General features: G+C 43.5%; 1 protein-coding gene across 1 annotated transcript; it reads left to right on the forward strand.

Annotated features, from left to right (window-relative positions):
• Positions 1-16,663: 16,663 nt before the first annotated feature.
• LOC126278805 (wiskott-Aldrich syndrome protein family member 2-like) lies at positions 16,664-38,319 on the forward strand. The gene is made up of 3 exons (XM_049979078.1): positions 16,664-16,684; positions 35,866-36,297; positions 37,750-38,319. The coding sequence occupies exons 1-3, from the start codon at positions 16,664-16,666 to the stop codon at positions 38,317-38,319; spliced, it is 1,023 nt and encodes a 340-aa protein (XP_049835035.1).
• The last annotated feature ends 24,980 nt before the right edge of the window (positions 38,320-63,299 follow it).

A 63,299-nucleotide genomic window follows, 5' to 3' on the forward strand; every position in this document is an offset into this window, starting at 1 on the left:
GAAATTACAGCCGTAATTTTTCCCGAGGACATGCAGCTTCACTGTATGATTAAATGGTGGCGTCCTCTTCGGTAAAATATTCCGGAGGTAAAAAAGTCCTCCATTCGGATCTGCGGGCGGGGACTGCTCAGGACGACGTCGTTATGAGGAGAAAGAAAACTGGCGTTTTACGAATCGGAACGTGGAATGTCTGATCCCTTAATCGGGCAGATAGATCAGAAAATTTTAAAAGGGAAATGGATAGGTTAAAGTTAGATATAGTGGGAATTAGTGAAGTTCGGTGGCAGGAGGAACAAGACTTTTGGTCAGGTGAATACAGGGTTATAAATACAAAATCAAATAGGGGTAATGCAGGAGTAGGTTTAATAATGAATAAAAAATAGGAGTGTGGGTAAGCTACTACAAACAGCATAGTGAACGCATTATTGTGACCAAGATAGACACAAAGCCCACGCCTACTACAGTAGTACAAGTTTATATGCCAACTAGCTCGGCAGATGATGAAGAAATTGATGAAATGTGTGATGAGATAAAAGAAATTATATAGGTAGTGAATGGAGATGAAAATTTAATAGTCATGGGTGACTGGAATTAGAGAGTAGGAAAATGGAGGGAAGGAAACATAGTAGGTGAATATGGATTGGGGTTAAGAAAGAGGAAGCCGCCTGGCAGAATTTTGCACAGAGCATAACTTAATCATAGCTAACACGTGGTTCAAGAGTCATGAAAGAATGTTGTATACATGGAAGAACCCTGGAGATAGTGAAAGGTTTCAGATAGATTATATAATGGTAAGACAGAGATTTAAGAACCAGGTTTTAAATTGTAAGACACTTCCAAGGGCAGATGTGGACTCTGACCACAATCTATTGGTTATGAACTGTAGATTAAAACTGAAGAAACTGCAAAAAAGTGGGAATGTGAGGAGATGGGACCTGGATAAACTGAAAGAACCAGAGGTTGTACAGAGTTTCAGGGAGAGCGTTAGGGAACAATTGACAGAAATGGGGGAAAATAAAGGCAGTAGAAGAAGGATGGGTAGCTTTGAGGAATGAAATAGTGAAGGCAGCAGAGGATAAGGTAGGTAAAAAGACGAGGGCTAGTAGAAATCCTTGCGTAACAGAAGAGATCCTGAATTTAATTGATGAAAGGAAAAAATAAAAAAATGCAGTAAGTGAAGCAGGAAAAAAGGAATACAAACGTCTCAAAAATGAGATCGATAGGAAGTGCAAAATGGCTAAGCAAGGATGGCTAGAGAACAAATATAAGGATGTAGAGGCTTATCTCACCAGGGGTAAGATAAATACTGCCTACAGGAAAATCGGAGAGACTTTTGGAGATAAGAGAACCACTTGTATGAATATCAAGAGCTCAGATGGAAACCTAGTTCTAAGCAAAGAAGGGAAAGCAGAAAGGTGGGAGGAGTATATAGAGGGTCTGTACAGGGGCGATGTTCTCGAGGACAATATCATGTAAATGGAAGAGGATGTAGTTGAAGATGAAATGGGAGATAAGATACTGCGTTAAGCGTTTGACAGGGCACTGAAAGATCGAAGTCGAAACAAGGCCCCGGGAGTAGACAAGATTCCATTAGACCTACTGACAGCCTTGGGAGAGCCAGTCCTGACAAAACTCGACCATCTAGTGAGCAAGATGTATGACACAGGAGAAATTCCCTCAGACTTCAAGAATAATACAATAATTCCAATCCCAAAGAAAGCAGGTGTTGAAAGATGTGAAAATTAGCGAACTATCAGTTTAATAAGTCACAGCTGCAAAATACTAACGCGAATTCTGTACAGACGAATGGAAAAACAGATAGAAGCCGACCTCGGGGAAGATCAGTTTACATTCCGTATGAATGTTGAAACGCGTGAGATAATACTTATCCTACGACTTATCTTAGAAGAAATATTAAGGAAAGGCAAACATACATTTCTAGCATTTGTAGACTTAGAGAAAGCTTTTGACAATGTTGCCTGGAATACTCTTTCAAATTCTGAAGGTGGCAGGGGTAAAACACAGGGAGCGAAAGGCTATTTAAAATTTGTGCAGAAACCAGATAGCAGTTACAAGAGTCGAGGGACATTAAAGGGAAGCAGTGGTTGGGAAGGGAGTGAGACAGGGTTGTAGCCTATCCCCGATGCTATTCAATCTGTATATTGAGCAAGCAATAAAGGAAAGAAAAGAAAAGTTCGGATTAGGTATTAAAATCCATGGAGAAGAAATAAAAACTTTGAGGTTCGCCGATGACATTGTAATTCTGTCAGAGACAGCAAGGGGCTAGGAAGAGCATTTGAACGGAATGGACAGTGTCTTTAAAAGAGGGTATAAGATGAACATCAACAAAAGCAAAACGAGGATAATGGAATGTAGTCGAATTAAGTCGGGTGATGCTGAGGGAATTAGGTTGGAAAATAAGACACTTAAAGTAGTAAATGAGATTTGCTATTTGGGGAGCAAAATAACTGATGATGGTCGAAGTAGAGGGGATATAAAATGTAGACTGGCAAAGGCAAGGAAAGCGTTCCTGAAGAAGAGAAATTTGTTAACATCGAGTATAGATTTAAGTGTAAGGAGGTCGTTTCTGAAAGTATTTGTATGGAGTGTAGCCATGTATGGAAGTGAAACATGGACGATAAATAGTTTGGACAAGAAGAGAATAGAAGCTTTCGAAATGTGGTGCTACAGAAGAATGCTGAAGATTAGATGGGTAGATCACTTAACTAATGATGAGGTATTAAATAGAATTGGGGAGAAGAGGAGTTTGTGGCACAACTTGACTATAAGGAATCGGTTGGTAGGGCATGTTCTGAGGCATCAAGGGATCATCAATTTAGTACTGGAGGGCAGCGTGGAGGGTAAAATTCGTAGAGGGAGACCAAGATATGAATACACTAAGCAGATTCAGAAGGATGTAGGCTGCAGTAGGTACTGCGAGATGAAGCAGCTTGCACAGGATAGAGTAGCGTGGAGAGCTGCATCAAACCAGTCTCAGGACTGAAGACCACAACAACATCATGCTGAGGTTGATTCGCGACAGTTGTCATGTGATACAGAATTTAAAGCGTATATACGAAAATAGTTCCCAAGAGCATCGAAACGAAGGATATCGGGCAGGCGGACTAAATTCTGTAGTCTATCTTCGTAAATAGTTCTACTCTGATTTCCTGCTTCGTGGAATTTTACTTCAATCGGTCAGCACACAAATGAGTGCATCTGGTGGGATAGTTGCACAGTTTTATCCAGATTATGTGAAAAAAAGGCTGTTTTCTCTCCCAGTAGAATATTCACTGTAGGTCGAATGTGCGAAGAATGGAAGATATTTGAATTGTATGTTATTCTCATATCCAGTAAGGGTCATCGAAGAGACGTATCTGCAGACGTATATCGATGATGTCAGTGTTGAGGAAATTTCCATGTTTAACGCAGGCTATGTAAGGCTTGTTGAGAATCGAAAGCCCATTCAGTAGTGACCAATATGGATTACAAAGGCAGGGATCTCTTATTGTTAGGTGACCGCTGATATCATATTTCTAGATTTTCATGGTATTTGTATGTTACTGTCACTTTTAAAAAAAATACTAATTTCATAGACTACACGAACTTCCTGCAAGTGGTATATTAGTGTTAGATATTCTGATACTACTGTCTTAAGCTAGTGTGACAAATCTCTCACCAGACCTATGATAGTTAGATCAAGAATTCGTGGTGACTCCCATCTAAGTGGCATCTAGAGTCAGCGTCTTCAATTATTCGATGAATATATTTGTCTTACTATACAGTTAAGATCATCTACTGCTATCTGTTCCTTCGAGAGCTGTTCCTTGAGGTCTTAGCACATGCCCTATCATCTTGCACATGTTTCTCTGATCACCGATTCTTTGGAGAACCTCTTCGTCATTCAATCTCATTTAGACATGTTTCTGTACGTTAAACGTCGTCCTTGCTTCTCACAATTCAGGATTCATCTGCTACACCCCGATAAATTTCTGACTCAAATTAAGGCTGAAGTTTGATTCTAGCAGATGACTTTTGGGCGGAAAGTACTATTAGCAGGTACTATTATGGGTTTCAAGTATCCCTTGATTGGCTCATCATACGTAATACTGCCCTACGTAATCTATTTTGCATCCCCGTCATGCACATTTTTATTTCGAGAACTTGGTTCTTTGTATTCTATTACTTTCAGCTCTTTGTTCTCGTACGTGCTTTATATTAACTTCTGGCGGTATAGCTTTATCAGTTTTTACGAGAACTTCAAATGTGAAGTAACATTTTACATAGTGTAACAGTTACCCAGCTCTAAAATTCCTAAGAATGTATATTATTCTTTCTTGTCTGCCTTCCATTATCAAGCATTAAGTCAGAACTGCTTCGCTGTTGGCTTTCTTTCCCATAGCTAAACTGATAGTACCCTGCAGATCCTAAATTTTGTGAATGTACGTGGATTTAAATTAGCTTTTGGTCATCGGATTGAGAGTTTGGTCTGTTATTCAAATAAGATACAGAAAAAATCCCGTTGAACTTATTGGCACTATATGAGCCCAGTCAAGACACTTGCTTTGTCACATAAGGCGTTTGAGTAATAGTCGTAAGTACAAAGGCAAGTATAAGGCTTTCATTGTCTCTGATATAAAATCGCATTTGTTGTGGGTTTTCATATGTGCTCTCCCGTCTGCCTTGCAGCTCGACGTAGCTAATCACCACTTCGTACCTATATTCGATCGGTTTTTGCTATTTCGGTAGCAGTGAAATAAGTCACCCTTAGCTCTGGTTCGCAACTTCATGGCCACCACACCCTGTGGTGCTGTCTTCCAATGAACACTTAATTGGGGAAACCTCTCAGTAATTCTTAAAGGTATAGTCACGAATCATTCCCCATGTTCCTAGATTTCCAGAAGGCTTTAGATACTTCTCTCCCAAGCGGCTTTTAATGAAACTGGTTGTGTATGGAGTGCCGTCTTAACTGTAAGATTTGATTACTGATTTCTTGTCAGGTAACAATCAGAAATGATTGACAATCCCCAAGACTGAAGCTGAAGTGGTATGTGATATTTCCTCTCAAAGAAATTTTGCAGAGCATCTTCTCCTAATACACATACAAGCACTAGGAGACAGAGCAGCCCTCTTTGTTTGTAGACGCTGTCATTTACCGTCTATTAAAATTATCATATCAAAACTAATTAAATTATTTAAACAATATCTGTATGGTGGCAATTAAATCAACTACAAAAGGTGAGTTGCTCCTCATGACTGCTAAAAGCCCGTTAAATTTTTGTTGCTCAGTAAAAACAACTTTAAAAATTGTTGGTTCAATTAAATGTGAAGCAATTATGTTAACAAATAACTTAAATTCAAATCGTCACACTGAAAATGTAGTGGATGAGGCAAACCGAAGACTGTATTTTCTTGGCTGGACGGTTAGAAGTTCCAACAACTCTTAGACACTTTCTATGGTAGGGTTTCTCCGCCCTCTTCTGGAGTTAACCAACACTAAAAACAATTATATTCTTTTGTTGTGGCGAGATCCTGTCATGATATTCCCATCACCAACTTTTTTGTCTCCGAATACGAAAATACTTTCTGACATCCACCTAATTAATGGGGAATGGTAACTGTTCTAAAATAAGAGAGATCTGTCATCGTACGGAAAGACATCGGTGTTCATTTTTCCCACGTGCCGTAGAGAGTCGCACGATCGTGAGTTAGTCGGAAGGTGATGCGATTAACCCTCCGTCAGGCACCAAAGTGTCAGCTGCGGAGTTGTAGATGAAGACGGAGGTGTCCTGAGACCTGTACGTCTCTTCCTATCGATGAACGTCGTCAGCTAGTGCCCTATCGTTTTCATCTGTCGTTTACTCGTATTCACATCCATACAACCCAATAATTCATCTACAGGCACGCACGGTTTGTTCCAAAGTGCACCACAATTTGCAGTTGTTTGCATCATGTTCCCTTAATGGCTGCGAGAATAGCCTCTTCAGCATTTTCAACGAAGCCTCCAGGCATACACACGGAGTGCAACTGGTCTTACTGGCTCACTTTCAGCTTCACTCAAAGACAGAACCTTGAAGTTGTTGGTTAGAGAGCCGAGTATTCTCTAGTCTTCGTTTCCCTTGTCAGCCGTTCGCTCTATAGAGTTCTCATCGTTAGTCCGATGCTACATCGTTGGCGGTCGCTATGTAACCCTACCTCCTGACTTGCAGCGAGAAGGCGTGCACGCGGCCAGCTACTTTATCTCCTGCTCAGTTCCACCTTCCCGGTAGTTCCTGAGCAGCGACAAGTGGTCGTTCCGTGGGGCTGTAAACTGATGAGCATTTCTCGGCATTGCACTGTCTGGTGAATGGGTCTTGCATTGCTAATCTCAGTTGCTTGAAAAACACACCAGAGTTACAACACGGCCTTGGTTCGCATTTGCTGCTCGGTCCGTGGGTATACGGACAGAGTGGAGCAGCAGTCACACACGGATATGTTTCTTGAACATCTTGCTTGGTTCTGTAGCGTGCTTGTGCTCAGCGGGTAAGCGCGTCCCCTTTCAAGGGAGGAGTCCCGGTAACGGCATTAGTGTTTCTTTTTTGTTCTTTTTCCCCCTACGTGCAACGGCAGCACTTGCCTTTTGGCACGTATGCCTTAATCAAGCGTCTGCCGCACGTGAATAGTGCATGCGCAAGCTCAAGTTCCCTAGTTTTTTCTCCTTTTTTGTGCCCACTTACCTGGAAGGTGTTAGCCATATTTACGTGTTGGATGGAGTGAAGTTACTTTATTAAGCATGGGCCTGTTGAGTTTTTCAGTCTGTAAATCATTGCTATCTTTCTTAATGTGTTTGTTTAAATATTATTGAAACTTGTCTTTGAAGCGTAAATTTTTTTCCCTAACAACTGTCACTACTAAAATTTGTTCTGGCCTAATTTGGGCATTTGCTTGTACTTAGATTGTTGAAAAGGTATGCTTGAATTTTTCTGTGGGCTTTGTTTAAAATTCAGTATTTCGAGCACACTTCTTCGTGCAGTAACTGGGCTCCAATTTTCTTAATTGTACTTAAAAGTTGTATTGTGCTCACTTGTTCGGATTAGGATTGGTTACGAGTACTCACTACTTCACCTGGGGGCGATTCTTAAATTTCCTTGAATCCTGATTCTGATCAATGTGTCTAATGTAATTTGTTCTGTAATAGTATTGTTTGTCTAATAATGATTGAACCAGGGGTAGCGGAAGCAACTATATAAATTTCACACCTATTTATATCTTGCAGTTACGTTATTGATGTCATTGTTTTTAAATTGTTGCTCATTTGCTTAAATAATAGTTTAATAGAGAAGTGTTGTTGGTAAATTATTACTATTTACTAACTAGAATTCGCAGTCTTCCATTGTTTTGAATTCTTTGAGCTGTAACTCACTTCTTGTGCTGCCATCAGAAAGCGTTGTGTAATGAAAAGCGAAGTATCTGAAATTTTTGGTAACTCTTTTTAACTGTTGATTTCAAATAGATGCTCTACTGGTACAAACATTGTTTACCTTCTCAGCACCCCCAAGGCTCCTAGCTACTCACTACTTGCCCCTTTTAACTTGCATCCCACTACTTAACTAGCCACACAGCCATGGGGAAGAGTTGCGATAGATCCAGGGAGATATGATCCGCAGGAGAGCGTAGTTCTTAATGTACCTTCGGTATCTGGAGTACTTTTTCCCTGGACCTATCCCAACACGCCCATCCACAGCAGCTTCCAACCGGTTTGCAGTAATCAGGACGATTTCCAACTGTTCGCGAAAGTAAACGATCTCAGCATTCACAGTGGGGCTGCGTTGTGGCTGGTACAATGTTCTACAGAAGAGTATTCAAGTAACTCATAAATAAGCCTGGTCGTTCTCTCTTAATTTCTGGATCTGTTAAGCTAAGAGTGTTATTTTCCCTGGTCCTTCATTCCTTCCTGGGCTGCATTCCCGTCCCTGTGCTCCTCAGTGTCCTTCTCTCCTCTCTGCCCATTCCTTTCCCATCTCTTCGTGCCCTGCTTACATCACTCTGGCTACCTTTCTGGTTTTTGCTCTTATAGTTTTATTCCTTTCATTCCTTTTGTTCGTTTTACCTCTATCTTCTCGGTGTGTTTAGGTCCCCATTTAGGGCTTACCTCCCTCCTCTAAATTTCGTCTTTGATGCCAACTGGGGAAAAACTTATTTTGTGTCTGAGAATTGTGGCCTTACCACCACTTCCATCTCTGCCTCGACGCCGGTGTACTTAATTGCCATATAGCCAGCAGAGTAGCCAGTCTGTGGGATGGGGCTACTAGGTATATATCTGGGATAACAGTTCTGCTACCTGAGCTGTTGCCTCCCTACGTATGCATAAGAATGGCTACTTGTCATTTTGGAGCATCTAAACTCCTGGCAATGTTGGTCATGTCACACAGCCCTTGATGTGGATGAGAGGTGTCCATGGGGAATGCTCACCACTGGAACGGGTGGAATCAGGCCAAGTGCTTTGCATATAAAACTCATTAAGCTTAAAATATCTTAATCTTCTACGGCTGTCTCCTTTGTTGGGGATGGATCTTTTAAAGCTGCTCCTAATGATCCTGTGGCATCATCTGCCTGACTGCCCCCTAGGAGGAAGACCAGGCTTGCCATCTTGGGGTGAAATCCTTTCCCCACTCCCTGGTCTGCATCAGGTGTGACAGGGACACTTTTAACGCCAGCACGCAGTTACTTTTTGTGGAAGCTATCGAAGACAAGTTTGGTGGACACTCTAAGATAGGGTCGGGTTCGCCGTTGATAGTAACTCTTCTGCTGCCAAATCTGAGGCTCTTTTTGCCGATGGCCATCTTAGACGCATCCTAGAATCCATATCGTTACTTTATTCGGCGTTTTTCACAAAGGCACAAAGACAAATCAATAGATACTGGCACATTTATTCTGACTTTCGGTCAGAGAACGTGAAGGGTATGGCTTATCGATGCGACGTGGAACTATATATTTCTCCATCCCTGAAGTTTTTTTTTTTGGTGTTGCATCTTGTATACATTTACCTGTTGTACAGAGTACCCTCTTTGCTATGATTGTGGACACCGCCTATATCTGGGGAGCCCCTGTGTTCTGCCACGTGCGTTAGTTGATTGCCACAACCATCACTCCGCCAACCTGTGTGGCCGAGCGGTTCTAGGCGCTACAGTCTGGAAATGTCCTTAGGTTAGTTAAGTTTAAGTAGTTCTAAGTTCTAGGGGAGTGATGACCTTAGAAGTTAAGTCCCATAGTGCTCAGAGCCATTTGAACCATCACTCCATGTTCGCTGGTTTATGAGAAGGAAAGGAAGATACAGGGGGCTCTCAACTCCTCTACGAGTATGTCCCTTTATTCTTTCTGCCTTTCCATAGAATGCTCTTCGTGGTGTAGACCCTGCATGGACCCAGTACATGGTTTAGGACCCTATATATCCATTTCATTTCCAGCGCTCTGTACATTTTCTAGTTAATAAATAAATGGTCTTCATTGTTGGGTTTGACCTGCCACCACTTCTAGAAAATTTTCAGAAGAGTGGATTGTGCACGGAATGTCACCCAGTGTGGTGTCTGCCTCATCTTTCTGCCTTTCCGCAATAGCATCTTTCGTTTCCAATAAGGTAGTATACTCAGAACTCAGGATGGGGTAACCATCCCATTGTGCGGTGGGGGGGGGGGGGGGGGGGGAGGAGGAGGGAGAGGAAAGTAGTAGTTCATCCAGTATGTCCGTGGTAGTAACCCACGACCACACAGGAACTGCACTGTTGGTGCCTGAGCTGACCGCTCCCAATGTACGCCAAGGAGTATGTGCCCATTATGATGGGGTACAGGGACTCCAAGCAACAGATTACTGGCCAGGGTGCTGTTGCTGAGGCTGGGTGGAACCCATGGGGAGATCAGAGTGGCATGGTGGATGGCTTCAGTTGTATGTGGATAAGACTTCGTCTTCCTGGTGGTCATGAAACTCTAGTAGTCTCTACAGAAGGAAAGAACGCGTTCAATGCAGAGAGCGAAGACCTCTGTTTCCTTAACTGGCTTCACTGTGGGAGGAACGTTGGGCGAAGCTACAAACGGAGACACAGTCAGCCCAATATCTGGTTTGTACAAGAACGAATGGGGATTCCTTTTTGGCCATAAGTATTTATTCTTTGTCGAGACTATAAAGGATAAGTTTGTAGAAGTTGCAGGCATCTTCAAAATGAAGAGTGGGTCAATTTTCATAAAAAAAAGCGTCTCCTGCCCAGTAATAGGGGTTGCTTGCTTGTGAAAAGCTGGGAAACATTCCGGTGACTGAAACTTCCTGGCAGATTAAAACTGTGTGCCCGACCGAGACTCGAACTCGGGACCTTTGCCTTTTGCGGGCAAGTGCTCTACCAACTGAGCAACCGAAGCACGACTCACACCCGGCACTCACAGCTGCCAGGAAGTTTCATATCAGCGCACACTCCGCTGCAGAGTGAAAATATCATTCTGGAAACATCCCCCAGGCTATGGCTAAGCCATGTCTCCGCAATATCCTTTCTTTCAGGAGTGCTAGTTCTGCAAGGTTCCCAGGAGAGCTTCTGTAAAGCTTGGAAGGTAGGAAACGAGGTACTGGCAGAAGTAAAGCTGTGAGTACCGGACGTGAGTCGTGCTTCGGGAGCTCAGTTGGTAGAGCACTTGCCCACGAAAGGCAAAGGTCCCGAGTTCGAGTCTCGGTCCGGCATACAGTTTTAATCTAACAGTTTTAATCTGCCAGGAAGTTTCATATAAGCGCACACTCCGCTGCAGAGTGAAAATCTCATTCTGATTCCGGTGACTATCATTTCCTACAATAGTCTAAATATGGTCCAGAGCATTATTTTTCATCGTGACCTCGTCCTGCAGTCAGAGGAGGAGCTGCGCGCCGTCATGGACAGATGGGGCATAGGGGGAAAAGGACAATAAGGCTGCGAGTGGGGCGTTAATCGTAGCCTTTGAGGGCGATCCGTAGCCTGAAAAGATAAAGGTAATGGTATATCTGTCATGTTAAACTGTGTTTTCCTCCTCCCCCTCCCCCAGCAGAGTGGTATGAAGTTCAGGGACATGATCTTACGCTGCAATACCAGTACAGTCTGTAGGGATTGTCGATGACCACTGTTATGTTGTTCCTTATGCTCAATCCCTATTTGCATCAACTGTGGAGAGCACCATTCTACCTGCTCACCAGATTGTATAGTCTTTCAGAGAGAAAGTACAAGAATGTAAGACCCTGGACAGATTGACATACCAAGAGGCAAAGAAAAAGTACGAAAGCCTACATCCTGCATGCATGACACCTTCATATGCTACAGCTATGACAATGTCATCATCTCTGTAAATGCTACTCACCTCCACCACGCAACCTACAGGGAGACCTCAAGGGTGCTCGACCATGCCTGCCCTTCTGATGGTTGGAGGGTTTCCTCCTGCTGCTTCTCCCACACCCACTTCGGCAGCAATAGCTCCCTACCCAGCGGAGATACCGATTCCTGTCCCCCATCTGGAAATACATCAATCTCATTCGGCTTCTCACGACAGGAAGGGGTCTCTTGAGCATTGGGCATTTCCCTCAAATGTTTCAGCCAGTCTGCAATCAGATATCAGCCAGTGGATGAAGGAGCCGCAGGATGATGGTCATAGTGAAAAGTCTTCAAAGGTGAAGAAAATTACAGCGGTTTTTTTTTTCGACCCTCTGGCTGAACTGCACCATCTCTTAAGCTCCTCCCTTGCTTTCTGCATTGCCTTTCAGGAAACTTGGTTTCCAGCAATGTGGAACCTGCCCTTCATGGCTACTGCGTATAATTTAAGAATCGTGCTGTTTGACAGGGTGTCACATGGAGTTCTGATCTCTGTATATAACGAACTTGGGCTTCTTGATGAAACTTTAGAGGCTGTAGCTGTTCAGGTAAGGGCATTTCAGGATGTTGCCAACTGAAATGTTTATCTCCCTCCCAATGGAAGAGTGCTTAAGAATACATTACCTGCATTGGTTTCTCAGGTCCCCCATGTTTCCTCATCTTGCTAGGTTTCGGAGCCCATAACCCTTCGTGGGGTGAAACCACTATCACTGTCTGTGGTAAGGACTCTGAAAACACCCTGACAGATCGCGACCTCTCACTTGAATACTGCTGCCTATACTCGCTTGAGTGTGACACATGGAACTCACTCGCCCATTGATCACTCTATTAACACCCCTGGTCTTATCCCATCCATCAACTGGAGGTTCCACAATGATTTATGTGGTACCATTTCCCAAGCTTCCTGTACCTCCCTCAGCACCACTCCCCTGGTTGTCTGACTCGATGGGCTCTCCACAATGCCAAATGGGATCTTTTCAACTCCACTTTTGTTCTGAGATCACCTCTAATGGAGGCACTGACGAGGCTGTCCAGAAAGCAACAGCAGCCGACTTAGCGATCCCATATTCATTGGAATGCCCGTTTGGAAGGTAATATCTTGGTGGACGTCGAAATTGCTGAGGCCATTAGAGATCGTAGGCAGGTTCTCCAATGCCATAAGTAACATCCATCAGTCGAGCACTTCATTACCTTTAAATGGCTCTGTGCCCGTGTCTGTCACTTCACAAAAAGACAGAAGCAAGAATGCTGGGAATGATACATTTCAACCATTGCACCATGTATGCCGCCTCTACAGGTATAGGGGAAGATCAGGTACCTCTAATGATACGTCCTCTGCAGGTGTGTTTGGTAGTTCCTAGAATGGTGCTGTTTTTTTATTCCACTGACCTAGTCGCTGTAGCCAAATTTTTTGCTTTGCCTTATGCCCTAATTCTCTGCATGTCACAACTATCAACCTGTCTTTCGTCTCCTTAAACAGTGGATTGGACGATTACACTTACCTTTCATACGCACCACTTGGAGCCCTATAATGCTCCATTCAGCGAGTGGGAATTATTCTGTGCCCTAGTCCTTTGCCCTTATCAAGCTGTCCAGTCGTGTCATTCTTTACACCACTTAGTGTTGCTTAGCCTTGACTAAAAAAAGTGTGACTTATGAGGAGCTGCTGGACTTTGTGCATACGGAGTTAAAAAGAATAGTGTATCAATCACTGTGCTGTCTGTACTGCTGGTAGCACTTCTCACGAGTGAGTCCTTCCGCTGATTTCATGTGATTTTTTTTTACAATCTCCCTCTACAATGCTTGACTGTCCCTTTGCGTCAGTACATCATCAGATCTGTCTGGTCTTGTAGCTCTAGGTGTTTCTTCGCGTTTCCGCTTCAGTCACGGTATCAAGAGCCGATTTAAGCATCTGCATAAAGATTGGTATATCCCTTGTAGATTCGTTACTCACTTGAACCGCACTTGGAGTCACTGACTGAGATTTCCTGACTGACCCATTACGCAGCTGCTGCTTTCCTACTGAAATTATAAATACCCTACGCCTACTTTTACTCTGGTGGGTACGCTTCTCGTGACATCTAGTGGTCAGTTTCGCACCGTACACGCGTGTCCAAGTACTTTTGATACATTAGGGGGTACATAAATAAACGTGCGAATTGCAAAGGTTTTTACATAGTGAATTTGTGGTACGTTCAGTACTGACGTGCCGAACATGGATCCTGCAGTGTCACTTTCACAGCGAAATTTGCGCAAATTATGGCGCTTACTGAAGTCCTGGAGAAGGTCCGAGAGCACTATAATGCCAAGCATACCCCGGAAGGCTAGCTGTCAACTACTACTCCTATGCGGAAATTTACGCTGTCGAAAACGTTACTGAAGTGTTGCTTTCGGTCGCATCGTCTCCTTCATCACTTGTCGGATGTCACATACGGTTTATTGATATTTAGTCTTCGTTATTTCTGGAAGATTTTCCATCGTTATGTATGTAATATTTGCATGTTCCAGAATATTCATTGTCCCTATAAATAGCGGCACACTCTGTACAGGAGTTTCTACGTTGATGTTCGTTATTGTTGGGTCTTGCCCACTCGTCTCGTATAGGGTGCCAAAGGAATGCTGCATTCTTGGAATGTATACAAATTCAAGCAAATAACATTAGTAATTTTATTTCTATAAATCGGATTGACAATACTTAACTTTAATCTACAAAGGTGTCGCACCTGATGGGCGACGTGCAACACGAATCAGATTCGTGGTTATACACAATGTTCAAAGAATCAATGGATATGGATCACCACAATCTGATATCATAGCACACTCCGCTAGACCGTCCTAACAGTCCACTAATGTCCGGCCGAGACTGGCAGGAGCGACGCTTATATTCACTTCTTGCAGGTGTCGCTCCTGCTGTGGTGTAGCCCTACCTCTCGGGTTGTTGCTACCTCTCGGGTTGTTGCTACCTCTCGGGTTGTTGCTACCTCTCGGGTTGTTGCTACCTCTCGGGTTGTTGCTACCTCTCGGGTTGTTGCTACCTCTCGGGTTGTTGCTACCTCTCGGGTTGTTGCTACCTCTCGGGTTGTTGCTACCTCTCGGGTTGTTGCTACCTCTCGGGTTGTTGCTACCTCTCGGGTTGTTGCTACCTCTCGGGTTGTTGCTACCTCTCGGGTTGTTGCTACCTCTCGGGTTGTTGCTACCTCTCGGGTTGTTGCTACCTCTCGGGTTGTTGCTACCTCTCGGGTTGTTGCTACCTCTCGGGTTGTTGCTACCTCTCGGGTTGTTGCTACCTCTCGGGTTGTTGCTACCTCTCGGGTTGTTGCTACCTCTCGGGTTGTTGCTACCTCTCGGGTTGTTGCTACCTCTCGGGTTGTTGCTACCTCTCGGGTTGTTGCTACCTCTCGGGTTGTTGCTACCTCTCGGGTTGTTGCTACCTCTCGGGTTGTTGCTACCTCTCGGGTTGTTGCTACCTCTCGGGTTGTTGCTACCTCTCGGGTTGTTGCTACCTCTCGGGTTGTTGCTACCTCTCGGGTTGTTGCTACCTCTCGGGTTGTTGCTACCTCTCGGGTTGTTGCTACCTCTCGGGTTGTTGCTACCTCTCGGGTTGTTGCTACCTCTCGGGTTGTTGCTACCTCTCGGGTTGTTGCTACCTCTCGGGTTGTTGCTACCTCTCGGGTTGTTGCTACCTCTCGGGTTGTTGCTACCAATTTTTTTACCATGACCTTTCTGTGTTAAGTAAGTAATCCTTCAGTGTACAGAGTTAATAGCTTAGGAAAACAGGTTGTTGCAAGATGGCTATTTTTTTGTGAAACTCAACTAACTCATTTGAGAGAATGGTACGTAAATTTCCCTGATAAAGTAGTTGACCAGTTACACTGCTCTGAAATTGCAGAATTAGCTTGGCATCAGCTGTGGCTGTTTCCACTTCTCTTTTTGTTTGTTTCCTATGTAGTACAGCGGAGGTTCCAAAGAATTGAAAACTTACAAGCTGGTTGCACGAGATAAGAATTCTTTTAAGCGGAGTTGGCCATCATAAAAACGTTGAGATCTTGACTGAGTCACAGCTTCAGGCAGTCCGACTAGCATTTCTGTATACCAGCTCACTCTGCAGGCGGTATATGGGATGCCTTTTTCTTCTATTGGAAGAAACATCGAATTCTTCATAGATGCCTTTTAGCAAGATAAAAATCCCTCACCAGATGTGACTTCTCAGAGGCCGTGTGAATTTTCGTTACATCGTCTCAGAATAACATTGGGTTTGAACTTCCAGAATCAAGCTTTCCAATTGGGCCGTACTATTATTTTCTGGAGAGCCCGCACTTCTTCACTGTGTGTTAGTGCAGAGCGTTGGATAGCCTCTATTCAGAACTGTACCACGGAGTGGGAAAGATTTTCCTTCGTTTCTCCGCACCTCAGAGCACTATTTACTTCAACATAGCAAAAATCCCCAAGAGTAGGGGATTGTTTAATATCTTAACTTGTACTTCACTGGTTATGGCTCGTAAACTTAGCCACCATTGGCCATACAGTTTCTGCTCTGTCAAAAAAACCAGAGCTACGTATGAGCGAGAAGGATATGCCTTCGCTTTAGGCCTTCGCAGAATTTAGGACAGAAGCGAGACTTCATTAGAGATGCCTGACGAAACCATCCTTGATGCAACTAGGGCGTCTGTACAAGAGACAGCTGAGTCTGAAGCTATAGTCCCTACTGCCACAGTCTGATTTATTCACGCGCTACCCGCTGGGTAACACGAGTCTCCACTGCACGCACGGACGCCCTTCGGACGCGAAGTTAACTCGCTCCATTCAGTAGCAGAGTGTGCAGACTCAAAGGCATACATCCAGTTTGTTACTCTCAATGCGCGTTGTTGCAGTGTTAGGGTATGCAATCCCACCTTTTAGTGTGCGCTCTACATTTAACCAGCAACTTACACAGTCGCTGGCCATGTTCGCAAATTATTAAAGTAACATTGTTTGAGCCTCCTCACCTACCTGTGCGAAGGTTACACTTCAGTTGTAATCCCCTGTGCGTTTGTGAATTATCATTCTCAATCTATCAGTGGGTAATTGTCATGTTCAAAGACAATAAATAAATTGTTACAGTGATCATTTTTTCCATATGTAGTCAAAATATCCCTTCTCCCATTTTACATCTATGAGAATGATGTGGTACCCACTTCTTCCGTGCTCAGTTAAGCCACTCTTATTAACATTCATTAAATAATAAATATTCACTGCGTGGTATTATCCTTGTTATAAACTAATCTGGATGATTTTTTTGGGGTTTTTCCTGACTCCGTTGGTCACTAAAGTATGGTCCTGCGCTTCATGTGGGTATGCAACTTAACACGATGTTGGGTGTTGGTTGTTGGTTGTTTTGTCTTTCCAAATACGTACGTTTTAGCAATCTCTTTAAGGGGGGACTCAAATAAAATTCAATGAGTGTCAATTTTCAATTAGAACTCATTGTCAGTGAGTTAACAAAGTTTCAATGATGAAATCGTATCCATTAATTTTGTGATGCGACCGTCCTGCTACGTCCACTTCTTGAAGCAGGAATTCAAAACTATTTCTGTGAACAAAGATTCCATGGATTAGTTTCAAGTAAACTTGGACGGGATACATCTAGAAGGCTATGGTGCATACTCACTACTTTTTTAGGTAATGCGTGGCTGTTACAAAATATACCAAACCAGCTGCTTTGTTTAGGAAGAAACAATTCTGGTTTTGCATTGTGCAACTGATGATGTACGGAAGTGCGCCATTGTTTCCTCATTCAATAGGGAGAGAGATACACTGCGTTTGCAGGATTTAGTGAATACAAGACATCCCATTCATCATCTGTGCCACATCAACTAACGTAAATATCTACGGGCTCTGAAAGATTACAACCCCCACATTAACGAGCAGAGGCTTCCAAATTGTATCCCGAACATTGTCAAGCCCACTTAAAGGTTTCAGCCCGATGATCTTCTAAAAAAAAAGTGCGTTATTGCAAAATGAGTATCTAAATTTACTTACATGGAAACGATACACACACCGTCCGGTGGCTTGCGGAGTATGGATGTAGATACCCTAAAACCATATTTTTCATCTGCCACAGTTACCAGGAATGCGACTTATGATGCAGTTGTTGTATTTAATGACTGGAACGTAAGGAGGGTGAAGATATTAGAGAGAGAGAGAGAGAGAGAGAGAGAGAGAGAGAGAGAGAGAGAGAGAGCGCCTGGATTTTAAGATAGGAAATGTCACTCAAGACATATTGAGAAAAATGGGTTACAGAGCCTCTGTGCAGCTTAAAAGTGAGTTCAAAACCTGGTAAAGGAAAGAAGGAAGATAATAAGAAACCAGAGAAGAGGCCCTAAGTGGGTAAAGGACCCTGAGTACAAATCTAGGGCCTTCTCAAGAGGTGACATCAGAAAAACGTTAGGTTGAACTTCAGAAAATGCATTTCCTGAAAATCACATTTTTAAATGATCATTTACCTTTTTATCAGTATCTGAAGGTCAGAAATACGAAATTTTGTACACTTATTTCAATAGACCCAATAAGTATTGTCTCAAGAGTAAATTGAAAATTCTGAGTGTGAGCTGAGATATGTGGTAAAGTCCTTGGAATTTTGCATGGATTTCATATTACACTTACAGAATTACACTTAAATTACTAAAATTCTCCTGTTGGATATATTAAAAGAACCTCATTACAGAATCTTATTATGTGCAAAGAGATCAAACAGAAAATTTTGTCGATATCTTCTGAATAGATCAGAGAAAAAGGTTCGTATATTCTTTCGAGATACGTGTTAAATCTCTCTCGTGGTTTCAATTTTTTTAGCATCTTTCCGTTCGGTCGTTGACGTGTCTCCACTATTGGCAATTGCCATATTATACATTTCCTCTAGAGTAATAATCATGTGGTAAGAATAACCCACCGTCACAAGTAAATGTGTTGAATAGTCAGAGCAGCCGAGAAGTCGCATAGATCTTTCACACAAATGAAAACTACAAAGAAAGGGGCATGAACTATGTTACAACAAAGGGAATAGTCAAAACTTCCAAACCAGAATGCAAGAGTCATAACATGTACTTGCGTAAAACGAATAGGATGTAAGTACGTTCTGAAGACCCTAACACTTCGCTGTTGCGAACGGACGTTACACCAAAACACAGACACGAATCTGAATACATAGACTTTATTTCTGGGAATGAAAATGCGACATGTCACTGGGCGACAACTACTCGCTATTGATTCGATTTGAAGAACATTATGGACAACTTGAGGGAATGATTTGGCCACCCATATATTCTGCACTGGCAACACTTTCGTAATGACGGACGGCTATAGAGGCAGCAAAAAATGGTTCAAATGGCTCTGAGCACTATGCGACTTGACTTCTGAGGTCATCAGTCGTCTAGAACTTAGAACTACGTAAACCTAACTAGCCTAAGGACATCACACACATCCATGCCCGAGGCAGGATTTGAACCTGCGACTGGAGCGGTCGCTCGGCTCCAGACTGTAGCGCCCAGAACCGCACGGCCACTCCGGCCGGCCTATAGAGGCAGCATGGCTTAGTATTTCTGTAGGGGTCTTCCAACGACTTTGTGCGCTCATGCCTCGTGGAGGTGCTGCACTATGCCTGGCAAAGGTCTGAAACTACTTTAAGAGGTACCCCATGACTTTTGTCTCCTCAGTGCACAACCTCAGTTTTCGTTTGACCTCTCTCTCTCAACCTTTGATCCCCCGAAAACATTAAACAACTATTTACATGAATTCCTCTTAACGGACCCTCAAGGCATATTGTACGGTAAGCAACAGCTTCCGTTTCAACACTATGCAAATCTCTTGTCCTTCGAATCACAATTACTTCCTACAATACAATAACTCTTATCACTACATCTAGCTTTTGCGCTTATCGTATCTTCTCATGTAAGAACGACTAACTGGCCCAGCGGTATCTGGGGTACTGGAGGATTTCAACGACGAGCAGGCCTCCACATACATAGACGGTGGCTACCCAAGTCAACATTAATATGGTGGCTGTAGTTGTGACGCTTGTGGTCTTAATCGTGTGCTGTTGCTGCTGCTGCTCACGACAGTACTGAACATCTGAAAAGATTTGCTGTACTCAAAATCGCCTCTCTTGATAGTCTATCAGTCGATTTAAGGACAGGATTGGGTCAGGATTATACGTTCCACTCATGCAGATAAGATTTTCCACTGGAGGGATCGCTAGTGGCTTCGCCAGTACAGCTGTGTCTCTTTAACGTTAAACTTCGATTCTACAGTAACACAGGCTGACAGGTGAAATGTCTGACTTTTTCTATCACAGTCCGTCCTATTAAAGTGTTCCACTCTGGCGAAGATCAGAAAGTTCAGCTCCTGCAATTTTGTCTTGCTCGTGGCAGTTCGCTGCTACTGTCTTGGTAGTGTTCACAGAAACCATCCAGCGCAAACCTACTTGCTGAGAATGTCTTGGCTCCAGTAAGTCACATGACTATCCTCACCCATTTGACCTAAGTACATAATCATCTCGCACGTGCTGGTATACATTTACTTCACCTGGGTCGGGAAAATAGTAACCCTTTCCCTCTCACAATGTTCGGTTAGTGACGCCACCGCGTGACTACCACCAACTGCTATCAACAGTACCTGTGTCCTTACTTGGACGAGTTTTACCAAATTTGTCAGCTTTAGTGACCAACGATTATTTAAGAGTACAACATCTTGTGACATTTAAAAAAGTACTCTAGTTTCCAATGATAGTACCCGCAGTGTCCCCACTCCACTCCTCGTGAAGAGGTGCAACACTGCTGACGTGAGGATCCCCATCTTCTACTTCGACCAGTGGCGATCTGGAAACAGGGAACTCTCACCAATCCCTTCTCCCCTTCAAGAACCCTCCCGTTACACAAAAATACCAAAGAAAACTCAACCCTAAAATACCTAATCTCCTGACAAATGAACGTAGAAGTATTTTCCTACATCCACCATGAACAAAGTTTCTTCCTCCTACGGTCATTCGCTGCTGTTCTAATGTTCACCTTATGCCTCTACATAACACGTATAGTGTAACCCAAACATAAACTATTCCCTCCTACTTCCTTCATCTTAATACGTTCAGAATCTCCTGTTCATGTCATGCAAGGTTTCTACGCTTCTTCCTACTACCCATATTCCTACCCTCAACGGACGACGACACATGCATCAGCTCATCTGAAGCATCTCAAAACATCAGGCGTCCCGCAAACACCATAGTTGTAAAAGTCAGTAAGTGGAGCTTACGTTTATCGGCGAATTTTGCTCAACTACCTGATGAGCAATTGCTAACGAGTTATAGATTTCTTGGTCTTACCCTTTGCAAAGTACTGGTTTGATAACATTACCTACTGACCGATTTTATACTGTTTAAATTTGCCCACACGATTCCCCAACTGCCCTTCACGTTCCAGAGCTCTGGTGTTTGCTGTTTGAACTCATTTTTAGATTTTCGTCACGTTCTTAACGAGCTCATTAATGGACTCCTCATCCCTATCAGCTTTTGGCCTTATTTTATCAACTAATAACGGCATGCATCTTCTGTAAAATACCTCATATAGTGTTAAACCCTGTCATTGAATGGAGTTCCGAATTTAATACGCTCATGATGGAAGATAAATGAACGTCCCAATAATTACGGTATACGGCCACATGACAGGTCAACATCCTTTCCCGACTGTGCGATGTACACTCTGTCCTAACATTAGCCTGAGGTTGCAATAGACCCGTCCTTAGCTTCTTAATTTTTAGCAATCTACGTAGCTGCTTCAACAAATCGGAAAAAGTTTGTCCCTTGGTCAGTGATCATAGTTTCTGGCTCTAAAATTTGAACACTCGCCTGTTTACCAAAGCTTGTGCTACCATTGCTGCCTTTTGTTTTGGGATTCCTATCATTTCCACATATCTAGAAAAATGATCAATAATCGTTAAAACAGCGTAGCTGGAATCTTATTGAACGGCCTGAAGTAAAAAGCTCGGTTGCCTTTGCTAACCGCTTACATACCGATCCATATCTCTTTTTCCTACACTTTCACCAGCAGTGCTCCGGTACTCGCCTATTCGATGTTCTGCAACTCTTGTCAGAACACAACAGTTTATAATGCACTTCTTTCAGCACTTCCTCTTTCAGCTTCCTTATCACTACTAACTGCACTTCCAACCTCGTAATATTACACAATAACCCGTCCCACATAGTGCGAATCCTACTGTTTGCATTCTAAGACTGCCTGTTGCACTCCTTGCATTATGCAGGGTCGTGGTCCAGTGTGCGGCACTGTCACTTTTTGGCTTAAACTGTCAGGGTTTGTGTGTCTACCCAGGAATGTGTGTAGCGTCATACTCGAATTCACGTAACCTCAATGCCTATCTACCTGCGTACTAGAGGGGGTCCTTAAGCTCAAATCACCCTTTAGGAGCTGCATTGTCTGTTACCACTTCAAACTCTTTCCATGCAAATAACACCAGAAACACGTGATACCGTATATCACATCATATATCTCCCTTCCTGTTGTCGAGTAGCTTGTCTCTGTTCTGTTAAACTGCCTAGAAGCATACGCTACCGAATGCTGCTCCACCTGCCTGAGAACGCACCCTATAGCCTGATTGGAAGTGTCGTTTGATAAGATACTCGTAGTCCGGAAAAATTAATGCTGTGCTTAATGTCAATTTTCTCTTTAACTGTGGGAATGTCAGCAATGCTTTGTCCATTCGAACTTCAACCCTTTTTAAACAGTCGTGTAAATGGTTCCACTACATCTGCAAATCTATGAATTTTCTATAATTTCCAATGCCTTAATATTACTAGGAATCGGAAATTCCTGCGCTGCGTGTATCAGCCTCGGATCTGTCCTAGCCGGCCAGAGTGGCCGAGCGGTTCTAGGCGCTACAGTCTAGAAACGCGCAACCGCTACGGTCGCAGGTTCGAATCCTGCCTCGGGAATGGATGTGTGCAATGTCCTTCTGTCAGTTAGGATTACGTAGTTCTAAGTTCTAGGAGACTGATGATCACAGCAGTTAATTCCCATAGTGCTCAGAGCCATTTGAACCATTTGATCTGTGTTAACCCACTCACCATAAAGACGTAACTTCTTCTAATTCAAAGCGACATTTTTTCCGTGTTTAATGGTAACTTCGCTGCTCAGTCTTCCGAAAATGTCTCGCAAACGTTGTATGTGCTCTCCCATATCCTTTCCAAAAATTGCATCACCCAGTTTCATCATGCACTGGAGAGGTTTCAATCCCCTCAGCACTTCACCCAGCAAATGGTGAAACGTTGCTACAACGTTTTCAACCCAGACTGCGTTTTACAATACTGTAAATGGCCCCAAAGGATCTAAAACTGTTTTCTGACTTGTTATTCGGATGTTCCTGTATCTGATAGTGTCCACCCCAGGTGAAGTGCACAGAAGTACTTACGCTACGCCAAAACGTCAGTTTCAGGGATTTTGGCTTTACGTATGCATCGATTCTAGTTTTGCTACTTGAATGGTCTAAGTCACAACAGAATCTACATCTTTTGGGCCCATCTCATGTCCTTCTCAGTAAAATAGCAACGGTTGCACCCAGACTGTGCTTCCCACTATTACTCCATCCGCGAGCTGTTGCTCTAATATGGGCTACGTACATTGTGGTATACGGAAAGGTCTAAGATATGCCGGCGAATCAGTTCCTGTAACGACGCTGCGTTAAAATTATTGGTAAAAGCAATAAATGGAAGAAATAAATCCTCAAATTCAATCGATAACTGCTCTGCCTAATCTATGCAAACCTCTCCGATATTCTAACTCCCTAAGCAATGCTGTAGTATCGGCAAAATGCACATTACTCTTGAGCACACTGACTGTCCCTACCCACATCATCAATGACGTCCAAATTAGCTACCAACATTCTATTGGTGCGCTTTATTCCATCTACATACCCATTAAATTCCTCCTGTATACGTAGTAAGCTTCTCTTTAGGAAGCTACGTGATAATTTTAACACACAATTTTCTGTCAGTGGTTTACCAAGCGCAATGCATTAACAAGCTGCTCCGGACCCACATTTACTCAGACCAACTTCCAAGTACCTTGTTGCTCAATTAATTACGAATGATTCCGTACTTGTGTTGGCTGCAGTTTCAGTGGTTTACACCTTAAGATTGTTGCACTTTACGCTCGTATTTCCCTGGCAGCTGTCTCCTCTAGCTGGAACGTCCCCCTAAGTTCAACTAAGGTCAATTTTGGCTTGCTGTGCTTTCAGAAAGTCCAGTCCTAAGATCATGCAGTAACCATAACATACTCGGAGCACGACTTCTACCTATTGGTAAAAACGCAATATCCCCGCCTGAAAACCTGTCACTGCTAAACCCAAATACTCCATATTACTATCCCAAACGCCACGTAAATAGTACCATGGAGGATTGAATCGATTCTGACCCACGAGATCCATACTTTCCACAGACACATGCCCACTGTGTGTGTTAAAAACTTGTGCTTTCTCCCCTTCACTATTCCAAGTAGGCTTCAAAACTCATTATTCATATTCGTTGTATCGAAACTTATCGAACTCGCGCAGCAGTCGTGGGGATTCCCTTTGGCGTTTAACACCTACTTATTTGACCCTGTTCCCCGTTACCATTCCTATTCGGTATTCAACCACACATCTACTATGGCAAAGACATGACTGAAACCAGTTAATCTAGTCATTTTAATTCAATGGCGCATCAGGTGCTTGAATCCTCCAAACAGATGCTCTGTCACAAACATCAGTTCGACAAGCATTAGAAATACAGTTTCTCGTCTTGCCTCGTCGCATATTCCAAAATTATTGGGACCTTTTCGTCCTCCCCCTGAGTCTCTTAAGTTCTCGATTTTCTTACGAGCAGTGGTGTATAGTCACATTACACTAGTGGGGAAAAGAAGTGGTTGAAACCAGATGTAAATCGCAATAAAATTGTAAACTTCGACTGGAATGTTTCAGCTTAAATTTCTGTCGTTACAGTTTTAGGTGGAGATATTAAATTTTCAGGTATAAACTGCGAGACTAAAGTGCTTATGACGGATCGTAGTTACGAAGTATCATGCGAAGTTGTTCGCCTGAACAGTTAGAGACGGGTGAAGATAAGGTCTTAGACAAGTTCGTGACACAGACTCGAACTTCCTTAATCAGCGTAGGATGGGTGTCAGTGACCATAAGGCAATTACAGGATTACTGAATACGGCTCTGAATACAAATGCAAAGGAAGGCAGGAAGACCTTTCTGTCTAGAGACTCCTCAAGCCAATCACACTGTTGGTATGATATTCCATACGCTCGTATTTTCTTAATTAGACGGTGTTAGGCACTGTATCGAATGCCTCCCGCAAGTCGAGCAACACAGTGGCCACCAGGAAACCTGTATCTACTGCTTTCCAGGTACCGTCGAAGACAAAGCAATTGTGTTACAAACGATCGTTGTTTTTGTAACCCATTTTGGTTCCTACAGAAAAAATTGTGTGTCACAAAGAACATCATAATACGCAAGCGTAAATAATATTCTGCAATTCCACAACAGATCTAAGTCAGCGATAGGGGCCTATAGTTTTGTTCTCTGTTTGGAAATCTTCCTTGAAAAGTGAAGTAACTACGTTTATCCAATAGTCAGGAAATCTTCACCCCTCTACTGCTGTTTGGGAAGGAAAAGTTCTTTCGCAAACTGTGTAAAATCGTAATGGAATCCCGTCAGGTCCAGTGACCTTCCCTCTCTTGAGCGATTTCAGATTTCTTTTCTACCTGTTGGTCACTTATTTCAGTACCTGTCACTTTGTCGTTCGTACGACAGTTCAAAGGAGCTATGGTGTTATCTTCCTCAGAGAAACAGTTATGGAAAAAAAGGACGCTTCGCATTTAGGCGTTTTTTGTGTCAGTCTAGACTGAAGTTCCAAAGTTATGGTAAGTTCCAAAGCTGTAAGTCCCTCTATGTCTGGGCGGATGGCTTCGGTCGGTTTACTAATTTAACGGAAGATTGGAGCAACTTAAAATTTTCTGTCAATGTTGAGAGGCCTTGCCTGCGCTTAAATTTACATTGAATCTCACTTTGATTTCGTAGCAGCTTTCTAACAAGGTAGTCAAATTACGATGAGTCACTTCCATAGCTCACAATATCCTGCTCAGTACATGTCTGAGGCGTGTTTTATGATGCTCTGTAATATCGTACATTGAAACTCAATATTTTCAGTGCCGGAATTGGAATTTTTGTGACGAGCTGTGGGGTCATCTGAAATGTCTGTCTGCCGCTCTTGCTAAACAGATCACAACATGTCATTCTGGACGGGGAGAGACTTCAGACTTAAAATTACTTAGTGGCACAGGGGACCTTCATTAATTTTCATAATATACAGGGTGGTTATAATCAGCCTTTCGCTACTTGAGAGGATCCCCATGAGAAATGAGTGATCAGAGGACTATCAAAATTGGTGTTCTCATTCCAGTTTACAAACGTTGCTAAATGTGAAGAGCATATGTATTCACGACAACCTGAAACCGCACTAGACACTGCTCTGCTATTTCCCGCTGCACTCATCTCCGAAGATAATGCAGTAGAATGTTGCCCATAACTGCCAAATAGTGGCAATTTTCGTAGCTTGTAACAAGCTTTCTATATATTTTCGAGGCTGTTTAATACGAATTTTCGAAGTAGTACCAAAATTTCGGTTTGGGAACTGATAAAATGGACAAACCACGAAACTGGACTTCGGGTTTAATCGCTCGTAACTCTGAATCGAGGCACTTTCCGGCGAAATTGACTGTTTATGAATATAAGGAGGGTAAAATTTCCCACAAATTAGATCCGAGCTAAATTTTCGTCGGGGTCGGGGTCGGGGTCGGTGTCGGGGTCTGAGTTCCCCCAAACGTCGTCGAACCAGCACTGACGCCTAACGGCAACTTATGACGCACTCCAAAAAACGCGAATCCCGCAGCGCACAATCTGAACATGATTTCTGTAGAGTTGGGTACCTGTAAGTTACGTACGAAAAAGCATGCTAAATTTAGAAGAACGCAAAATCCCCAAGATTGTCAAAGTTTTACAGAAGTTCGAAACATAGCGCGTACTTCAATGCGAGATGCTTTTAATAATTTCCGCAACGAAATTGTCTCGAAATCTGGCAGAAAACCCAAAGAGATTCTGGTCGTACATACAACACACCAGTGGCAAGACGCAGTCAATACCTTCACTGCGCGATAACAACGGGAAGTCACTGATGACAGTTCACTAAAGCAGAATTGTTAAACACGGTTTTCCGAAACTCATTCACCAAATACGACAAAATAAATATTCCTGAATTCCAATCAAGATGAGAAACATAGTAGATATCCTCGGTGTAACAAATCAGCTTCAATCACTTAATAAAGGCAAGGCCTGCGGTCCAGATTGTAAACCAGTCAGATTACTCTGAGTATGCTGATAAAATAGCTCCATATTTAACAATTATATACAACCACTCGCTCACAAAGATCGGTACCTAAAGACTGGATAATTGCTCAAGTCACACCAATACCCAAAAAGGGAAGTAGGAGTAATCCGCCTAATTGCACGCCTATTTCACTAACGTCGATTTGCAGTAGGGTTTTGGAACATAACACTGTATTCGAACATTATGAAGTACCTCGACGAAAACAAGTGACACATAGTCAGCACGGATTCAGAAAATATCGTTCTTGTGAAACGCAACTAGCTCTTTATACTCATGAACTAATGAGTGCTATCGACAGGGGATGTCAAATTGATTCCACATTTTTAAATTTCCAGAAGGCTTTAGACACCATTCATCACAAGCGTCTTCTAATCAAACTGCGTGCCTACGGAGTATCGCCTCAGTTGTGCGACTGGATTCGTGATTTCCTCTCAGAAGGGTCACAGTTCGTAGTAATAGACGGAAAGGCATCGAGTAAAACAGAGATAATATCCTGCGTTACCCAAGGAAGTGTTACAGGCCCTCTATTGTTCCTGATCAATATTAACACTATAGGAGACAATCTGAGTAGCCGTCTTATATTGTTTGCAGATGATGCTGTCATCTACCGTCTTGTAAAGTCATCAGATGACCAAAACTACTTGCAAAATGATTTAGATATCTGTATGGTGCGAAAAGTGGCAATTGACCCTGAATAAAGAAGTGTGAAGTTATTCACATGAGTACTAAAAGAAATAAGCTAATTTAGATTGCGCGGTAAGTCACACAAATCTGAAGGCTGTAAATTCAGCTAAATACTTAGGGATTACAATTACAAATAACCTAAATTGAAACGATCACATAGATAATGTTGTGGGTAGAGCATACCAAAGACTGAGATTCATTGGCAGAACACTTAGAAGGTGCAACAGGTCTACTAAAGAGACTGCTTACACCACGCTTGTCCGCCCTATTCTGGAGTATTGCTGTGCGGTGTGGGACCCCGCATCAGGTGGGACTGACGGATGACATCGAAAAAGTACAACGAAGGGCAGCTCGTTTTGTATTATCGCGAAATAGGGGGGAGAGTGTCACAGACATGATACGTGAATTGGAGGGGCAATCATTAATATAAAGGCGTTTTTCGTTGCGACAGGATCTCCTCATGAAATTTCAATCACCAGTTTTCTCCTCCGATTGCGAAAATATTCTGTTGCAACCCACTTACTTAGGGAGAAATGATATCAGATAAAAATAAGGGAAATCAGGGCTCGCACAGAAAAATTTAAGTGCTCGATTTTCCCGCTTGCCGTTCGAGAGTGGAACGGTAGAGAGAAAATTTGAAGGTGATGCATTGAACCCTCTGCCAGGCACTTTATTGTGAGTAGCAGAGTAATCACGTAGAACTATCTGTAGTAGACGAGGGGCGTTCAATAATTGATGCAACACATTTTTTTTCTCGACCAGTTTCGGCTGGAAAATGCAGAATTTTCTATCTCCAGCCCCCGTAGTTCAATGAAGTTCCTATAGTTAGTGGCGCTATATGCAACCTTCAAAATGGCGTCTTTAGAGGAGGAGCGTTCCAAGCAGAGACCAGTCATTGTGTTTCTGTTGGCGGAAAATCAGAGCATCACAGATATTCAGACCGTTGCAGAATATCTAAGAGATCTGGCACCGAAGAAAAGCTCGGCAGGTCGTTGGGGAGGCATAAATCGTCTGATCTTCCGTGTGCCGGCATCCACACAAAGCTGTGACTCGTGCAGTATTGGTGCGTGGCGACATTTTCATTCGAGGTGATGCACGGATCACGATAAAACACATCGCTGCCCAACTGGAAGTCTGTCTGTAGTGGTAACACACTCGTCCACCAGTTGAGGTACTGACCGCAGGGTTCGTCGCCGCTGAAAAACAATCTAAGAATGAAACTTAGATTTGTCACTTTGAACCGTAAAATAAACGGCAGTCCATGAAGGGAGCCACATCACGTCTGCTCAGAGGATGACAAACCCTCAGCCGGTAAGGTAACGACAATGCGTATCTGGGACTCCAAAGGAGGAGCTGTTAGATGTCCCGACTCATGATGCAACGATCAGCTATGACGTGTACTGACCTACCCTCAGAAAATGAAGGAAAGACTTCATCTTGTTGGTCGCCACAAAAATGCCATTGAACATCCTCTCCATGACAACGTTATGCCTCACGCAAGTCTACGAACGTGAGATTAACTCATGAAACTTTATTGGACTTTCTCCCTCGTCCACTCTACAGCTCGGATCTCAAACTTCCCGAGTTCCATCTGTTTAGCACAATGAAGTATGGACTTCGCGAGTAGCAGTAGGTGGGTGATGGAGACGTTGGTTGGCTGATTTGGTGGAGGGGACCAGACAGTGGGGTCATGAGATTAACTCATGAAACTTTATTGGACTTTCTCCCTCATCCACTCTACAGCTCGGATCTCAAACTTCCCGAGTTCCATCTGTTTAGCCCAATGAAGTATGGACTTCGCGAGTAGCAGTAGGTGGGTGATGGAGACGTTGGTTGGCTGATTTGGTGGAGGGGACCAGACAGTGGGGTCATGAGTTAACTCATGAAACTTTATTGGACTTTCTCCCTCATCCACTCTACAGCTCGGATCTCAAACTTCCCGAGTTCCATCTGTTTAGCCCAATGAAGTATGGACTTCGCGAGTAGCAGTAGGTGGGTGATGGAGACGTTGGTTGGCTGATTTGGTGGAGGGGACCAGACAGTGGGGTCATGAGATTAACTCATGAAACTTTATTGGACTTTCTCCCTCATCCACTCTACAGCTCGGATCTCAAACTTCCCGAGTTCCATCTGTTTAGCCCAATGAAGTATGGACTTCGCGAGTAGCAGTAGGTGGGTGATGGAGACGTTGGTTGGCTGATTTGGTGGAGGGGACCAGACAGTGGGGTCATGAGATTAACTCATGAAACTTTATTGGACTTTCTCCCTCATCCACTCTACAGCTCGGATCTCAAACTTCCCGAGTTCCATCTGTTTAGCCCAATGAAGTATGGACTTCGCGAGTAGCAGTAGGTGGGTGATGGAGACGTTGGTTGGCTGATTTGGTGGAGGGGACCAAACAGTGGGGTCATAGGTCCCATCGGAATAGGGAAGGTTGGGGAGGGAAGTCGGCCGTGCCCTTGCTAAGGAACCATCCCAGCACTTGCCGGAAACGATTTAGGGAAATCACGGAAAACCTAAATCAGGATGTCTGGCCGCGGGTTTGAACAGTCGTCTTCCAGAATGCGAGTCCATTGTGCTAACCACTGCGCCAACTCGCTCGGTGATGAAGTTAATAATACAGTAAGACGTTGGGGTCAGACGTCGACTGGTAGGATGGTACCACACAGGCCCTCCAAGTAAAGTGGTTGCGTAAGGCCGCCTCATGGAATGGAGATTATGTTGAAAATTAGGATTTTATAGCCAAAAGAGTGGGGAATAGTCTGTTGTATTGGAATCCTGAATAAAAGTAACCAGCTTTCAGGTAAGAATTGGTTGCATTAGCTGTCGAACGCACCTAATAGTTGTCCATCTGCACTGTCTCAAGTACCAAAAGTTTAATTGTAACCATGTTGTATATAAATTACCTGGTAATTAAAATCGGAAGTTCCATGATGGTTTCCGTGAATGATGCTGTAGTCTACAGAGAGCTCCCGACGCTAGAAAATTGCAGCAAAATGCAGGAAGACCTGCAGAGGATTGACGCTTGGTACAAGGATTGGAAATTGACTCTCAATATAAAGAAATGTAACGTATTGCGGATACATAGACACAAACACCCTTTATTGTATGATTATAAAATTGCAGAACACCACCAGGAAGAAGATACTTTCATAAAATGTCAGAGTGTACTTATAGAGCGATTTGAAGTGGAACGACTTGTGGGGTGGCGGGAGGAATGATAGAATAAATGTTCCTATTATTTATTTAATGCTGTTGTTTGCTGTTCTCAACACTGGCACTCTAACTACAATATTGGCAACCAGAAAGTGATTAGCAAAACGTAAAGCCTGTAATTAGAATTCTTAATGCCCACTTCATCTGAGAAATACATTTATAGCTACAGCTTATAGCTTTGAGGAATTAGGATATTGTCTGGAATTCATAATCAAAAACCATTCTCTCTAAAATGTCCATTATATCCGGAAGTCACAGAGCAAAAAGAATCCACACAATCCATCTACCAGAGCAGTTTAGAGTCTAATTCGCTGATGCAACTATAACTGTTCAAATTAAATGTTTAAGTGAATGCTCGCCATAATTTGATGATAATGTTCATCAAACGCCACGCTAATAATGGTAGAATGTCTGTCCTGCGGCGGCACGTGAAAATACGACATACGCAAACTAAAGATGGGTCGTTAACGTTATCCCAAAATTAACACTCCACTCGAAAACGATTTCATGGTTACGCGTATCCTGAGTAACTTATTACTGCATCCCAGGCTGTTTATATCAACGATACCGATGCGACGCGACTCCCGGCACAGGTGGTGCGCTGATCAGCATCTGAAGAGAACTGGGGCCTTCCTTTTTTACACAGCTTTATTACACATATAGCCGCGGTGCGGACGGCTAAGGGAACGCCTGATCAAATCTGCTCTCCCGACTAGCTGCTGGGCTAGTAATGCACCATTTTAAGTTATCCAACAAATCATTGCTTCCTTTGCTGATGGCCGATGAAGCTCTCAATTTAAATGTGCAACCAGCACACAGGTAAGTAATCACAATAAAAGTTTGACGTGGCTAAGTCAAATATTTTGGGCGAGATAATTTAATTACACTACATGCAGTAGACGAGCTCTGAACTTGCTCTTTGGAGATACACTATCGCTATAGTTTTATAGTTATTCTGTTGAAACTTCTCACATCTTTAAGATTATAGCGAATCTCTCTTCTACTTAAATTTAAACATCCTAGCTTTATTTATTCGCCTACTTAATGTGTCTTGCTTCCTTAATTTCTAAGACAAAAACCAGAAAATCATGAATTTCAACTAAAATTTTAATTGGTTAGATCCAGAATACTGTTTCTGCTAAATTATATGAAAAATGAATCTAAATACAAAATTTTTAAGTTTCTAGCTCTTTTCTGTTGCGCCAATGATTTTTACAGAAAAAGTCCAAATTTCGAAAATGGTTAAAGTTATTGAACTGATATTCAACACACATTGATTTAGTGTTACTCCTGACATGCTAAAAACGTTTCAGGTTATTTACTTCATTTTAAAGTATTGCACACTATTTATGACGTCAGAGCTGGTTACAGCGGACTAGGCTGGCACACAATGGAAAGACTGATGTGAATTTTACAAGGCGTGAGTATGATGCTTCCTTACAGACTGCCTACAATTAATTCCGAATGAGGTGTCAGGATGACGTTCATCGGAAGAACGCTCAGGAAATGCTGTCCATAAACAAAGGAAGTACCTTCCAAAACACTCATTCAGCCAACACTGATACCAATACAGAGCCGAATGGAGGGTCTGAATCAGAGGCTGAGACGGTTCTGCGACCGTGTGGGCAGAAGATTCCTCGACTTGCGCCATAGGGTGGTGGGGTTTCGGGTTCCGCTGGTTAGGTCAGGAGTCCACTACACGCAGCAAGCGGCTGCACGAGTAGCAGGGGTTGCGTGGCGTGGACTGGGCGGATTTTTTAGGTTAGATGGCCTCGGGCAAGTACAGAAATGGCAACAGCCTCAAAGGGTGCGGGGCAAAGTCAGGACATGTGGGGACCAAGCACCAATCGGTATTGTTATTGTAAACTGTCGAAGCTGCATTGGTAAAGTACCGGAACTTCAAGCGCTGGTGGAAAGTACCGAAGTTGAAATCGTTATAGGTACAGAAAGCTCGCTGAAGCCAGAGATAAATTCTGCTGAAGTTTTTACAAAGGCACAGTCAGTGTTCAGAAACGATAGATTGCATGCAACCAGTGGTGGCGTGTTTGTCGCTGTTAGTAGTAGTTTATCCTTTAGTGAAGTAGAAGTGGTTAGTGGCAGAAAAACTGAAAGAAATTTTGGAATACATTTCACATAAATTTTCTCAGCATGTTATAGTCTTGGGTGGGGATTTCAATTTACCAGATATAGACTGGGACACTCAGAGGTTTAGGACCGGTGGTAGGGACAGAGCATCGAGTGACATTATACTGAGTGCACTATCCGAAAATTACCTCGAGCAATTAAACAGAGAACCGACTCGTGGAGATAAAATCTTGGACCTACTGATAAAAAACAGACCCGAACTTTTCGACTCTGTATGTGCAGAACAGGAGATCAGTGATCATAAGGCCGTTGCAGGATCCCTGAATATGGAAGTTAATAGGAATATTAAAAAAAAGGTTTATCTGTTTAGCAAGAGTAACAGAAGGCAGATTTCAGACTACCTAACAGATCAAAACGAAAATTTCTGTTCCGACACTGACAATGTTGAGCATTCTGGAAAAAGTTCAAGACAATCGTAAAATGCGCTTTAGACAGGTACGTGCCGAGTGAAACTGTGAGGGACGGGAAAAAACCCACCGAAGTTAGGAAACTACTGCGAAAGCAAAGAGAGCTTCACTCCATGTTTAAACGCAGCCAGAACCTCTCAGACAAACAGAACCTAAACGATGTCAAAGTTAGGGTAAGGAGGGCTATGCGTGAAGCGTTCAGTGAATTCGAAAGTAAAATTCTATGTACCGACTTGACAGAAAATCCTAGGAAGTTCTGGTCTTACGTTAAATCAGTAAGTGGCTCGAAACAGCATATCCAGACACTCCGGGATGACGATGGCATTGAAACAGAGGATGACACGCATAAAGCTGAAATACTAAACACCTTTTTCCAAACCTGTTTCACAGAGGAAGACCGCACTGCAGTTCCTTCTCTAAACCCTCGCACAAACGAAATAATGGCTGTCATCGAAATAAGTGTTCAAGGAATAGAAAAGCAACTGGAATCACTCAATAGAGCAGAGTCCACTGGATCTGACGAGATACCAATTCGATTCTACACAGAGTACGCGAAAGAACTTGACCCCCTTCTAACAGCCGTGTACAAAAAGTCTCTAGAGGAACGGAAGGTTCCAAGTGATTGGAAAAGAGCACATATAGTCCCAGTCTTCCAGAAAGGTCGTCGAGCAGATGCGCAAAACTATAGACCTACATCTCTGACGTCGATATGTTGTAGAATTTTAGAACATGTTTTATGCTCGAGTATCATGTCGTTTATGGAAACCCAGGATCTACTTTGTAGGAATCAACATGGGTCTCACACGATCGCTGTTTCCGGAATCCAACTCGCTTCATTTGTTCATGAGACCCAGAAAATATTAGATACAGGCTCCCAGGTAGATGCTATTTTCCTTGACTTCCGGGGGGCGGTCGATACAGTTACGCACTGTCGCCTGATAAGCAAAGTAAGAGCCTACGGAATATCAGACCAGCTGTGTGGCTGGATGGAAGAGTTTTTAGCAAACAGAACACAGCATGTTGTTCTCAATGGAGGTACGTCTACAGACGTTAAAGTAACCTCTGGCGTGCCACAGGGGAGTGTTATGGGACATTGCTTTTCACAATATATATAAATGACCTAGTAGATAGTGTTGGAAGTTCCACGCGGCTTTTCGCGGATGCTGTCTTATACAGAGACGTTGCAGCATTAGAAAATTGTAGCGAAATGCTCGAAGATTTGCAGGGGATAGGCACTTGGTGCAGGGAGTGGCAACTAACCCTTAACATAGACAAATGTAATGTATTGCGAATACATAGAAAGAAGGATCCTTTATTATATGATTACATGATAGCGGAACAAACACTGGTAGCAGTTACTTCTGTAAAATATCTGGGAGTATGCTTGCGGAACGATTTGAAGTGGAATGATGATATCAAATTAATTGTTGGTAAGGCGGGTACCAGGTTGAGATTCATCGGGAGAGTCCTTCGAAAATGTAGTCCATCAACAAAGGAGGTGGCTTACAAAACACTCGTTCGACCTATACTTGAGTATTTCTCATCAGTGTGGGATCCGTACCAGATCGGGTTGACGGAGGAGATAGAGAAGATCCAAAGAAGAGCGGCGCGTTTCGTCACAGGGTTATTTGGTAACCGTGATAGCGTTGCGGAAATGTTTAGGAAACTCAAGTGGCAGACTCTGCAAGAGAGGCGCTCTGCATCGCAGTGTAGCTTGCTCACCAGGTTTCGAGAGGGTGCGTTTCTGGATGAGGTATCGAATGTATTGCTTCCCTCTAGTTATACCTCCCGAGGAGATCACGAATGTAAAATAAGAGAGATTAGAGCGCGCACGGAGGCTTTCAGACAGTCGTTCTTCCCGCAAACCATACGCGACTGGAGCAGGAAAATGAGGTAATGACAGTGGCACTTTAAGTGCCCTCCGCCACACACCGTTGGGTGGTTTGCGGAGTATAAATGTAGATGTAGATGTAATATTGCTAGATAGTATCGAATCCATATCAGGTAGGTCTGATACAGGGGACAAAGAAGAGCACCATCGTCAGTCACATGTTCATTTTATAAGCGCGAAAGCATCATGGATCTGCTCAGCCGACTCCATTGGCAGACGTTGCAAGAGAGCCGTTCATAGTGACGGTGCGGTTTACTGATCAAAGAGCGTTCGTTTCTTGAACAGTAAACAAATATATTGCTTCCTCCCACGTCCATCTCGAGGGAAGCCAAAGTTAAAGGTCGGAGCCCACACGGAGCCTTACCAGCACTCGTGCTCTGCCACTGGAACTGTAGGGGAAATTAAAATGGTACACAGCGTAGCCTTCGCCGCGAGTAGATTTCAATGTAGTCATCATTTGGGATTTACATGCAGAATCTTCAGGAGAAATTTGTCGGTTTAAGGACTCGCAAGTAGCTGAAAACTGCGCTGGTGGCTTTTGTACTTATTTTTTCAAACTCCTGCAGTTCTGTTAGTTTGGTGTCACTAGAATATCTCAGCTTGAGTTATCACAGATTCGGCTCTTGCATTCATCAATTATTACTGCACTACTTATTTCTGTTTAGAAATATATATCTAACGTAACTGTTTGGTATTTCAGGATGCGACCACTGATTCTGAAGTTTGTCCATTGTTGGAGTCTTCTGAAATGAAACAAGAATCGAAGAGCAAAGATGAAGCAGAAACAAATAAAGGTGAAGGAACAGCATCGGCTGCTCGTGACACCAGGGTTATAAGTATCAGTTCTGATGACAATGAATCTCTGGATGGAAAAGTGGGATCTCATGTGATGGATGTGGTGACTTCTGCTGACTCGGAGAACTCTGGTTCGACGGTGGTAACCACTGAGCCTCCCAAGTCGTCGCCAACCCAGACGACGGAGGCGGTGAAGCCCTCTGCAGACCTACTGTCGGGCACTCCGTGGACTACTTACTCAGTGCCAACAGGTGGAGTTCAATCGGCAGCACCACAGGTGCTAGACAGAGTGCCGATTGCTGGAGCTATGCACGGCTCAGTACTGTCTCCCTACCTGGTACCTTCTGACTTTGTTCCAAGTTTCATTTTGCCAACAAATCGGATTGCTAGTCAGACACCCTTAAGGTTGCCAACACAAAACACACAATCCAGGCGCAAACGTAGAGGTGCTGCACAGACTGCTGGTTTCAGATCGGCAATGGCAGTACCGATAGCTAGAGCTACGTACCTCGCATCATTCTCTCCATATAGTTTCCAAACTGATTCGTCACTGTCTACCTTTCACCAAACAAATCTGTCCGTAAATCCGATGGTACTGAGTTTACCGACATCAAGCACACAAATGACGGGTCTTACAGGGCCCTATTCATACACGTTTTCGGGCTTTCAACAGAACATTTCACTAGTGGAAACTAACGGTGTCGAGTCGACAGTGAAGGGGGTGGTAAGATCAGAACCTACAGTTCAAACCCCGGAAAGTACGGCAAATTGCATCCGCCAGGAAAATCCTAATTCGTCGTCACTCACCATTCCTAGAAGTCTGCCTATTAATCCAACAGTTATGTCACCTGCATCAAGCTCACGAACCACAGTTCCTACGTCATCAGTCGAAATGTCGATGCTATCTAACCTGTCAAACTTCCATGCTTCTGTGACAGCACAAAGTACCCCAAAGACAATTGAAAAGACAGTAGTTCCTATTGTTACATGTAAAGGACCTGTAACCTGTACACTAACGCGGGTAGGAGGTACGGTAACAGAGATTAAAGGCAAAACACCGGATGCTGGTGGTACGGGATCATCAAGCATCAAATCTGACAGAGAATTTATGCCCACAAAACAGGCTACGTTGACTTCACAGGGCGTGAAGTACTTCCATGCACCGGCACATAGCACTGCACTTCCGAAACCCACGCATGACCAGACAACAGTCCCTGGGTCAAACTGCCAACAAGCTGCTTTGAGCACGGAGACTACTAGCGTTGTATCGACGATGACAAAGCGAGGAGGATCAGCGCCGGTAACTGAAGCTAGGAGCCATTTAGCACAGTACCCCCACAAGAGCTATAGCCATTGTTCGTCTGTCACAACTCCAGCAAAAGATCTGTCCCTTAATGTGACACTGGTGATGTTCCCTACATCAAGCATGCAAAACACAATTACATCTTCTGTCCAAAATTCTATGCTATCTAACCTGTCACTATTTAGTAACTCTCTAGGAGCTCAGACAAGGGTGCCAAAAACAACTGCAAAGACAGTACTTTCGAGAGCTACACACGAAAAGCACTTAAATTATTCAGTGGTTTCGAAAGCAAAGACTTCACATGTTGAGAGAAAACGTGTAGAGCACAGCACGATGGGTCAGGCGTCACTGTGGCCATCACTACAATTCAGCGAGGTTGCTTCAGTCCAAACGAAACTGCCAAATTGGCCAACCAGGTGGCAGGTACCTCAATCATCTGCCATAACATGTACAAACAAATTCGTCACGCAATCTGCTGAGATGCAGCCACTTGATCTCTCACGGAGTGGCACCAGACAGCAGCCACCATTAAAGCCATCTGGTGTTCCGCCGCGGCTACAGCTGCCTCCACCTCCTCCTTCATCGCATTATACCGCCCGAAGGCCTATGCTACAGTCGGGAATTCCTTCTTTACCTACTCCGCAATTTGTTACACCCATACCACCACCACCACCACCACCACCACCACCACCACCACCACCACCACGTTTCCCAGAAAGGCCACTCCTATTACCACGAACTGTCGTAGCACCTCAAACTCCAAAACGTAGGCATCGACCTATCCGTCCTTCGACAGGGTCTGCGGTCACGCTACAGATTTCTGCAGCTAACGTCGCTCGAACACCACTATATGGTATGGTAACACAACCTTTCGATCCGCGTCAAAGTGTAATAGTAATGGTGCCGAGAACAGCTGCCGCCACCATAAAGTGTAACAACCAGACTGAAGTGCCACCAACATCTATTCCCACCGTTTCAGTAGATACTCTGTCTGCGTCATCAGCACCAGATCCTACCGTTGCTGACGGCGGCATTGACCCAGGAGCTCAGCAGTAGCATGGGCTGTTTCCTCTCTTTAGCGATATCTTGCGATAGTGACAGGCAGTCTTGATGACACAATTTTCGAACTGGGCGAATTCGGAGCCTGTCATATGCTTGATATGGCCAATATATCCCCTAAGATGCACACTTACATTAACACTTTGCATTGTAGCAGTGAACTCACTTGTGGCGGTGGCGGCGGACGGCCATCATCAGCCGTCGCAACCATCATATTACCGCAGCGTGGATAACATGCCACTGATGCACCAACATGAGGTCTACAGAAACACGGGTAAGTTTCGTCAACTTAAATATTGATGTTAAGTCTTTTTAACACCTCAAACTAATCAATGCCCTTATTGACATTTTTTGTTACAATTATAATAAAGGAAATGTGTGTGCCCTAACCAGGCACAATGTCAGTTTATTTTAAGACATTATTAGTGACGCGTTTCGAACCAAACAGTAGTCATCAGGCATAAAGTTTTCCAAATCACTTAAACAATGATGTAACTACGTAGGCTTTTGCGGCTGGTGTCATGATTGACTTCTTAAGTAATAGAACTCAGTACGTTGTCCTCGATGGTGAGTGTTAATCGGAGGTGGGGTTATCACCTGGAGTGCCCCAGGGAAGTGTGGTAGGTCCGCTGTTGTTTTCTATTTACATAAACGATCTTTTGGATAGGGCGGATAGCAATGTGCGGCTGTTTGCTGATGATGCTGTGGTGAACGAGAAGGTGTCGTCGTTGAGTGACTGTAGGAGGATACAAGATGACTTTGACAGTATTTGTGATTGGTGTAAAGAATGGAAGCTAACTCTAAATATAGATAAATGTATATTAATGCCGATGAATAGGAAAAAGAATCCTGTAATGTTTGAATACTCCATTAGTTATGTGGCGCTTGACACAGTAACGTCGATTAAATATTTGGGCGTAACATTGCAGAGCGATATGAAGTGGCACAAGTATGTAATGGCAGTTGTGGGGAAGGCGGATAGTCACCTTCGGTTCATTGATAGAATTTTGGGAAGATGTGGTTCATCTGTAAAGGAGACCGCTTATAAAACACTAATACGACCTATTGTTGATTACTGCTCGAGGGTTTGGGATCCCTATCAGGTCGGATTGAGAGAGGACATTGAAGCAATTCAGAGGCGGGCTGCTAGATTTGTTACTGGTAGGTTTGATCATCACGCGAGTGTTACGGAAATGCTTCAGGAACTCGGGTGGGAGTCTCTGGAGGAAAGGAGGCGTTCTTTTCGTGACTCGCTACTGAGGAAATTACAAGAACCAGCATTTGAGGCTGATTGCAGTACAATTTTAATGCCACCAACTTACATGTCGCGGAAAGACCACAATGATAAGAGAGATTAGGGCTCGTACAGAGTGGAACAGGGAGAGAAGATACTAGTTGTGGTACGAGGTACCCTCCGCCACTAACCATATGGTGGATTGCGGAGTATATATGTAGATGTAGATGATTGAAATTCTTCTAGGTGTTATACCTCGACATTGTATAAAATGTATAAAGTTGTACATTGATTTCCAGACCTTTCCCCTCAATTTCCTTGTTTCTGAATATGCAAATCAGATAGTTCGAAGACCTAAATATAATTAATCCCAGGAAATAACCATCGTCATGTTTAATACACAACATTAAATATTACTATTCTTGCGGTGCTCCTCAGTTTCCTGTTGCAATTTCTTGCTTTACTTCAGCTGTCCACCATTATGTTCAAAGTAGAACCATAGATTCCAGATGTCACGTAATGTTATGCTTGATAGAAGTTCGATAAACCACTGATAGAAGTACAGGTCAACCAACATATGTAAATGTCAAGGGAATATATACAAATAAATAATAAAATGGTTTATAATTAAGCCTGCCGTGATAACTTATCCACCTACCACCGCTAAAACATTTCTCAGAGCCCTTAATCAATTTTTGGTCACAACTGTAGATGTAACACGCAAAACACGCAAATTTTGGGGGTCAGAACAGTGAACGTCTTCAAGAACCTTAAGCACAGACCATCTACAGCTGACAGTGTGTCAGCACTAAACACTTCTAGCTCGGAGACAGTCTATGTCAAGTTGATTGTGGTCTTTTGAAGCACTATACACGATGTGGAGTTGGAGTACGTGAACCTATTTTTTTCTCTTTTAAAGACATTAAACACTAGCCCGCGAAAGCTAGTAGTCGAGAGTTAGCGTCTCGGGCCGCCACACAGTCAAAGTCTGTCATAAAGTTTCAACACAGTAACATTGAGTTTCACAGGATACCCAATTGCTAATTATAAAATTGGAGATTACCTCTCCCCCCCCCCCCCCCTTAGACTCTAGACTGGCTTGATGCAGACTGCCACGCCGACAAGCTTCTTAGGGTAGCACTTAGTCATCGAAATCAATTACTTATTGCTTGTATCCAACAATCTATCTTCTTCCACCTTTTCATCATTACACCTCCTTTAAGTACCGTGGCAGTTATTCCCTTTTATCTTCAGACGTGTCTTAGTATTCTGCCCCGTCTTCTTGCCAATGTTTCCCCCTGTTCCTCTGAGCGTCGATTTTGAGGGCGGACTCATTTCTTACTTTATTAGTCCACCTAACTTCAAACATCTTTGGCACCACCTCTCAACGTCTTCATTCTTCCTTTTTCTGGTGGTCTCGCATTTTGTGATCGACCTCCACATAATTCTGCTCCCCAGATATACACTGCAGAAAATTTTCTTCAAAAGTAAGGAATATGTTTGATACCAGTAGACTTCTTTGCCTGGGATAGCCTGCTTTTTATGTCCTCGTTTAGTCAGCCGTATGTTGTTTGGCTGATAGTATAACAGAATCACTTAAAATCGACCGGTATTCCCAGTTTTGATACGTTCATCACCAGTCTCTTTCCTTCTCATCATCACTTATAATAGAGAGTAAACCGAAGGAGAACCAAAGGGAGTGTGCTCAATAGACTGCAAGGGATCCTACTTCTTCACATTTACTGGGAATAGCAAACTTACAATCGTATCTTATAATTGATATTCTTTCACCCAGAATTTTACACAAAGTTGTGACGCTTCCTTCAATTTTCGTCACTGCTCCTATGGTGTATGAACTGAATAACAGGCAAACGACGAGATTCCTGCCTTACCTCCTTTTTAATCCGAGCACTTCGTGTTTGGTCTTCCATTGTCATTTATTTCTCTTGGTTCTTGTAAATATCTCTACGTATGCGACAGAATGCGGTACCTTACGTGTTCCAAAGCGCCGAGCATATAAAAGGGCTTTTTTCGGGGCACATACCTCGGGTTCTGTTCGTGATAGTGTTTCAGGTAGCTCTTGAACTAGGGGCCATTTGTTAACAGAAGCATCCTACAACACAGGGTCAGAGTCTGCATATGATACATTTCCTTCAGCTTAGGCAAATAGAGCAAATCGATTGGTTCTCCTAGAGTTGTGAGATCTGTGGTGCGTCTTAAGGCGCTTACGGAGACGCCATTTCGTTCATGGGCGGTTCCTGACGAAAACCCAAAACACGTGGTTTTTGGGTACCAAAGCCGAGCTGCGGATTTGAAGAACGCTATTCACAGCAAATGCTTGAAATTTTTACGATATATTCTAAGATCCCTATCTCAAATTGAAAATTTTCTTGGTATCTTTAACTTTTACCCTCTGTATCACGGAAACTGATAGTCTACTTTTGCACGTAAGACACGTGCGTAAAAATCCGGTGTGAGCCGAGAACGCAGGTTATTTAGTGATGTAGCACGGATAAATATCCTGTAAAGTGTCGCAGTTATCAGAGTGATCCCAGGAACCACTTGTTGTTGTACTGAAGCACATGAAAAATTTTTGTGCGTGGAAAAACCGGTCCGAGATGTAACATGTTAGATACATATGTAAACTACCTATTTTATTGACCCATAAAGTTCTTTCCATATGAGTGACTTGTTCTGCTTGTTGCAGGAATAAGAAGGGAACAAGCGGGGAAAATACTCCTATTGGAGCACAAAAGCAGCGAATTTATTAAAATACTGACTGAAGCGAGGTACTAGCTGCCCCTTTCTACGATCCTCAGCACCTTCCAAAAATTTTGGCATGTGAACGTACTCGCCCTTTATTTATGCTGCAGTCCGAAATATGCAAAAGTCTGGGAGACAGTAGGCAGTGGTCATGATGGAACATAGTTGGCAGTGACAGAACAGTACAACAGAGTGAAGGAGACTGTGCCAGTGATAGATGAATAAAGAGGAGGAAAAGTGGAAGTTGATGAGAGCCAGTGACAATAAAAGAGAACATATGACAGTGACAACAAGGAGGAGAGACATGGTGACACTGAGAACAGAGATAAGCAGTGGGAACTGACATTAAACTTCGAAAAGACTCACTATATGCAATTCAGAACATGTAAGAGCTTTCCACCCAGAATATGCATAAAGTACGAAGAAGAGCAGATAGAAGAGGTTGACAGTCTTAAATTCCTGCAATTACAACTTGATAATAAATTCAGTTGGGAGGAGCACACCACAGAACTGCAGAAACGCCTTAACAAATCTGTATTTGCAATTCGAGTGTTGGCAGACATAGGCGACATAAAAGTGAAAAAGCTTGCATACTTCGCCTACTTTCATTCCATAATGTCATATGGTATAATATTTTGGGGTAACTCTTAAAGTCAAACAAAAGTTTTCAGAGTCCAAAAGCGTGTAATACGTATTATTTGTGGAGTAAACTCACAGACGTCTTGTAGAAACCTCTTCAAAGAACTGGGTATACTAACTACTGCCTCTCAGTATATTTACTCGTTAATGAAATTTGTCCTAAATAATCTCTTTTTCCAACAAACAGCTCAGTTCATACATACAATACCAGGAACAAAAATAATCTGCACAAGGACTTAAAAGCACTTACTTTAGTTCAAAAAGGGGTCCACTACTCAGGAACACTCATCTTCAATAATTTGCCAGCAAACATAAAAAATTTAGTTACAAATAGAGATCAGTTTAAAAGGAGCCTGAAAGACTTACTAGTGGCCAACTCCTTCTACTCCATTGACGAATTTTTTAATAGAAACAAATGATGTGTTGTATATAATTATAATATTAGTATTATTTCAGCTTAAAAAAAAATAAAAAAGGTGACATGTTCCACATCCACGAGGATCTCCTCAACACGGATCTATGGAAAGAAAACTACTCTAATCGAAACGGGTGAATGAGATAGTAGCAGTAAGAGAGAGCAAGAGGGAGACAGTTACTGTAAGAGGAGACAGTATCAGACAGACACAATGGAGGCAATGGCTGAGAGGCGAGAGGTAGTGACACAGAGGCACAAAGAGATAATGACAATGTGGACTGGATTGGATTTAGGGCAGCTTTTGGAGTAAGAGGGGAATTGCATGTTTAAAAGAACGTTTTCCGGAAAAATGTTAAAGCTGCTGAGGGAAGTCGATTGAAAATGAAATACATGATGCCTCATTCTGTCTTCTAATAAACATGAGCATATTCGCCTTTTTTATTCTCAGGTAAGAGCTTTTTTTCTGTGAGTTGTATGTTACCTGTCTTTCACTAATTCCTTTTTCTCTGAGAATTCGCAGATTTTTCTCAGTATCCATTGCTGAACCTTGTTTTAGGTCTACAAATCCTTCGGAGACGTTCTGATATTTTTTGTTTTGAAGTATTGGTTCCATTATCAAGTGTAAAGTGTGAAGGGCCACCCCGGTGTCTTTATCTTCCCTAAAGTCAAACCGATCGTTATCTAACAGATCCTCCTTTTTTGTTTTCCATTCTTTAGTATATTATTCTTCTCAGCAATTTTGCTGCATGAGCTGTTACGCTGATTGCAAAACAGTTTCCGCGTTTACCCGCCCTTGTTACCTTGGTGATAGTACGGACCATATCTTTCCTAGTCATATGGTATCTTTCTAGACTTGGGAACGTAACGACTATTCAGTTTAATGTGAAAATTCTCCATGTCCCACAATGATTTCAGAGATTACGCATTAATCTATCGTATGTCTTCCAAAGCTCAAATTTCGATACAAATACTGTATATCTCCGTGTCTTCTGCATCGATTCCAGTCTTTCTTTCTGTCACGTTACCGAATAGTTTTTCCAAGAGGCCTCCTACGTACTCTCTCCGCAAGCCGTCTCGCTACTCTCTGTAGACCCTGTGCTTTAGGACTCTAGCGTCTTTGATTAGTAATCAAAACGTTCTTGGTCCTAGGTTAGAGACCTGCGACCGCTTAAAGTTTGATTAATTATCGGAAAATGGCGTCCAAAGACTTCCTGCAAAGGATGTCTCCATTCTATCAACAGCGTTGCTAAAGAGGGTCGAGGAGTGGACAGAGGTTCAGGGCACATTCTTGTCCTAAGGATGGGAAACTACCCCTAAAGGCGAATGAATCAGCAATGACCAACGGCATGAGACTGCAGACGGCAATAGAAACCACTGGATTAAAGACACACAACGTGTATCCACAGGACAAGTGCCCTGGGGTTGAAAAAGTGTCAGGATGATCTCTCCGTTGGAAAAGATTGCGAAATAGCTCCCCATTCAGATCTCCGGAAGGAGGCTGCCAAGAGGGAGGTGACCAAGAGAAAAAGATTCAATGATCAACGAAAGGTTAACGTTCTGCGAGTTTGGGCATGGAATGTCACAAGCTTAAATGAGATAGAGAAGTTAGAAAATCTGAAAATGGAAATGCAAAGGCTCAGTGAAGATATAATCGGGTTCAAAAAATGGTTCAAATGGCTCTCAGCACTATGGGACTTACATTCTTCAATCCCCTAGACCTTAGAACTACTTAAACCTAACTGACCTAAGGACATCACACAACACCCAGCCATCACGAGGCAGAGAAAATCCAGGACCCCGCCGGGAATCGAACCCGGGAACCCGGGCGTGGGAAGCGAGAACGCTACCGCACGACCACGAGATGCGGGCTAATCGGGTTCAGTGAAGTGAAAAGGAAAGAAGACAATGGTTTCTGGTCAGATGAGTATAAGGTAGTATCAACAGTAGCAGAAAATGGTAGAATGGGATTAGGATTCGTTATGAATAGAAAGTTAGGGCAAAGTGTGTGTAACAGTGAACAGTTAAGTGATGATCATGTCAGAATTGACAGCAAATAAACACCGACAACGATACTTCAGGAATACATGCGGACTTTGCAAGCTGGAAATGAAGAGAGAAAGAATATGAGAATACCGAAAGGGTAATAAAATACATAAACGGAGATGATAATCTGTCATGCGGGACTGGAATGTTGTTGTAGAGGAAGGAATGGAAGAATAGGTTACAGGAGAATATGGGCTTTGGACAAGGAATGAGAGAGGAGAAAGACTGAGTTCTGTAATCTCGGCTAGCAATAGCGAATATTCTGTTACAGGTTCGCAGGAGGTGGAGATATACTTGGAAAAGACAGGGTGATAAGGGAAGATTTCAGTTGCATCATGGTCAGACAGAGATTCCGAAAGTGGATTGTAAGACGTATCCAGGAGCAGATATAGACTCAGATCACAATGCAGTAGTGATGAAGCGTAGGCTACTTTTAAGAGATTAGTCAGGAATCAATATGCAAAGAAGTCGGATACAGAAGTACTAAGCTACGACGAGATACGCTTGAAGTTCTCTAAGGCGATAGATAGAGCACTAAGGTATAGCTCACTATGCATTACGGTTAGAGAGGAATGGACATATTTAAAAAGGCCAATCACTGTTGTTTGAAAATATAGGTACCAAGACGCTAACTGCGAAGGTACCATGGGTAAAAGAGGAAATACTTAAGTTGATCGATGAAAGCAAGAAAGACCAAAAACGTTCAGGGAAATTTAGCAGCTGGCCGCTGTGACCGAGCCGTTCTAGGCGCTTCAGTGCGGAACCGCGCTTCTGCTACGGTCGCAGGTTCGAATCCTGCCTCGGGCATGGATGTGTGATGTCCTTAGGTTAGTTAGGTTTACGTAGTTCTAAGTCTAGGGGACTGATGACCTCAGAAGTCAAGTCACATAGTGCTCAGAGCCATTTGGACCATTTTTGAAATGCAGCAGAAGTACAGGAGTGTAATAAATAGGAAGTGGAGGAAAGCTAAGACGAAAAGGTTGCGTGAGAGGTCGAAAAAGAGATGATTTTTTAAGGACTGACTCAGCATTCAGGAAAGACAAAACAACCTTGAGTGACATTAAAAACAAGGATGGTAACATTGAGTGCAGTGGGAGTTGCACTGTTAAATGTGGAGGAGAGTGAATAGGTGGTATGAGTACATTGAAGGGATCTATGAGGCGGAAGATTCGTCTGATGCGACAGAAGAAGCAGGAGTCGATTTAGAAGAGACATGGGATCCAGTATTAGAATGAGAATTTGAAATAGCTTTGGAGAAATTACGATCAAATAAGGCAGAAGGGATAGATAACATTCCACCAGAATATCCCAAATCACTGCGAAAAGTGGAAAAAAAAAAACTATTCACGTTGGTGTGTAGAATGTATGGGTCTGGCCACATACTATCTGGCTTCCAGAAAAATAACATCCACGCAATTCCTAAGACTGAATAGCTGAAAAGTGCGGGAAGTTTCACACAATCAGCTTAACAACTCAGGCATCCAGTTGCTTATAAGAATAATACACAAAAGAATGGAAAGAAAAACTGAGGACGTGCTAGATGACGACCAGTTTGACTTTAGGAAAGGTAAAGGCACGAGAGGCAATTCCGACGTTGCGGTTGATAATAGAAGCAAGGCTAAGGAAAAATAAAGACACGTTCATAACTGATATCACCTGGAAAAAACGCTCGACAATGTAAAATGGTGCAAGATGATAAAATTCTGAGAAAAGCATGGTGAGCTATAGGGAAAGATGGGTAATACACAAAATGTGCAATAGCCAAGAGGGAATAATAAGAGCGGACAACAAATAACGAAGCTCTCGGATTAAAACGGTGGTAAGACAGGAATGTAGTCTTCCCCCTACCGTTTAATCCTTACTCTGAAGAAGTAATGATGGGAATAAAAGAAAGGTTCAGGAGTAGAATTAAAATCGAAGGTGAAAGGATATCAATGATACGATTCGCTGATGACATTGCTATGCTGAGTGAAAATGGAGGAGGATTACATGATATGCTGAGTGAAACGGACAATGTCATGAGTACAAAATATGGATTGAGAGCAAACTGAAAAAAAAACACACACAAGTAATCAGAATTAGCAGAAATCAGAACACCGAGAAATGTCAGGAGTGTTGGTCACGAAGTAGATGAAATTTAATAATTCTTCTACCTAGGCACCAAACTAACCATTGAAGTATGCAGCAAGGACATCAAAAGCAGGTTGGCAATGGCAAAAAGGGCATTCCTGGCCAAGAGAAGTCTACTAGTATCAAACACAGGCCTTAATTTTAGGAAGAAATTTCTGAGAATGTACGTGTGCAGCATGGCATTGTATGGTAGTGAAACATGGATTGTGGGAAAACAAGAACAGAAGAGAATTGAAGCATTTGAGATGTGGTGCTACACAAAAATGTTGAAAAATAGGTGGATTGATGAGGTAAGGAATGTGGACGCTCTGCACAGAATCGGAGAGGAAAGGAATATGTGGATGAGGAAGTTCATAACTATTCTGGTAAGAATTCGTAATAGTGATGGCTGAACTTTTTCCAGTTACACCAGATAGGTATCAAGGACGAATCTCTCAGCAGCTGTCGGAATAGGGAGATATATAAACCCCGCTGTTTCGAAGATAACTAAAACGTTTATTCTTAATATGAAGATGGTCCACCAAATAAAGTGAGTTTACTTTGTCATAAAAATATCCAACTAATTATCGATAGTTACATTAACACCAATATACCGTAAAACCTACTAGATTCTTTTTGTATTTCCTTTCAGCTGCAATTTGCATCATGTCAAGATCCATTGGCTATAGTCCATGGCCTAAGTAAATTCTTTAAAATAATCTTATATTGTTGTGATATGTCTATGCATATGTTTTCATATTTTTTACCAAGTTCTTGGCGGTATGACTCAGTATCTCTAAAGGAAAATACACTACTAAGCCGGCAACTTCAGGAAGGTTGTTGACTTACTCCCATAATTCGGCGGCCTCCAACTACCTGCCTCCTGGACAGTTCTCCAGTTCAGCTGTTCTACCGAACCTGTACTGTAAGCGGGTGAAATCTGAAGCGATATGAAGCATTATGTGAAAATTAAATACGTTGGTGAAACTGTAATGTAGTAATTACCCTCACAATGGCGAGCATTGAGCCTTGGAGCATATACATACTAGTGCACTCTACTTCGTAATTAATACTAGTTAGCGACGACAAATTTCGGCCGATGTTTGTCTTTAAATAGTGGTAACTCCGGGATTGCAGTGTATGAAGTAATGACATGTGCACACATGTATATGTACTCTTACGTGTCCTTCCAGCTTTCTGCAGTTCGCTTTTAAGAGAAACCTGAGGCGGCGTTCTGATGTGTACCCCTAAGATATTTTACTGAAAACATACACATATGACGTAACATGTTCTCGAACATAACAAGTAATTCTATAAATTTGCACCCTGTAATTAACACAGAATGCTTTGGTTGCTTGCCTGAGGGCAAGTGAGCGCACAAGATGATGAGTTTTCCCTAAGAGATTCCATTATTCGCCGTACATTTGAACCGCCGACGATTAACTGACTTCTGTCTATCGCACTTGCTTCCCTGACACGTGGCTCACCAGGCTGTTGTTATAGGGGAGTTTCGTTGTTCTGGCTGTTTCAATTTCTGGTAGATGGTTGGTTGGTTGATTGGTGTTTAAGGGACCAAATAGCAAGGTCATCAGTCCCTTGTCAGAGGTGGTCCATTGGGTCGGATTTACACCTCAAGAGAGTTAAATCGATAGAAGGTAAAAGGCAAAAAAAAAGGTAGAAGTGCAGTCGTGTTGTCAATGGTGAAAACAAGAGGAAAGTCAGCAAGTGGACAACCCCAAGGCTATGTTAGAGGCAGGAAACATCCCACCTCTGATGCAGTACAGGCAAGACTACCTGCTTTTCAAAAGCGTTCAATCGCTAGAATGTAGAAGTGCGTATTGCAAAAGGACACTAACAAAATTAAAAAAAACGATAAAACAGAGTAAAAGGGAGAGAAAAGAGGATCTTGGCTAGGGAGGGGAGTCGGGAATCTATAAACACAGCTTACACTGCAAGACACCTCGACCCTCACCGCGTGTCTCTACTCCAGAGGGAGATTTGAAACTTAAGAACTGAAAATAAAAACCACTTTCATGGAGGAAACCAGTTCAACCATCTGGGAATCGTCTGCCAATTTTAAAGGTAAAGTTCGGGGAAGTCTGTACTTAGTACGCAGAGCCAAAAGAAGGGGGTCATTCCACCAAAATGTGGGCTACTGACTGGAAAGCTCCACAGTCACAAAATGTGGGTGGCTCATTGCGCAAAACAAAACCATGGGTCAGCCCGGTGTGGCCGATGTGGAGACGATACAGGGTGGTTGAGTCCTTTCGGGAGCGGCGGAAGGAGTAACGCCTCAGGATAGGTGTCACCTGAAGTGCACGAAGTTCATTAGACAGGGAGGTAACCTCCCAAGAGTTGGCCCATGATTGTGCGAAGTGGGATTTGATATGAAGCTGTAAATCCGCTGCGGGAGGGGTTATAGAGAAAAGGGTAGGTGACTGCTCCCCCAGCCAAACTATCAACAAGCTCATTACCTGGGATACCCACATGGCGAGGGACCCAAAGGAAGTCAACGGAACAAGCAGCATGGTGAAGATCAGCAGGACTGTCACAGATGGCTGAGACCAAGAGATGGTGAGAAAAACACCGGCCAATAGCCTGAAGGCCACTCATTGAGTCCATACATAACAAAACACGGTTGAGTTGGTATTGTTTAATAAAGTTAAGGACCTAGGAAATTGCTATAAATTTCACAGTGAACACCCCACATGCAGTTGGCAGGAGATGATTGTAGATGCCGACAGAGAACATGAAGGCATATCCCACACTATCAGCAGATTCACAGCCATCGCTGTAAAGGACAACATCCCGAAACACTCATAAAATTCGGCGGAACAAACAACGGAACACCATTGGGGCGGAATGGAATCTTTCGGATCTCGGCGGAGATCCATCCGAATCCGCCGCGAAGAACTAACCAAGGGAGGGGGGGGGGGGGGTGTTGGGGATGGAATGAAGGACACAGGACAAAGAAAAAAGCTGAAAATCACGGCGAAGAGACGCAATGCGGAGCCCAACTGGTAAACCCGCCCGAGGGAGGCAGATGGGAGATGTCCTTGGTCTGCGAACAGCATAGAATAGGAAGGATGAGTGGGAGAGGGACGGACAGCAATTACATAAGAGACCAGAAGCTGTGACTGTCGAACAGAAAGGGGGGGGGGGGGGAAATCCCAGCTTCAACCAGGAGACTATCAAAATGACTAGTAGGTAAGGCACTGGTTGCCAAACGGGTACCTTGATGGTGGACCAGATCCAGGAGGCACAGTGTGGAAGGAGCAGCCGAACCATACGCTTGACAACCATAGTACAAGCGAGACAGCACTAAAGCCCAATAAAGGCGGAAAAGAGTGGAACGATCTGCACCCCCAAGAGGTGTGGGCAAGGAAGCGAAGGACATGGAGTTTAGGGAAACATCCTACCTTCAGAAGTCTGATATGGGGCAGTCAAGTGAGCTTGTAGTCGAAAAGACGACCAAGGAAATGAAACTGCGGGACCACAGGTAATCGTTGTGCATCAAGATAGAGCTCCGGATTGGGGTGGACTGAAATGTGGCGATAGAAGTAGACGACCTGCAATTTTAAGAGATAATTGAAATCAGTGTGAGGGGGTCCGCGCTGAGGCATGCCGCTCTGTAGAGGCCATCGAAGTATAACAAACCCAAATGGAGATACCTTCCACATACAGAGCAGGGACGACCAAAGGAACGACGGAGGCCACATCTATAGCAATGAAGAGAAGTAGTACAGTCAATATGTAACCCTGTAGGATGCCATTCTCCTGGGTCCGTGGACAACTAAACAGTACCAACCAGAACCCTGTACGACCGATGGAACAAGAACTGGAGGATAAAAATCGGGAGTGGGCCCCAAAGAACCCACTCATGAAGTGTTAGAAAAATGTGATGGCGCCAAGCCATGTCATAGGCCTTGTGAAGGTCGAAAAATACTTCAACCAAATGGTGACGCTGGGTAAAAGCCTGCCGAGCTGTAGAGTCCAAGCAAAGTAAATGACTGACTGGAGACCGTCCCTCTCTGAAGCCACACTGGAAAGGGGCAATATATCCCGAGATTCGAGGACCCAATTGAGCTGACTGCCTACCATCCATCGAAGTAACTTGCAAACGACGTTTGTCAGACTAATTGGCAGATACCTTTCGACAAAATGGGGATTCTTACCAGGCTTAAGGATGGGAACCACTCCCTCCATGGAGAAGGGAATTTACCCTGGAGTCGAATACAGTTAAGCACCCAGAGATGATGTCGTTGTGGAGCACTGAGATGTTGAAACAATTGGTTATGAATGGAGTCTGGGCCAGGGGCCGTATTACGAGAAGACGAAAGTGTGGAAATAAGTTCCCAATCAGTAAAACGTTCGTTGTAATATTCAGAATGACAAGTAGTAAGACATACGGCAGAAGCTTCCGACTGCTATTTCTGATGAAGGAAAGCAGCCAGATAGGAGGTTGTAGCTGATGCTGTTGCATAACGAGTTCCAAGATGTTCCTCAGGAATCAATGGGTCCGTGCAAGGCCCGAGAGGGCAGACTGCCAATGGCAACCTTGGAGAGAGTGCAGTGTAGCCCATACCCGTGACATAGGGACAATAGAACCGAGGGAAGAAACAAAGCATTCCCAACACACCCGTTCGCTCCGTTTCATTAAGTAACGGACTTTGGCGCGAAGGCGTTTAAAGGTAATAAGATTGGCAGTGGATGAGTGCCTCATAAGGTGTTGCAAAGCTCGATGGAGATCAGACGGCAACGGCAATGGCAATGGCAATGGCCATACTCCACCATGGGGCTTGCCAGTTGCGAAATGGTCCAGATGAGCGTGGGATAGCAAGACTAGCAGTGTGAACAATCCCATCAGACACGTCACTTAGGACGTAATCAATACAACCCGACAAAGAGATAGAAAAAACGACCTGTGCAGTATATAGAGGTCAATTGACGCGTTGGAAAGACCAATGAGGTAACATGCCCATCGGGGAGCGGGAAGAGAGCGAGAGAATCAATGTGAAGTGGTCACTATCGCGAAGGTCGTCGTTTGGCGATCAATGTAAGGAAAGGAGGAGGGAGGGAGAAAAGGTACCATGACTGGCACAGAAATGGGTAGGGGAGCCAACATTAAGAAGGCGCAAGTCGTGGTCTGCAAGAAACTGGTATATGAGAAGACCCCCAACTAGATGGAAATGCACTGCCCCACAAGGGATGATGAGTATTAAAATCCCTGAGGAGGAGGAATGGAGGAGGACTTTGCTGAAGAGCGGCAGTAAAAGCAGCAGGCGTAAGAGTCCTGTCAGGAGGCAAACCGCGACCTCAGAGTCCAGGTGGACCCTAACAGCAACCGCTTACAACGTAATTTGAAGACGCATCCACATGCTAGAAACGTCTGTACAGACCAACATACAAACGCCACCAAAAGCCCACAGAGAGCCGACCCGATTTCGACAGAAAACACGGAATCCACAGAGGGTCGGTGAGTGAGCATCAGTAAAATGAGGTTCCTGTAGAACCACACAAGCTGTAGATTAAAACGAAATAAGGGGTTTAAACTCTGGAAGGTGACTGTAATACCCATTACAACTCAATTGGCTAATCACAGCACGATTATTCAAATGGAAGGTGGACAGGCTAAAGCCAATCATACCGCCAGGTCACCATCTGTCACTGAAAAGGAGTGGGGTGACATCCATGAACAGGAGGTCAGAATCAGGGTGTGAAGGTGGGGACGGAGGACCATTGGCAAAACTGGAGGATTTACGTTTCTTCTTCTTTTCTGTTTGAGATTGAAGAGGTCTGTGCTGCAGAAAGGAGTCAGCTGCAGCAAGATCTGTAACAGAAAGAGAGTGGGCGACCTGTGGGCCCAGAGACCATGGTTGTTGTGTGACAGCAGACCTTTGGCCGGGAAGGTGCCAGGAAGGGGGGTCCCGGGATGGGTGCCCTTCACTGGCAGATGCTGAAGAAGTGGGACACTTTGCCGGTTTCAGAGGGGGAGTGTCGCCCAGAGGGGAGGTTGTGGGAACTGCAGGGGGTGGGGGTGTAGAGGGGTTCGGGACTGGGATAAAGAAGGGAGAGGAAAGGGTGAAGGTGTAACTAAAGCATTGCTAGATGTCACTGACACAAAATGAAGGTGTGCGTACCACTTACGAGCCTATGTGTAGGTTAGACGATCAAGTGACATATACTCCTGCATCTTAATTTCCTTCTTATAAGCTGGGCAATCCGGTGAACATAGACAATGAGTGGCATGACAATTAACACACACAGGAGGGGAACACAGGAACTCCCTTCATGGAGTGGACATCCACAGTCACAACAGAGAGGGGTCTGTGAACAGTGGGAAGATGTATCCTAAATGCAAGTAGTAGCACATCTCATAGGAGGTGGGATGTACAGCTTCGTCACACTGATAAACCATAATCTTTACCTTCTCAGGGGGTATCCCCTTCAAACGCCAGTATAAAGGCACCAGTATCAATGTGATTGTCCTTTGGTGCCTTCTGAACATGCGAAACAAAGCGAACACCCCACCGTCCTAGATTGCCCCTAAGTTCATCAGTTTGAAGGATGAGGTCCCTATGAAAATTTACACCTTGAGCCATATTCAAAGACTGGTGGGGGTAATTGACATAGGAATTGTGCTACGATGGTCACAGGCACGAAGAGCGGCAGACTAGTCAGCTGAAGCAGTTTTGATCATGAACCCAACTGCACCTTGCTCAGTGTGTCCACTTGGCCACTTGTCTTCAATGTGTTCCACAAAAAATAAAGGTTTGGTATTGGTGTAAGTATCCCATCAGTCCTGGTGCAAAGCAGATAGTGGGGAAAAGGTTTCGCCCTGAGCTGACGAGCCTGGCCCCCCTCTGAGAGGTGGTAGCCATGGAAGGGAAGGGTGAAGGGGCGGAAGAAGCAGCACTAAAAGAATCATATCCTTCCAAAGAGACAGCCATAAGAGAATGGCCAGAGTTATGGACCGGTATGCATTTCATTTGCATAGCGTCCACCCTGATACTGCCCACTCCGAGTAGGGGCTCTGCCCACAGGTACCACCCAGCTACAATAACGGCCATCTGGCACAGCAGCCATTGCCAGGAGTTCCGATGCTCCAGGACAACCAACTACTACTCCTAGGCTTACATGACGAGGTCACAGCTCAGGTGTCAGAAGTGTGATCCCTGTGTTTTCAGGGGGCTCAACCAAACGGGTACAAAGTGACACCACCACATGGGCTGGTTATCGTGCTGGCTATGTACCCTAGCATCAGACGACGACATGAAGGATAAGATGGAAGGAACTAGGAGGGCACACGCCGTGGGCACTAGGTAAGGGGAGAATGGGACAGAGGGGGAGGAGGATCACAGGAGATTAAATAAAGCCCAGGTAGAAACAGTAGACTGCAGTAAGTAGAGGCCCTTGTGTGCGCCATGCACCAAGTCACAGAAGAACGTGAACCCTATGGGCTTGACAGTAGCAATGAAATAGGAGAAAGACTAGTTGAGTTCGGCAATAAATGTCCGCTAGTAGTAGCGAATTCTCTGTTCAAGAATCCCAAGACGAAGAGGTAATACTTGGAGAAGGCCAGAAGATAAATGAAGTTTCCTGTTAGATTAAATCATGGTCAGGTAGAGACTCTGAACTCAGATAGTGGATTGTAAGGCGTACCCAGGAGAAGAATTTAAAAGCAAGGGCAGTGGGAATCACACTGTTAAATGCAGAGAATACACAGGTGGAAAACAGAGTGAAGGCCTCAGAGGGAGAGAACCCGACCAGTGTGATAAAAGGAGAGCTGTCAGGGAAGGGAGAGTGGATGTAGTGTTAAAATCGGATTTTCGAGGACGTTTGGAAGACTGAAGCTCCAGTAATGCAGAAGGGACAGATAACATTCCAGTAGAAATTCTGATATTATTGGAGGAAGTGAAAACAAAGTGACTATTTACGTTGGTGTGTAGACTGAAATCGAAGATATACCATCAGGCTTTCGGAGAAACATTTCGGAAAACCACTTTCTTAGGGTTCAGTTTTTAACAGTTCATAAGCAATGTGGGAAACTGCTGAAATTACAAAAGAATCAACAATGTTAGTTTATCTTGAGGTCGCACTTCCTTAATGTAGAAAACATGTTGTGGCAGTCACACAGCAGCCCCACTGTCAACACTATTCAGGCAGTGCACGAGTTAACTGCTGTTTGTAAGCAGCCTTAAATCACTGTGACTGGTTTTAAACTTTCGGTAGCTAATGCAAGTGGGTGCGCCTGATGGACTATAGTGTCATTTACTAGAATTACCAATGCTGCCTCGAGCCTATGCTGTCTGATGTATACTGTCTCCTGTCTCCTGTAGGCTGTGTGGTATCTATAGGTATGTCTACTCCACAACTAGACACAGGGGCAAGTCAGTGGTACATCTAATACCCTGCACAGAGGAGGCGGGGATCAGGGAGAACTCAAGGTACTACCATCAGCCGTCTTACCAATGTGAGTGAGATGATTCCCACGCATGAGGCTCACGATCCTTTCGTGAATACGTGCGTGGCGAGCATGGGGTCCAAAGCTATTGCAGCAGCCTTCCCTCCTTTCCTGGGCTGCATTTTCTTTCCCTTCCCGTCATTTCTTGTCCTTGATCATTCCCTGTCCTTGCTCCTTCCCTTCTGCCCTCTCCACTCCCTCCTTTGGTGTCATTTATGTTGGCCTCGTTATCCTTCTGGTTATGTTGGCTTCACGATTTGTTTTTTTTTTTTTTTGCGTAATTACCTCATCCTTTTGACATCCACTGGTCCCTTCTGGAGTTTGACCTCCATTACTAAATTCCTATTTCAAAGTGTGAGCCATTTGGGGAAGAGCACCTTACCTAGTGCCCACGGCGTGTGCCCTCCTAGTTCCTTCCATCTTATCCTTCATGTCGTCGTCTGATGATAGGGTACATAGCCAGCACGATAGCCAGCCCATGTGGTGGTGTCACTTTGTACCCGTTTGGTTGAGCCCCCTGAAAACACAGGGATCACACTTCTGACACCTGAGCTGTGACCTCGTCATGTAAGCCTAGGAGTAGTAGTTGGTTGTCCTGGAGCATCGGAACTCCCAGTGTTCTTACTTAAGTCGACCTGGTTATTCCCCTGGTTTCCTCTACTTGTTTCCTTTATTCCCCTTTCCTCCCTTTTTGGCGTTTTTGGTCCGTCTTAGGGGTTTCACCTCCACTTTTAAATTTTCTCCTATATTGTGAACCATTGTAGGAAGAATTCCCTCTGGAGTTGATATCACTCACTCACTCACTCACTCACTCACTCACTCACTCACTCACTCACTCACTCACTCACTCACTCACTCACTCACTCACTCACTCACTCACTCACTCACTCACTCACTCACTCACTCACTCACCATAGCCCCCTCCAACCCACTTGATCACCAACCTGTGTAGCCAGCCAGTGTGGTGTTCTGTTATGTATCTATCTGGCTGTGCCTCTTGACAACACAGGGATCACACTTCAGATACCTGAACTGTTGCCTCTCCATGGAAGCTTGGGAGTGGCTGCTTGTCATTCGGGATCATCAGAACTACCAGCAACAACCACCTTGCCAGAGCGCCCTTTCTGCGGCTGGATGGCACCCATGGGGAGAGCCCCTGATCGAATTAGGTAGTATCAGGATGGATGCTCTGTGTATGAAAGATAAAAAACTCTAAAAAAATGGTCATTCTTTTATGGCACACTCTTCATTTGGTAATGTTTCATTTAATGCTACTTCCTACGACCCTGTGGGCTTACCTTCCCTGGTCACACACTGGGAGGAGGGACAGGCTCTCTGGCTTGGAGTGAAACACTTTCCCCGCTAGCTGGTTTGCATCAGGACAGACAGGGACACGTTCACCACCACGAACCCGTTTGTCTTCGTGGAAAATATCGAAGATGAGTTGGGAAAAATGGAGTGTCTCGGTAACATGCAGTTAACTACTGATAAAAACTTGTCTGCCGCCCAATCTCCAGCCTTTCATGCTTGCAATTAGCTTGACGACGTCCCAGTGTCCTTTCCCCATATTCAGTCATTTTTCATAGGAATCCTAACCATCAAATGAATTAACTCCGGTCCCATCTGGTACAATGGGGCGTTAGCTTCATTGGTTCATTCAGAAAGGTTGTAAGGACAATTGCACTGGTGCTGGCGCCTTCATTCTGGCATTTGAGGGAGATACCTAACTGGAGGTGCTCAACATTATGTGTTATTGGTGTGATGTGGAGCTGTACATCCTGCCACCCATTAGATGCTTTCAGCCCTTGTTTGGAGCTCATGTCTTAAAGCAGACCCTTCGAGCAGTGAATCAGGAGGCCTTTTCGATCAGGGTTGCCTCTGTGTTCTGCCGCCTGTGTATGTTGTCATACCTGTCACTCTTCACACTCACCATATTGCCCACCTTATAAGAAAGAAAAAGAGTACACAGGGGTATAAGTCCCTTGATGGTTTATCTTACACTGCGCCTCCTCAGAAATCCAAGCTACTTCACTATGTGCCAATGACTTCTATCTTGGCCTCTGTTACGTCCTATCCCTCTCATCCCTCATCCTTATCCCAGTCCTGCGACCTTTCCTCTCCCACTTCCCTTTGGTTCCTATGCCTCCCTCCAGGTGCCACTACTTCTCCAAACAGGGATTCCCCCCTGCTTCAGCGCCTATTGACGATGGGCCTTTCTTTCACGACCCCTCATCTGCAGCTCATGGTCAAGAGGCTAGTGTTGCTGCCTCTGGGTCATGGGGTCCCAGGTCAGATTCCTGGCAGGGTTGAGGATTTTCTCTGCCCAGAGACTGGGCACGTGTGCTGGCCTCATAATTTCACCATCATCATTCGTGACAGGGGTTGGATTGTACTGTGTAAAAAAAATTGGGACTTTGTATGGGTGCTGATGACTGTGCAGTTGAGTGCCTCATATACCAAGTATCGCCACCACCGTCACGATCACGCAGCTTGTGTCGTTTTCCAATAATCTCATGTCTAATTTTACTAATGCTCACCCACTGACCCTTCATAGATTCTGTACTTCATCGGAATGGGTCCATATTGAAGTTACTAGTGGAAGGATACATATTTGTACCACATTGAGAGCAGTTGCAATCTGTGTTGACTTGGACTGTGTGATCAGTTTCCAATCTCTGTTTCCCTCATGACAGGCCACCTAGACCTGCTCTTCCAACTGCCCTCCTTCAGCAACTCCATCACTTACTCTTCCTTGGTATTTTAATGCCAATGACCCTTTGTGGAGCAATGCATTTTTGTATAGTCAGGGGCCCCTCACTGACCAATTTCTTGTTGACAACCACCTGTGCCTTCTTAATGATAGGTCCCCTACTCATGTGGAACTTGCTCTGCCACTTGTTTTTCACTCACCTCCCCCTTATTCCTTCCTTACATAATGATCTCTGTGATAGTGAACACTTCCCGTTGATTTTCTCACTCCCAGCCCTTCTTCCAAAGATCAGTTCACCCCACTGAGCTTTCCAGCATACTATTAGGCCCTCTGCATACTCCCTGGGTCGTGGAAAACCTTATTAATGGGCCTGCACTGATGAAGGCGTCAGTGATCTGCCCGAAAAAGTAATCCATACTGCCAGAATTGACGCCCTCCACTCGGTGGGACCCATTCACTGTCAGCCCTTCTCATGGTGGAGCTCAGCTATTGCCACCCTCACCTGTGATCGTATTTGTACCTTGAACCATCTTAAGTGGCATCTGTCCTCCGCTGGTCTTATTATCTTTCAACGTCTTCGTGCCACAGTCCATTACTTAATCAAATAAAGCAGGCGGTTGAACTGGGAATTCTTTGCCTCCTCTGTAGGTTATTCAGTCCCTTCATCACAAGTGCGGGATACTCAGCATGCTCCAGGGTTATCAGAGGCAGTCTTCCATTCCAGACCTTTTCCTTCCTGGTTGCCTTCATACAGATCCACCACTTCTTCCAGAACACCTAAGGAACCATTTTATATTGGCATCAGCATCAGCCTCCAATCCAGCTGCTTTCCTCCAAACAGCAGGCTGAAGTTTCTCACTTCGGTATTATCCCTTGTCATGCAGAATCTTACAATTCACCTTTTACTGAATGGGAGCTTCTTCTGGCCCTGTCTTTTTCCTATGATTCAGCCCCTGGCCCTGATACCATTTATAACCAATTGCTTCAACACTTTAGTTATATCGCGTTCAAGTGTTTAATTGTATTTGGCTAGAAGGCGTTTTTCCATCTCAATGGAGAGATAGTAATGTTGTTCCTGTCCTTGAGCCTGGCAAGGATTCATTATCCCTTGATACTTATTGGTCCATCAGCCTGACAAATGTACCCTAGAAGTTACTAGAATGGATGGTGGCACATCAAATCAATTGGGTCCTTGAAGCTCAGAACCTTTTACGTACTTAACTGTGGCTTTCACGAGGGACAGTCTCTGAGCGATCATCGGTTTAAATTGGAAACTGAGTTTGGCAGGCCTTTTCTCGGTGTCGCCATCTCGTCGCAGTTTTCTTCAGTCTTTATACGGTCTACAAAACAGCTTGGCGCAATTGCATCCTACTCAAGCTCCTTGAGTTGGGGTCTTTGGGGCTCAATCCATATTTTTATTTGCCAATTCCTGTCCCACTGGTCGTTCATAGCTGGAGGTTGGCACCACTCTTATTTCTCCACAGACAAAGGAGATTGGTGTTTCAGAGGGCTCTGTACGAAGTTTTCTTCTTTCTCTCATCTACTGTCTCTCTTTCCCCTGGTTTGTCCTCACATCACGATTATGGGGATAGGGATGGGTTGGTGATGGTACGACAATGAGCATAGCGTTTCTGGGGCACCCTCCTCTCACCGCCCGCCCCCCCCCCCCCCCCATCACCCTAATGTTCTTTCCTCTTCCTGCTGCTCTGACTTACCTTTTACTTATATGTTTGTTCATTTTCCTTTCTTCTTGGCTATTTGTGTCCCATAATCAATACGAAAAGAAAAACTGGCCAGATAGAAACGGAATACACTAGGAAATACTGATGTCCTTCGTGTTGTGTTGACTGTGAGGGTTATTGTTCCATTGCATTTCTCAAAGCTGGAGCCAATGAACAATTTCATGGAAGCACTATATAACACACATGCTTTTTGGTACCTGTGCAACAAGTTTCCATAGTAGATTCATGCGAAAATGAAAGCAGTGTTCATATGCCCACAAGTATGAAGGGTAATTGCTGACACCCACTTCAAAGACTTCTTGAATTACACTAAGAGAACTGTATGGGTTACATTCAAATCAGATGTAACAAATTTCCTTGAAAATTTTTGAATCTGTAAATGTCATGACGAAGTGCACTGTTGCATACAAATTGTCAACACGTTTCTCGTGGCAGCATGCCTATATGATGTAGTAGTTGAAATGGTATGCCATAGCAGAGTTTTTCAATATGGAGCCATTCTTCAAGTCACTTAAATTCTGACTGCGACAAGTGCATTATAGTCGAATGTTTGATATAACGGTTCCTTGGTGGCAAACCTAGCATGTCTTGTACTTACATAGCCATTTCGTCGTTCAGTCACCACATGCCTGTATTTCGATTTATCTGAATTGCTATGTGACAAAGTAAGTTGACTCAAGTTATGTAAGCCAGACTATTGGGTTATCTGACAAGAAAGCCAGGGTTTTTCTTGCAATTGGACAAAGGATCACGTTCGCTGCTGGTAATTCAGTACTTGTAGGCTTCTGTAGACTTGTCAAGTAATGTGTTGATTATGCGACACGGGTTTTAGTGGTATTGTGTGGCAAGGTTGACACACTAACTTTTGTAAAATGCATTTTATTGTTCTGGGACACAGTTCATTTTTTCTGGCATGTATTTTGAAAACCGGTTGTCAGCAAATTTTTTGTAGAAATAAAATTTATTAATTCAATACAAGTGATTAATTACAATTGTTAGGTTGCAAATTTCTCATTTGTTTGTATTTCAGAGGCAACGTGAATAACCAATTTACACAGTATACAAGAAATATGTAGCAGACTACTCACTGTCCACAGGAATGTTTAGGAAAAAGAAATTCCAGCTGATACCAAATTACAGCTGCAGATTGAGGGTAAACTAATTTCTCTGATATCACTGATAATACTACTTTCGTCACTACAAAGTTTCTGATTTTTTTTGTGTGTGTGTGTGTGTGTGTGTGTGTGTGTGTGTGTGTGTGTGTGTGTGTGTGTGTGTGTGTCTGTGTGTGTGTGTGTGTGTGTGTGTGTGTGTGTGTGTCTGTGTGTGTGTGTGTGTGTGTGTCTGTGTGTGTGTGTCTGTGTGTGTGTGTCTGTGTGTGTGTGTCTGTGTGTGTGTGTCTGTGTGTGTGTGTCTGTGTGTGTGTGTCTGTGTGTGTGTGTCTGTGTGTGTGTGTCTGTGTGTGTGTGTGTGTGTGTGTGTGTGTGTGTGTGTGTGTGTGTTGATACCAGGAGTCTTATAAAAAACCAATACCATATGCTATTTATATTTAGTATCTTAGTGTCTTCTGTTATGTATAGCTAAGTGTTCGAAAATTATGTAATAGAACATAAGTAAAACATTTTAAAGGAAGCTAATAGTGACACGTGTTAGAAGCTCGCTAAGTTATCATATCTTCTAATGCATGACAATGCAACTACAAATACTTGGGGCACAATCTTGCATAATACAGAATTACATTTATTACATCAAGAGATAACTTCTATATCTGTAAGAGGATAAGTTAAAAACAAATAATCTACCAGTCTACTTTAAAAGACAGAACATAAAAGTTCCACAACATTCTTTTCAGTTTTTGTGAACCCAAAGAATGTTTACAATGCCAAAAGTAATAGATATCATTTAACTAAATCAGTTACATGAAATTTTGGGTCAAAGGAAAAAAAAAACTTTGAGTGCTGCATAATTATGTAGAACTAAAGCTGCATAATAATTCTGAGTGATTTTCAGGTTTTGGGGAAACATAATTCGAAAATGCATTGTAGAGATAACAGAACATAGAGTTCACATTCGGAATTTATTTCTCTGTTATTGACAGTAATGGAGGTTTCATTGATGATGTACAAATACATACTTCATATCAGTTGAGGACTGCACTCTCAGAAGAGTATAAGATTGTCGAATCTCCAAATTAAATGAATTTTATACACCCTTAGTAACAAGATTGATTACAAAATTAGGTGTGGTATCAAACAATGTAAAGCAACTTTGAAGGGTGTAGGTAATGGCAGAAGAGCTGTTATATTGCATATAATATTGTAGAAATTGAATGAATATCATGTGGAAACTACACATAAAAAGAACAGCCTTGCATGAAAATGATTGTTCTATTAAGGAAGCAAGTTCATGTGCAGAATCTATATAGACGTGTACTCATATCTTACCAGGTTCAATCACCTATTCTCAGAGGAGGACTTCTTTTATCTATCAAATGGATAAGGAGCAAATAAATTTGAAGGATTTGACAGACTTACTAATTACAACATGGAAACGTTTCACATATTTAAATTTTGAATGTTTTCTTAGGAAGGCTTTTTGAATGAAAGCATGCAAAAATTCAAAATTGCTATATAGTTGTATCTATAGGGGAAACACGTATTTCTAGTTATCCAGGTTTTAGAAATAATACAGTACAAATTAATATGGGTGAGGATGAAGATTGACATTTTAGTACTGACATGAACTCTCAAACATACGAATAGGCGTGTATACTTTTTTAAAGTATATAAACTATACTGTGGAAACTGTCCAGTGAGATGTATCTGTCTGACAGTGATGCAGATTTTGATTTTAGTAAT

This window comes from Schistocerca gregaria, chromosome 6 (genome assembly GCF_023897955.1).
Source record: "Schistocerca gregaria isolate iqSchGreg1 chromosome 6, iqSchGreg1.2, whole genome shotgun sequence".
Classification (NCBI taxonomy): domain Eukaryota; kingdom Metazoa; phylum Arthropoda; class Insecta; order Orthoptera; family Acrididae; genus Schistocerca; species Schistocerca gregaria.

What these genes read in the sequence shown, in the direction of transcription:
- LOC126278805 (XM_049979078.1), top strand. Translation starts at nt 16,664, where the DNA reads ATGGTCCTGCGCTTCATGTGG. An exon ending in TGGTCCTGCGCTTCATGTGG is followed by an intron (nt 16,685 to 35,865) that starts GTATGCAACTTA and finishes TTGGTATTTCAG; the next exon opens with GATGCGACCACTGATTCTGA. An exon ending in CAGTACTGTCTCCCTACCTG is followed by an intron (nt 36,298 to 37,749) that starts GTACCTTCTGAC and finishes GCTGAGATGCAG; the next exon opens with CCACTTGATCTCTCACGGAG.